Raw genomic sequence first — 72,089 nt, 5'->3', positions numbered from 1 at the left:
ACCGCCTGGGGTTATTTAACGCGTACTTACGTCGCACTGCACACGGGCATTTTTGTACTTCGCCTGCATCGAAATACGACCTCAACGTGTCCGCACTCTAAGACCCACGCTTATTCCACAAACGCTCTTCTCTACTCTGCGTTTCTTTTGCGGACAGGCTGCATACCTCACCATATCCTACACCGCCAGTAAGCGGTAGCGAAAGGACCTTATCGGGGGGACATTCTGGCCGCACAGTTAGAGCGTTGGTCCGCCCGTAGACATTGGGGTCGCTCAACTACCTTCCACAATCCTCCGGCAGGCGACTAACAACACGGAGGCAAGAACAGGCGGCAGGAAAACGTTAGAACGAGCCTACTTCATGCGTTGTCGGCGCACACTTGGGGACTCAAGAAAACGAGAGGCTACGCAGCTGACGTGCGAAGCTATCAAGGCTTTTGTAAACCCTCCTCTCATCTAAACTCTCAATCATGAACACTTTCATTGGTTACTTTTTGCACAAAAACGATGAACAAGGCGGCCACAAGCGGGACTTTCTGCGCCTAGCAGACGACGCACTCGCCACGCTGGACCATTTCTGGAAACAACAGCCCAATGCTGCCCGCACGCCGCCCTCTGATTGCGGTACTTTCAGAGTTCCCGCTACTTTAAGTGCGGTTCGAGATATTGAATCGAAAGCTTCACTACGGGACCTGGGGCTTCAAATTGTGGGCGATTCCTCTGCGCACAGGCAGGGAGAGGACGCACAGACAGGGAGACTCGGGCCAGCCAGTATCAACAAAGGTTTATTCTCACATCGTCGACGGCGGGAGTCCAGGTGATGTCGGGGCAGGAGGTCAAGGCTGTGTCCGTGGCAGGGGGTGGGGGGAGGGGGGGTAAAGAACCCGCCTCGACGATCGGGCCTCCCTTAAATACCCCCCTCCCCCCTCCCTGCGTAGACTGCGTAGCCCGGATCCCACTGCCCGACTCGGGAGAGAAACGGTGGTCGAGGGTACGCGGGGGGAGGCACGTGATTTGAGTGGGTGGCCCGCGAGTGGGCCCTACAAAACGCGGACCGTCCGAATTTGACCTTCAGCTGAGTTCTAGGTCAAAGCACGAAAAAGAGAAAAAGAATTGGATCAATATCCATTATCGGGAGTCGAGCACGCGGCAATACATCCAGATCTTCTTTAAAGGCCGCTCAGCGAGACCACTATGCTATCGACGTAACCTTGTTTTTATTTATTGCATCGAAATAGTATCGCAAAGAAAAGTCTAAGCATTCTTACGCCACAAAACACCAGGCCACCATACCCCTGCAAGAGCCCGCCTTCCAAAGCATCAAAAGTATGGGGGGCACACACATGCACCCATATAGGGAAGCCAGCTAGGCGGCTCTTGGAGGGCAGCATACACTCTCCGCTCCAAAGCGCATTGTTCACGAAACAAAGATTTCGACTAGCGTGATGATTCGGCGTGGTGGTCCATCAGTCCGCTCTTCCAGAGACTAAATAGTGTCAGCAACGTAAATAGATCATATGGCACAGCAGTTTTTCTCCACAGGCATAATAATAATAATTGGTTTTTTGGGGAAAGGAAATGCCGCAGTATCTGTCTCATATATCGTTGGACACCTGAACCGCGCCGTAAGGGAAGGGATAAGGGAGGGAGTGAAAGAGGAAAATGAGAAGGAGGTGCCGTAGTGGAGGGCTCCGGAATAATTTCGACCACCTGGGGATCTTTAACGTGCACTGACATCGCACAGCACACGGGCGCCTTAGCGTTTTTCCTCCATAAAAACGCAGCCGCCGCGGTCGGGTTCGAACCCGGGAACTCCGGATCAGTAGTCGAACGCTCTAACCACTGAGCCACCGCGGCGGCTTCCTTCTCCACAGGCAAAAAAACGGATACTGTAGGCTGTGATGTCAATGTCCTTGTTAATTGTTCATTATAATATATTTCATAAAACACAGCATCAATGCACAGAATAAAACAGCGGTCAATTGTCTCCGGTGTACTGCACAGGCGGCAGTACAGCGACTATAGCGCAAGCATCTCCTTAGCATGAAGCCATGCCTTGACAGGCAGCGTAGACGTTTGCAGTTGAAAGAAGAATGTTTTTGCGGCAGAAGAAATGCACATTCGCCTAACACGTTTTAAAACACTGGTGTCAATGAACTCCAGCCATGCCAGTTGCTGTTCTGAGCGGTGAACAGGCGTTGAAAGAAAACGTAACTTTGGGAGCGAGAACTCAACTTAAATAATTCTTTTCTCACTGTCAACAAAAATTACTTCTATAAAATTTTATAAATGAAAGGCAATAAATTTTTCATCGTAACCCGTTATTGTTTGTATTTTTATTTAGAACACCTCAGGGTGAAATTAGCGACTGTTTTTGGCTCAAAACGCTCTTTTTGCAACTTTGGTATTTTTTTTTACTTCCATGTAAGCAATTTCAGTTTTATTCATTCTGTGCGGTAAATATTTCTATAATGATTTTTTTTCCGTTTCTTCTGCGAACTGCTTGCTCGTCTGGCAACTTCTGATTGGTGACGTCAGAGGGGCATACCCGACCCGCGTCGTCTGCTGCGCGCTGTTGAGGTGCTCGCATGCACACCGTACACGGCGGTCGCTCGAGAAATATTATTTTTTTAGCTTGTAGACATAAAACGCATTTTCAGTGTTTTCTTTTCGGAAGCCGTAAGCTTAGTACGCTAAATGAGTGATCCTGAAAAAAGCGGACTTGCTCGTGGCATCCCTTTTCTGATTGTTGAGGAAACAGAAATCGATGGACCCCAGCTTTGTTATTTACCCTCATAACCATGTTATTTTTATGCTATTAATATGGTTTCTTTTGACCAGTCAAGTGCTCCCGTATGTGAAAAGCGGCACGTGCCGTGCATGCCTTCGACGATGCGCGCCGTGAAAGCCGCAGAGTTTTACAGCTGGCTAACAATTTCTTTTACGCTATTCATCGGCTCGATAATGAAGCTCCAACTATCACAAGGTGGCACTAGAGTAACCCTGAGGCACGAAAGGAACAGAGAAAAGTGCCGAATGAGGCGACTTCCCGCTGCACGTGTGCATTGATTGTAAGTCGAACATACATTCCGTTCGGTTCGTAGAACCCTTTGGCAGGAACCAAGCCGCTTGCAAAACCCTACGCGACTCGAATGATTTCACTGCCCGCGCCGATGAATTGTCGCCGCCACCTAAATGATGCTTGAAAATAATAGCAGATCATTTAGTGTTTACTGTGCGTGCGCATTGTGGCCTAGGAATGCGGCGATCACGACAACTGCAGCCCTGCGCTGGGGTTGTTTACATAGGTGTGCGCAAACAGTACTGCTCATTTGCTTGGCATACAACGCAAGGTGGGCTCTCTTTATCGTAAATATTACATAGTATTGCTCACAAATTGTAGTTTTACTCATTTGCACTATCAGAACACTGCGATAAGCGCCGCTGATGCTATATCGCCTGCTTTGGAAACGCTTCACCTGGGACCGGCGCTTCCCGCTAATTGTATCTGCTTCCTCTTATCTCTTCAGTGTTTGATTTTGAAGCGCTCTAGCTAAAAATGCGTTTGGAAATTACTTGAATTAATGAAAACAACCTGATTTGTTGTTCACAGTCGACGCCGACGGCTGCTCCCGCTTACCTCCAGCAGATGCTGTGCAAACCGGGTCACATATCGCCACTTGCCCCTTACTGTATACGCGCGCCCTGCGATGTATGCAGTCGTCGCTTTGGGGCCACTGTGGCCAAAACTATTCTCGACAGCTATTTGCTGGCGTTAAAACTTGCGAGTTCGCTCACCGCAATTGCCGAAATCGCACACGCGAATCCTGCGTACTCGCAAGGTCTCGTCACGAAAGCGGGCGACGGTGGAAATTCAAGCATCTGGCAGGAGGTCTCCGCTGATTAGTAAGAGAGTGTGAAGATATTAAATGCAGCCACTCGTTTCGCTTTTATGCGTTGCATATTGCAATCCCTCAGTTCAGCCCTTGGGCGCGGCCGGGCAGCCACCAAACCACGTGACGTGACGTCACGACAGCCGGAGGAAAAGATGGGCCCCAACTCGCGCGGTCGCGCGCGGCCGCAGCCACCACCTGACTCCCGCTCCTCCGGCTAGGGGCGCTGCGCCGGCGCGTGACGTCATGGAGGAAAAGCTGGGCACCAACTCGCGCGGTCGCGCGCGGCCGCAGCCACCACCTGACTCCCGCTCCTCCCGCTAGGGGCGCTGCGCCGGCGCGTGACGTCACGGAGGAAAAGCTGGGCCCCAACTGGCGCGGTCGCGCGCGGCCGCAGCTACCAATTGACTGACTCCCGCTCCTCCCGCTAGGGGCGCTGCGCTATGATTGACGTCACGGCATATGTATAAAAGAGCGGCGCTCCTTCGCCGGGACAGTCTTATACCCCTGTAACACGGGCATTTCAAGGGCCCTCGAACCGATAGTCTATCGACTCAAAGGCGATCGAGCGCTGCTACATGGGCAGTTTCAATGGCGATCGAGTCAATAGCCTATCGAGTCAACGGAGCAGCACGGAACTCCATCGAGATATGCAACGTATTCTTGGCTTAACCAAGCTAAGCCTGGCCATTTTTTTTGGCAGCTATAAGGTTCACAAGCGCAGTTTTTCGGGCTGTCTATTCACCGGGCGTGAAGCTTTCGCTCGGCTGCACAAGCCCAGGCGACGGCGGCGAGCGACGAGCGGCACCGTCGTGCGGCGTTTTATGCTCGTATTGCTCAATCGCCTCGCCGATAGGTTCTATGGGCAGGCACCGAATGAAAGCACATCTTCGCTGGTACACGCACATCGCGTATATGTCACCGTGGCTAATGTCATACAACTTAATCCCCCACCACTCTGCCAGTTCCCACTAAGTTCGCTCTTTACACTACTGCGATACGGGGTCGTTGGTCGTGCTGGCGTCGTGGTCGGTCTAGCCTGACAGATCAGTGCATCAGCGATGGCATTTGCATGCCGACCAGCCAACCGACCGCCGATCGCCTTCCCATCGGCCTAGTGTAGCCGGACACTATCCCTATACCGAAAAAATACCTGCGTTACTATTATCAACGCTTTGGCGGCACCAGACACTCATATATGGGGGCGACTGCAACTTCCATCGCCCGCGTCAGTACAGGGGCGAATGGGACCTCGTTGCGCACATTGCAGCAACGAAAGTAGACGACGTTGCTACGCGTATGCCCTGTTGACGTCACTATAGCATTAAATAATGGCGGTCGCTGTCGGTGGGAGGAGTTTCCCGTTCTCAATTTCGATCGATTTTTGGAATAGAGAGCGCGTCCAGAGCAGCCAAATTTCGGAAACTGAATAATAAGCTCTTGTATTAGTTACTGAAGCACAAAACTTCAATATGAAGAACGACCATGTCATGGCCCCTTTAAGCTGAAATGCTAACCATGTTTATGTAAAAAAATTCTTAAAACGCCACATTTTTTGGCTTTTTTACTGAACCAACAAAACGCGAAAAATTGTTGCATGACTTCATTAACAAAATAAAATTAAAAGAACAACGCAAGTGAAGTACTCTAAATTAAGATTTGTTATTGTATCCTGTTTCACGTATGATTTTAAGATGTTTAACTTCAACGAACTTTTTCTCCTTGCGGAAACTACAAAGAGCGCTCACGTGAGCAAAAAAAAATTGAGAGAAATATTTTATGCGAAGTCTATTCACTTAATCGCCAACTAGCACAATTTTTTCAAGAGAATCGGCTGTGGCCGCTGTTGGTGTGGGACGTTTAGTGTGGCATTAATGACCCATGCCATTATGCACATCTTTAAGAACGCTGCCGGAAAGCAATAGTTTTGAAGGAAAATTTATGTTCTTTTGCTCACGTTTACAACAACGGGTGAAACAATTTTTCGACTGGGTTTTCTTAGTCGACACATTAAGCATGCGCGCGCTTCCCACGTAAACAAGTTAGCATAGACCAGCACCCACCGCGGCGCGTTCGGATGGTTCATGGGAGCGCCATGGCGGCAGCAGCGCCGCCGCGCGTCAGTCTGAGATTTTAGCTTTTTCATTCTTGCGTGGGGCTTCCTGTTTCTCCCCTAACCCTTATGTACTGCACTCTGCAGCAGGACCTACAGAACTAGAGACTGCAAATTTGTCGGGGTCCTAGTGTGATTAGCCCGTTCCTCTTGGCTCACGCACGGCTTCCACTCTCCCTACCGAGCTCCAATCACTCCATCCGGGTGGCCATCTACGCCGACGACATCGCCATCGTTGCTTCGGCGCCCACCCTGGACGGACCCGAGCTCCGAGGAGAGGTACAGGCGTCGCTGGATGCTATCACATGGTACCTGGCGCGTATCGGCCTGTCAGCCTCACCAGAAAAGACCGTGGCGATGCTGTTCAGCCCAAGGCGCCTCGCAGCCAACACAACGCCTCCCCTTCCGCTGCATGGCACCCCCCCGGCATGGCAGAGCAGAGAGAAGTACCTCGGGCTGCACATCAACGCCAACCTCAACTACAAGGCCACAATCGGTGAGCTGCGTTCGACCAACAAGCGCGTGACCGATTTCGCGTCCCGTCAGCTCGCGCACGGAAAGGGCGTCCCGCTCACCCTTCCCCTTCGTCTGTACGAGGGTACCGCAACGGCGCGCGTACTATAGGCACCGTGCAGGAGTAACTCCGGCGCGATGCGCGCGCCGCTCGCGGCGGAATGGACAGACCGGGTGGGAGACGTGCGCCGGCCCGCGGCGCTCAGCTGCGGCAAACTGCCCGGGGCGCGTCGTATTCTTCCTTCGCTCGTTCTTTTGGTGGCATTCTGTGGTCACAGATGAACTGCTGCGCAGGAGTCTGCAATAGCACATACTTGAACTCGCCAGCGACGATGTTTTTCACGTCCCCAAACAAGTTCTACGAACAAAAGCGACATTAACAGTGGATGGCTCTCGTCCCTACGGGCAGTGAGCCGGCAATTATGTCAGTATTCGCATCATGATGTTGTTCCCTGAATAGAAAAAGTACACACTCTACAAACCCCTGCATTCGTAATTTTTCTCACCATCTGAAAAGAATCGAGCCATTCCGCAATGTTGCCCTCGTAATTTCTGTTCCCATTTAGCCTACCCGACAGAAGGAAACGGCCTGCACTAGGAACCCCAGAACGTGTCTGGTGGCGCGCTCGGACGTAGATAGCTATTTCATAACGCTCAATTAACCTGCGATTTGGTCTATATTCTCCAAACTGGTCCGCTTAAGTGGGCGTAAAGCATAAGCACCATGTAAAAAAGGTAATGAACTACCACATTGGCGTTCGCCGCAGTGACCGTGAAATACGGAAACCGCATTACCAGATTCATAGTGTGTATATTGTGTTTGCTTGACATTTTGGTCACCAATTCAAGTGATTTCTTCCAATATGTGAAAAGAAGTAGCCGGCGTCGCTGTCAGGCACCAACCTTTGCTGCCATATCTGAACATATAAAGTAAACAACATAACCCTTTGAAATTACTGCACAAGACTACGTCATTGTTCCGTCTACCGAGAAATGCCACCTCTTCTGCATACCTGGCAAGTTGGCCGATGTAAGGCTTTGATCAGCTTCCCGTATTTCAATGCGTTGTTTTCTGATGTCTCTCTTGCTTCGAATTATATTTCAATACGTTATGTTTTATTTCTGTTTATTTCTGTTATTTCTTTTTTTGTGCATGCTTACACTCCTTGTTCCTTTTTTTTCTCCGCACCTACACCCTTTTCTTCCAGCTCCACACCGTTTCCCTTCTCGAGGGGCTTGACAATCTCCCCCTCCCTCTTCTTAATTTTTTTCTACCCGTCCTTCACTCTCCTCTTCCTGCCTTGTTGCAGTGCTCTCCTCTAATTGTAAATCAAGTATTTCTCGGTACTTCTGTTCTCCTTTGATGATTGTAACTTTTTTCCGGGGAAGTGTCCCACAAGCACCCGGCTTCGACACAGACGAAAATGTGTCAATTTTCCAATAATAAAGCAGTTCACTTAACAAAACACGTTGTGGGGCTAGTTAATGAAGCATAGTTTCTCGAAGTTCTTTATAGCGCTACAAAAAACAAGGACACAGGAAGAAGTACATAGGACGGGCGCTGACTCCAACTAACTTTAGCGAGGCTTCCACAACCTTCATTTATACACAACGAAGGACCAGAGCGCATGCGGGTGAAATATTTCTGGTAGATTAGGGAGCGCAGGCTGCATGCTATCGTCTATTTAATAATCTGTATTCGCTGCCTCGCAGGGAAACTGATGTGGTGCTGACGCACGTGTCGCCCCTTTGATAAAAAATGCTTCGGCCGATTCGCGTGCCAATCCATCCTTACTTATGCTTACAATTTTGATACGTTCAAGTCGTGGCTCACAGTTTTGGCTGTTCTCATCTTTGCACGAGCGGCAGTGGGCGTGTAGATTTTCAAACGATTCGGAAATGTTACTAAGTGAACGTTCATGTTCCCTGGCACATTCGTTCACACAGCGGCCGGTCTGCCCGACATATGCTTTGCCACATTTAAGGGGGATTTCATATACCACACCCATGGCACACTGCACGTACGGCTTTGCGTGCTTCATGTCGCAGCCGGAACTGTCAGGGCTGTTGCTGCTGACCTTGGGACACATCTTGACCAATTTATTTGGCGCAGAGAAGACCAGCGGCACGCCGTGATTGTTGCAACCCTTTTCAGGTTGTGGGACACCCTATGTAAATAGGGGATAACCACGTTGTGGTCTCCTTGCTTTCTTTGGTCTCCCTTTGACCTTCTGCAATAGTGTCCCCGTGACCGCTGTCAATACGGTCACGGAGCCACTATTGCAGAAGGTCAAAGGCAGACGAAATAAATTGTGCCAAATAAGTTGGCCAAGATGTGTGGCCAAGATACAGGCGCGAAAACAAAAATTATTAAGTGAGGTGTATCTTGAAGGCAAGTAAAAAAAAACTCAAATTCGTATGTTCCAATCGAAACATTTGTAAGTAATGGGTCTGCCTAGTATGCTGGATCAGCGACCTCCTGTGCGCATACCAGTGCGATGTGGAGGAAATGATCAAAGGGCGTCTTGTTGATGATCGCTGCGGAGACCGCCACTACATGCCGTCCTTTAAAGACTGTTCTGTCATCAGGAGAAGAGGAATGCGCCCCACGGGAGAGACAATTGAAACCTTTGAAAATAATTCTGCCTGTCTACTACGTGAGTTACCTCAATTATTCGCACAGACAGGGAGATGTCTCTATCTATGAACCTAGCCGGCCGACGTACACGAATTTTCAGACCTTTCTTCAGCTTCTCGTATTTTGTTTCTACTTCACGATTTCAGCTCCCCGTCCGTTTATTCCTTTTTTTCTTCTTCCGCACCTTTTCCTTCCTCCTCAAGGGCCACTTCCTTCGCAGCGTTCTTTTTCTTTTCGCTTTCTGAGCTTTTGCCTCAGTACGTCCCCACCTCTCACAACAATCTCCCTCCGGCCGTACCGTTCTGTCGACGTACTCGTGGCTGGCTTTGTGTCGCATTGTGCCACACGTGGGGATGCCAGTCTTATTCTGTATTTTTCTACTTTTTTCATCGTGTTTTTTTATCTCCTCCCCTTGGTTTTGTTGTGCTTTTCTCCTTATTCCTGGGCACCCTTTCCTTGTGTCGTCTGCTTCGTTTCTGGTGCTTTGCTACTTGGAAACAAACGCCCAGCATAAAGCAGGGCTCGTCCATGTTTCTCTGTCTGGTGTATTCACGTTCTCGCACTGTTTATCCATCGCTGTGTCACTCCAACTAGCACAAATCGCCACCACCTTGCTGCAACAATCCTTAAAACCTGACGACGGCCGCCCCAAACTAGGCGCTCGCCCGACCCACAGGCGGCCGCGACTCTCACAACGGATTTGCTCCGGCGGCCACCGGCGGCGCTGCCTGTTCGTCAAGAGTGCTGTCTCCTGGGTTCTTGCACGGTGCCCATACGCGCTGCCGCTCCTTCAGCTTCATCCCGCGCAGTGAGCACAGTTGGACTGGGATCAGCGCGCAGCGATGCGGAGGTTCGCGGGCCTCCCGAAGGGCTCAAACACCGGCCGAACCCACGCGGAACTGCGTGTTTGGCCGGTCTCGCTTCGCGCGGAACGCACGGCACTCAACCACATCGAGCGCCTGCACTGAGTGCCCGGCACGGCCAAAATCGTCGCCGACATTAGGGCATCAACGCACTCCCGCATGGGACATGCACAGCGGGACTTTGACTTTGTCGTCCAAGTGCGGCCAGCCCCATTCCCACCACGCCAGCCGCCCCATCTCGTGCCGGTGCTCCGAATCGAGACGACCACACCGGGAGTGCAGTCCAAGAACCGCACGCCGCACTGTGCAATTCTGCAGGAGACCGCCCAGCGAGTGCACCTGGACTACGCCGCCCCTGTCCACCTCTACACCGACGGGTCCGTCTCCCAGGACGGCAACTCGGCCACCGCTGCGTGCACCGTGCCCGCAATCGGCGTCAGCAAGCGGTGCCGAGTGAGCTATATTTCATCCTCCACCATGGCGGAAGTGTCGGCACGGCACCTAGCAGCAGAAATAATCGCCGAGAGGCCAGCACTGCAGCAGGCCGCAATCCTGTGCGACCCCAGAGCAGCCCTCATTCAACTTCGGCGTCCCGAGCGCAGTGCGACGTGTGCGTCGTGGCTACACCACAACCTGAGCACACTCAGCGCGAGAGGCTGTGACATCATCCTGCAGTGGATGCCATCACACGTGGGGCTCCCTGGCAACGAGGAAGCCGACCGCCTGGCCATGGCTGCGCAAGGTAACCTGGCGGTGCCACTGTGCGGCAACATCACAGCCTTCGACGTGGCGCGCCACATCCCCAGACACACGCGTCAGTTCGGGAAGGATGCCACGGCCGCTCCCATTCCTCGCCCTCGGCAACGCTGCTGCGTCTGCTCTCCTTCGGCTTAGAATCGGCTGAGTGTGGACTGCAAAACGCCGTCATCGCCTCACCGGGCAGGGCGACCCACTGTGCGCGGACTGTTGCGGCACAGAGACTGTGGAACATTTGTTGTGCTTGTGCCCCACCCACGCAAGTGCGCGAGCGGAAATGACCGCAGCCTACAGGGATCTAGGACTCCCATCAGACAACGTTGGAGTCCTAACCTTCCCACAAGCAACCCGCCATAAGACGAAAAGTGCCCTCTGCGCGCTGGCCCGGTTCTTTGATACTGCGTGTCTCCGCAGACGTTTCTAGCTGAAGCCCCGCTCCCGCTCATCACGTCTCTGATCGCCGTCGCACGGCCGAGCGCACTTGCTTCGGAAGAAAAGCGTTTGCGGCTATGTAGGCTGGAAACGCCGATTGGTTGGTGGGATGCGTGTCTGTGTGACGTTTTTTTCGATTCGCCCTCGTTCTCAACCGGATGTGGGGTCACCGCGCCTCTCTCGGCCTGTCCCTAGAGGGCCTAGGGAATCACTAGGTCCGGCCGTCCGCCGTGCTTGCGTGGTCCGCGGGCATTTGCTTCGTGAACCTTGGCGGCAGCGCGTGCGTTTCGGGAGCTGTCCAGGTATGGCTTTTTTGCGCGGGTCGCTCGTTGGGGACAGACAGCTGCAATTTCTGTAGAGTTCTCGCTTCCAGGACATTACGACGACCCACATAAGGAGCTGACCCGCGAGAAATCGCCAGCCACATAAAGGTACGCATTTCATTTCAAATTTCGCTTCATGAAGTGTTGTACAGCTTACCTGCATGCCTTGCGCATTCCAGGACCTCGTTTTGCTGCTGCAGGAGCACGTGGCGAGTGTCGTGCTGGTGTTCAAAGTTTTGCCACGCCATTACGACGACCCACGTAAGGCGCGGTTTGAGAACCACCGGTGTCGCCAGCTGAACCGCCATCTTGCAGCCGCTCTCAAGCGCTTGTCGGGCGTGCACGTTCTCAACCCCGAGGGAAGGGCTAAACAACGTTTTCTCAAGTTTTCTCGTGCAGAGCTCACCAAATTGCGGCGCTTGTAACGTAATTTTTCTTGCAGCATCGTTTCTTGGGTGCGTCTGGCAAGCCGATGCGGTCCTTATTTGCCGGGGCATCGACCCCAGTGCGCCTTTGTTCCTTTGCGGAGCCAAGTCCAGGGTAAAAGTGGCCACGACGATTCTGCCACTACAATCTGCCCTTTAGGATCGCTATCAGCTGGAACGGTAAGTTCCGACTCGCACATTGTGCAAATCGCGCCTGGCCTAGGTATCCAGCATTCACACAGTGCAGTGCAGCTTTGTTTAATTCCTTAGAGGCTTCTCGCGCTTTGTCGAAATTGACGGCAGCCGTGAAAATTTACATATTAGACCTGCTACAGCATTATCCCAGCGCAGTGCGCCTTTGCTTCTCTGCGTTGGCAAGCATTAGAAGCGCACGCCGTCTCGCGCTTTGTTCAAGTCGGCTCTAAAACTCGTGCTAGGCCTCGTTCCCGGGTTGACAAAGTGCACGCCTCTGTTCCTTTCAATGGCAAGCCTCTGCTACTACAGTTGGCGCCCTGAATTTTATGATCACTGTTAGCTTCACAGCAAGTCCAAGAACAGTTATGACGATCGTGCGGTGTGGAAATCGGCGGTAGAGAAAAGAACTCGTGCTTGTAGCTACAGGCTTACCCACCTCCAGTGCGCCTTTGTTTATTTCCGTAGCGACTACTCGCGCTTTGTAGAAATCGACGCAAGCCGTGAAAATTTACATATTAGACCTCGCTACAGCATTAGCCCAGCGCAGCGCGCCTGCGTTTCTTTGCGTTCTAACTTGTATGCAGCATACCTTTGCTTACTCTTTACTTTTGTTCTTTTCAGTCGTTTCCTGAATCCGTCCAAAGAGCCGGGCTAGGTGAATGATTGTTCGCCGTCAGTGGAACCACATGGCGATCGCACTGCATACAGCACGACTTTGGTCCCTGTGTTCTTTAAATAAAAACATCACATGTCGAAGGTCATGGTCGTGTCCGAGGATTCCTTCGACAGCTGGGGCAAAACCATGGGGACTACACACGCTGTGTCGTCGCTGCCACGTGAAGAGGCACAAAACGGCTGACAGCCTTAATAAAGGCCCTTCTCGGGGCCGCCTCAGTGTTTCCTGGCAGATCACACGCTTTCCACCCTGTGCACGTGTTCTCCTCATTTCCAATAAATAGGTCCTTCAAACCCTGAAGAGGGCTTGAATTAGGAACTACTAATATCAAGATGGTGCATGGTACTTGAGAAACAATAGCGGCTACAATGACAACGGTGAAGAAGGGCTGGAGTTACACGCAAATAAAAAAAAAGGTTGGGGGTACCCAGATAACAAGCTGAAATGGTTTTGGACAGGATTCCTAGTTTTTCGATATAAAAGACTCAAATAATGCATATTCAGAGTTTATCAAGGTTTTTGTAGAGATATACCCTAAGCACTTTCCCTTCAGAACATTGAGCAGTCTAAACGAATAAGAATATCATGGATCACGTCAGAGCTCAAAATAATAGTAAAGCGCAAAAACAAGTTGTACAATGCATTTTTAAATAATGGCTCTCTAGAATCCCTAATGTTATTAAAAAAACTAGAAATAAACTAAATTCTGAGCTTAGGCGTGCTAAGATTGCGTATAAACAAAAACTGTTCTCTGACGTTAGAATGAAAAATTCAGACGCTGTCTGGAAAGTTGTAAATAACTTGTTACGTCGCAATACGAAATTTGCGCCAACTCAACAATTAATCTATAAGGGCTCAGAATTATCCGGTCAGGTTCTTGCTGACCATTTCAACAGCAATTTTTTAACTACCCATTTACCTATGATGCATCTACCTGAAGTTCCTTCATCTTGTAGCCCTTTCGAAAGCCTTTTCCTTGAGCCCACCAAAGCGACCGAAGTATGTACAACCATTATGAATTTAAATAATAGCAAAGCCTTAGATGTTGACAATATTCAGATAAAACTAGTCAGATATGTACTATCTTTTATTGCACCTGTGCTTGCATACATTTTCAATTTGGTAATTGAAACGGGAGTTTACATGGAATAAATGAATAAAGCAAGGGTGACAGTTGTGTTTAAAGGGGAGATAAAGATGTAGTGTTCAATTATAGACCAATATCTGTGATTACAGTGTTTTCAAAGGGCTTGGAAAAAGTAATCTTTCCCTGTCTAGTGAACTTTTTTAATGCAAGACAAATCCCGTCTAAGGCTCGATTTGGCTTCCGAAAGGGCATGTCGACGGAAACAGCTTTGTTATCACTTAAGGAATGTATCCTGCAAAATATTGAAGCAGGTATTCTCACGGTCGGACTCTTCATTAATTTTAGTAAGGCTTTCGATTCCCTAAACCATCAAATTTTAACTCAAACTTTCTCAAAACGGAGTTCGTGGAACACCTTTAGACCTCATGAAATAATACCTGCAAAATCGAAAACAATTTAGATTGCTTTCAATTTTGCCATAGGCAGAAACATAGGCAGTTTTCTGCAGTTAGCTACAAGGTGCACAAGTCATCACTGACGCCTACACAACTATAGGTTGGCGTATAGCTAGTCTTTCAGGCAATGAGCCGTTTTAAACAATGGGTAAGAAGATAAGAATGACTGTAATCTACGCGGCACTTATTTAAGCTGGGGGCAGTGATTATGGTTTTTTTTGACGCTTTCTTTTTGTCTACTTATTTACTTAGGGTAAATTATCCATGCCATTCAACGGTAACGCGGCCAGTTTAGGCGTTGATAATACGCAAGCCTTGAGAAGCGTTCGCGCCATCTCGATGGTTTTATTTCATTTGTTTCTGTCAGTCTTGTCCCTGCGTAGCAGGTACCACGGGGCGCACGTTCAGATTCGGCGCAGAAAAACCTGGCGGGGAGTGCGCACCAGAACGACGAGGCCCGCCACAGGCTGTAAACTTCGACGACACCCATGTGAGGTCGCTGTAGGGGCCGGTCTCGGGCCACATCGCCACTCAGTGAAGTGCAGTCATTGTTAATGGTCAAGAAATATCAGATAACAATAGCTTTTTACCAAATGGCTCTGGGGACTAGCAGTCGCGAAAACACTGCTGTACTTCTCTGAAGGAACATGTAACGGGCAAAGGCGGGCTAGTTGGTGGTTAACAATGGAGTGCATATTGCAACCGAGCAAAAAACGACGAGGGACGCATTAAGAGAAGAAAACACAGTACAAAACGCGGGGGGTGGTGAACTGGCGAAACATTGTCGCCATTGCCGTTACTGCATGACCAGGTTCCGCGACACAATTGTCCTGAAAAAATTACCGACCCAGCTTAGGAGGGAAATTTTTGAAGCCTACTGCATAAAAAAAGAAAATGACCATTGCATAAGCACTACTTCAGTATCCTTATCCAAGAAGGAATTCAACTATCTAGATGTTAACTTGTGCCACGCGCGGCCGCGTGCCAGTGTGAGGTGATGGTGTCTGCTCTCTATCAGGTGGGATTACGAATATTGTATAAATGTGGTTTTCCTTGCAGTAAACCTCAGTGAAGTCCGCGTTTTGTACTGTGCTTTCTTCTCTTCGTCCCTCGTCGTTTTGCGCGGTTGCAATATGCGCTCTTCTGAAGGAACCCTGAAACTTTTAGTGGAGCAAAGGACATCTGAGCCGTAACTGCGGTAGACCTGGAATTCTCCCCGCGCGCGTATTTACCTTCACTCCCATGCACACTAAAAGGTGTGTGTGTATGTTCGCATATCTTCCAACCTCGATAAAATGTGTTTTGGAGCCTCGAAAGAACCTGACCGGCATGCCCTTCGAAACAGAACACGTAGCTGTGAATGTCACTCTCCATTGTTGATAGTTCTCAGAACAATCGCAGAAAAGACAGCTCACGCTGAATCCTTTTCACCCTTATCATGGACGTTATGTGTTTACGTTATCTTACGCCGATGGCCCTGATATAGTAAGGATCAATTCTTCGAAGCTCTGCCCTGATGACGCGTATTTACGATATTTATACAGTTAAGGATAAGACTTATCAATACTGTGAAATGGTGCGCAAGGGTACATGGGCAGAGGAGGACGTGGAAAGGGCCGATCAGGGCAGGAAGGAATGAGGTTCCTGAGTGGTAATACAGGGGCACATGGGAGGTATGGGCCGAATGCCACAGGAGGCACTGCATGCTGCAGCTAACACAGGACTATAAGGATGAGCGACGGTAAGTGCGGTGGCAGATACGTCCATACGGCACCCACATGAGCAGTGGGACCCCCATGTCTCCACCCTGTGGGGACTGCTGCGGTTGGCTGGCGGCCTGAGCCTGGTGCAGCGGAGAGATAAGAGTCGTTGCGTCCAGTCCAGTAAGCGCCAGCCACCACCAGAGTCACCTCCGCCTGGGTTAGCAGCAAGGCGCAGAAGCGGCGAAATCTGTTGAGACGTCGAAGCTGCAACAGCTCCAGAGAAAAGGACGCGAGCGGCGGGGCGCCCTTAGAGGCTGCTCCAGTACTCTGAGGTCGGACGGCAGCACCGGGGTTCGTGTACACACACAGAGGCGCGCAGACTGTGCACCCTACGCTTAAAACGCCGACGTGGAGGGGGGGGGGGGGTGATGCGCGATATCCGCAACCCCACGAGGGACAAAGGAACTGCCAGTGTAAACTTGCGAGGGTGGATAGGGCTGAGGGCGCACGAAGGTTCGCGCGAAGACCACCGCAGGACAAGCAACCTAAGCGACGATTGGAGGTCCGCAGATAGCGGTGGCAGGAGGGAAAGCGCCGAGAAAGCACAAAAAACGTCCGCCGTGCAGCGGAGAAGCCGCACGATCGAGAGACGTAGGACCCGGTGGCGATGCCCTTGCAGGCAGAGGCGCGGTAAGGTTGATGAGCCCGCACAGGCGCCCGCAGAGTTCGACCCACGATGAGGAAATTGCGCAGGATAAATCATGCTGGATGCAAGAATTCTGAAGAGAACACGCACCATCCAGGCCAGCATAGAGGAGGCCGCAAATATGGCATGGCCGTTGTCGCCTGACAGCGGCAAGTCAGGCGACGGCCCTCTGAAAAAAAAAAACGCCGAACCTAAACAGCCCGCCAAAATCAGTTGCTTTTTTTGCGCAGAAACTTTTGTCGTCAATTATATGTCATAAAGAGGGTAAATAATAGAGCCCGTCTTGACCTCATATTCATCACAATCCCGAAAAGCCCGCCAAAGTAAGATTCCTTTCCCGCCTAAACTTCAGTAGTCTATAAAATTTCTTATTGAGGGCTGAAATAGAACACTTCTACTCCGTATTTACCACAACGCCATAAAAACCGCCAAAATTTAATGCCTTTTCCGCCAAAATTCCTGTCCTTTTTAAATGTCCTAAAGTGGGCTGAAATATACAACCCGTCTTCTACTCCGTATTCACCACCAGGCCGAAAAGCCCACCAAAATGAGGTGCGTTTCTCGCCATAGTTTTTTTAATTTGCACAATACCGCAGACCTTTCCTTACATCCAAGCAGGGAGGGCACAAAATTATAATAATCAAAATCAACACAAGAGCAGGCAGTCATCGTTGAAATAAGTGCAGCAAATAAAATTGATGAATATACCAACTCCGGCATCTAAACTATATCATGAAATCCCTTGCCAAAATCAACAGGTGATATCGATCTCACCAGTAGGGAATTCCACTCGGTTGTCTTTCTCGGAAAATAAGAATACTTAAAACCGTTAGTTTACGTGAAGTATCGGGCTAAGCTATCACTGTGGTGATGACGAGGTCAACGCTTTTCTAAAAACTGTACATAACGGGAGAAATGCCTAGGTTGCAATGAGTTTGTTGGTAGTGGAAGGACATGCGTGCAATCTTACATATGACATGCGGGCAACCTTACATCTTACATGGAGAAGTCTGATATGATTTTTTGTCACTAATAAAGATGGGGAATCGCTTCTTTTATACTTATTAAATATAAAACGTACTGCCCGTCTCTGTGCCTTTTCCACTTCTGTTACGTCCTTTTAACGCTACAGCGCTAAGGAGCTCGTGTCGCAGAAAATCCAGCGTCGCCGTCTGCATCGTCAACGTCGTTGACCATGAGCAAAAATTCCACGAAAAATCACAAGAGAAGCAACAACTTAAGAGGCCGACGGGCCACATAGGTAACGTGACCTTGCGACGTCATCACAACCGGCCCACCGGATTGAAAGTACACTGACCACCTTGACAGGTGGCAGTTATTTTTGGGATATCGATTCCAATAATGCAGTATTTGGCAGGTGCTGCCACCGGTGGCAGCACCTGCCATCCCAGGGCAGTGGCGCATCGCTTAACTACTGCACCACTGCACCTGGAGTGGTGTAAGGACCCTCCCGGAACTATGAATGGAAAAGTAAGGAATGACCAATTCTGCATATATGGAAATTTACCCATTTCGCGATCGCGTCATACCCTTAAGACGGAGCTTAAGTGTCTCTTCCAATTTTTTAGTATGGGATTCCCAGACGATAGCAGTGCATTCTAATCAGGGTATTGTAGGCTAATAATTTTCAGCGGCTAAATGAAAGTTTATGGCGAAGAAAACCAAGTTTGCGTTGTGCTGATGATCTAATGTGATCTATGTGGTAGTTCCATTTTGTTTGCGAGTTTAATGCAGCACTGAGATATTTGTTTGGTTTATGTTTTACGAAGGTTTAACGTCCGAAAGCGACTCAGGCTATGAGAGACGCCGTAGTGCGGGGCTCCGGAAATTTCGACCGCCGGGGGTTCTTTAACGTGCACTGACATCGCACAGTGATCGCAATTAAGTAGTTGAAGTGAAACATGCAGAAACACTGTATTATGGAAATTTATTTCTATGCCCCATTTTAATCGTCTGTAAAATCTCTTAAAGAGGACTGAAATAGAACCCGTCTTCTAAAGTACTATTAACCATATCTTTTAGAGAGATTGAATCCTGGCGGTAAGAGGCCGTCTTTCAAGGGTTCAATCTGGTCTAAAATCCATTGTATCCGATCTATTTCTTAAAATGCTTTGAAGACCTCGCGTGATACCTGAACATGACGCGCCATAGCTGATAGTGGCTTGTGATGCAGCTGCCGTAGCGTCGAGAAAGAGCCTTGGGCCGGGCTTCACGACTTTTGTAGCGCGTGTGTTTAGGTCAGTTCAGTGGAAACTATGGCGACACATAACTGGAAGCGTATGCTCGTAAATACAGTTTTAGTGGTCTCGCAAAATGACAAAATGACTACCTTTAAGCTGTAAATAAGCAAAAATAGTAACTGTTCACTTCTGAGCCCCCACGAAGCGAATAATTGTTCTCTTTGTATGTTTTTTTTTGAATCTGGGCGAACATATAATGTTCGCTAACACTGCAAAATAACAAATTGAACGTCTGCAGCTGCCAGCAAAGGAAAGTAGCATGGGTAGCGACATTACTCCCTTGAAGCCTACAGCTTCAAGAAAACTGAAAACTGTACAGAAAAGTGTGGCCTCTGCCTGCTGACCAATCATAAATTTGTTTGAGTGGGTCTGTACAATATACTTTTTATCATACCGGAGATGTACTAGCGGAGACGCATACCGGTTTACAGGACCACTCCTGCGCATGATAATGATAATAATAATAATAATTGGTTTTGGCGGTAAGGAATTGGCGCAGTATCTGTCTCATATATCGTTGGACACCTGAACCGCGCCGTAACGGAAGGGATAAAGGAGGGAGTGAAAGAGTGAGGTGCCGTAGTGGAGGGCTCCGGGATAATTTGAAACACCTGGGGATCCTTGACGTGCATGGACATTGCACAGCACGCGGGCGCCTTAGCGCTTTTCCTGCATAAAAACGCAGCCGCCGCGGTCGCATGCGCAGTGGCACTGTTGGGGTCACGGGGAGCCACTGCGCGTGCGCAGAAGGGGTCCGGTAATCTGGTATACGTCTCTGCTGGTACGTCTCCGGTATGCTGAAAACGTCTAATTAGTCATCCGTGGTCACGTGATTCCGCTGAGCTTGGGAGTCGGCGCGCTTTTGGCGGGCGAGGGCGGCATTGATAACGTGGCCTCTTCGCTTTGCGCCGGGATTTTTATGCTTTCTGCGGCCGCGTAAACCGCGTGCTGGAGAGACAATGGTAAATGTCGTATTGCATTCGAAAGCCTTTGAATTTATTTTTATCAAGCAAATTCAGGTAAGTTGTCGTGGAATCACTGTTATACGCCATCCATTCTTTGACTGCCGTCAGCCGCGACCCGGGAGAGTAGACAATGCAAGGGCGCTCGACGGGCAAAATGGGGTTGCTATCACCGCCACCACCTCGAAGGCGCACGCAAGATAGAAGACAGCACATAAATTCTGATTTTTTTTTATACCGTGGTCATTAGTTACCTGTATTCGTTTGAGAATGGTTTCCTTCATTTGTCTCTTGAAAGCAAGGATGGCGTTCTCAGGGTACCCAAACATTGAAACACATTTAGAATATTCGGAGTTCTCCTAACCGTTCAGATACCGAGCCAAATACTGCATTATTGGAATCGATATCCGAAAAGTTTGAATGCTCGCATATCCCTTTTGAAACATGTGCCCAAACTGCACGGCAGACACTACTTTATCAACGAACATAGATAGGTGAAAGTATATTTCAAATTCAGAAACAAGAGTAACACGAAATAAGCATTCACAATTTGTCACTAATGTAGGGAAAGAAGAGAACTGAGCTAATTGGCGATTGACTCTACAGGCAATGAACACGTAACCTTTAAAGGGATTTATTTTCAGATGCAGAAGTATTTTAGCTCTAGCAACAGGAAAATTGAAGCAAGCATTTTGAGACAGTTTTTTGGAGCCCTTTCCAACAACATGTATATTTTTCAGATACGTTTCTTGAAAGCTCTCTTCCATGAGTACCGTATTTTCACTGCTGAATTGTTTCGGTACGAGACGAGAGGTTTTTTTCAGATTATCGCATGTGCGAGATCACGCGGTCGGAATCGTCACGCTGGGTTTGCTCAACAAGCACGCACCACACGCATAATATATGAGCTCCGCGAAAGCGACACGATCGGGTTCGCTGAACTTCAATGTCAAATGCATAGTGTGTCTGTTTGGCGGGGAGATGTCGCTCCAGGCGCTGCATCTGAAACTTTGTGATTGTACAGAGATGCCAGCAATGTAGACCTAATGAAGGACGCTGTCGTGGTGGGACAGTGAGTAGCACAGTGTCCAGGCACTCAAAAAAGCAGTCGGGTCCGTAAGGAGCCGGATGCCTTACGGCGCTTTCTCTTACTCAAAGTGGACCTGGGGACTATACAAATTATTGATCGCGTTGGTTGGAACAAAAACAATTGTCTGGGGACATCCAGGGCCTGTTCTGAGTCATTTGCTTTGTTGCAGTCAGCGGCGTCGATAAAATTATAGTCATTGCACTTAGCGCGTAAAGAAAACACTACCGACGCAATTAGGATAACACTAGCACGGCAGCCCGCCATCACTCCGCCATTATACAGGATGTTTCACCTAAGTCCTTAGACAATATTTAAAAATAGGAGTTAGAAGAGCGCTCTTTTCGGCACAGCATTGTCAGCGATGAATTACATCAAAATGCAGCTAAGGCGTGCTAAATAACAGGCTTGTTAAGTAACAATTAATAGTTCACTTTTAACCATTACTGTTAGGCTCCTTAATTATTGAGAGGCGTGTAGCCCACATTTAGTAGTATCGATATCAGTTTTTTTTTTATTTAGAAAACGCGGTTACCCTCGGTGCTGTGGCCCAACAAATTCTGCCTAAATCATGCCAAAATACATGCGCTTTCGAGAAGCTTGCAGGCAAAGCAACCTTTCCAGTGCAAGGAACTCGTCGAAACAGCCAAAATTTGTAGGACAACAGCGCCGGGGGTAACCGCGTTTTAAAAATACTAAAAACTGATATGGATATTACTTACGGTGGCCTACACTCCTCTCGCTAACTAGGGAGCCTAATAGTATTACAGTTTAAAAGGTAACTATTATATACTATTTAACCGACCTGCTATAGTTAGAATGTCTTAGATTTATTCTGACGTACAACACTGCTGACAACGCTATGCCGGAAAAAGCGCTCCTACAACTCAGAAAGCCTTTTTTTTAAAATTATCTGAACTCTTAGGTGAAGCAGCCTGTATAAACGATGCGCGGTCACTCGCTCTTCGCAACAAATTGACCTTGTCTGATACGCTCGTGGCTATACGTTAGCATACGCTCGTGGCTGGCTCTTGTAAGTTATTTGCTTTCATGAGATGGTTACCATTCTTGACGCCGCTTTCCATCCATGAGAGGAGTACGAAACACCCACCGTTTCACAACCGCCTGATCATGTCCCGAAGGGGTAAGTGCCTCTAGGTCGGCCGGTTAACTGCCCCTTTCTCGTCGTATCCGCCAGTGATGAGAGAATCGACCAGGAATTATCTACTGGCCCTTTAGTGTTGCTGCTGAACCATCTGCTGCTGGCAGCGACTGCCAGCTGTTTTCCGCTGCACAGCCGCCTGGGATTCTTCCACTGACGCAGATGCCCGGCTGCGGAAAGTTTTGACGAAAGGTATGCCCCGTCATCGCGGGGGAAAAGGGTTGGATCTGTGTACACAATCGAGACGTAGACGATTATGTACATAGTGCCTGAAATGACTCGTTTGTGCTGTGTGTTTGTCTGACTTAAAGAGACGCGATATAATTGCTTTATTGCCTTGAAGAGCTCCCAGACAGCTACTACTGAGCTGGAAGAACGGCCGTATTTCGCCTGCTTCGCTGTTTTATGCGAGATGTGTGCTTGTTGGCGGGATGTTTAGAGCGAGTAATTGAATTGCGAGACATATTGCCGCCTGTAACAAAGAAAAATAAGTTGTGTGTGTGTGTGTGTGTGTGTGTGTGTGTGTGTGTGTGTGTGTGTGTGTGTGTGTGTGTGTGTGTGTGTGTGTGTGTGTGTGCGTGTGCGTGCGTGCGTGCGTGCGTGTGTGTGTGTGTGTGTGTGTGTGTGTGTGTGTGTGTGTGTGTGTGTGTGTGTGTGTGTGTGTGTGTGTGTGTGTGTGTGTGTGTGTGTGTGTGTGTGTGTGTGTGTGTGTGTGTGTGTGTGTGTGTGTGTGTGTGTGTGTGTGTGAGAGAGAGAGAGAGAGAGAGAGAGAGAGAGAGAGAGAGAGAGAGAGCTAGCAGGGTGCGCTTTCCAGTCTTCTCTAGTGTCACGTGACTATCCCCTTCTCTTTCTGCTCGTTCGGGTCCTCCCTCAGCGCCTCCTCTCTCCACATTCCAAGACAACCGCAGCGAGAAAACGCGCGCAGTGTGAGCGTCATTCTGAGGAGCTGCGAGGCAGCGTCGACGTTGACGCTGTGCCGGCGCGGGAAGCTTCCCGCTAGTGTGAGCGCGCCTTAACACAGCAACGTTCCCCGAACTGCGTTAAGCTGCAACACACGCTCACGCTGTGCATTGCATGTCGTCGTCTTCCATTAACTAAAACTACTCTAGAACTAATCTTGTCACCAGAAGTGCCGACGACCTAGCAAAGCAATATCATGAGACAAACAGGCTAAACACAGGCTCTCGCACATATACTCGGTTTAACTACGTTGAAACCCTACCATTTTTCCCCCCTGGTGCGGTACCCATTTACGATACAGGGGCGCAGTGGCTGAGCTCAAGCACTGCGCTCAGTATTTCTAAGAAAATTAACTGTGTGAACTCACTTAATTGAACAGGTCAGGCCTGAAGCGATCAATTTCGTGTCGCGTCACACGGAGGTACTATCGGAAGGCAAAATTTACGAGATGGGAGTGTACGGGAAGAAGATGTTTTTGGGGAAAAGAAATGGCGCAGTATCTGTCTCGCATCTTGGCGGACAACTGAACTGTGCCGTAAGGGAAGGGATAAAGGAGGGACTAAAGAGAATAAGGGAAGAAAGAGGTGTCGTAGTGGGGGACTCCGGAATAATTTCGACCACCTGGGAATGTTCAACGTGCACTCACATCACGAAGAGCAAAACCGCAAAACAGGACGGGACCAAGGCAGGCGACAACACAGGGCGGTACTTTCGCCGCACTGAATGTTTTCGTCATGGTTGCCATTGAACTGTTTCTACATGCTTCATCTTCTTTTTATGATTTATGATTGCTTTCCAGATTACACGCGCGACTGATCCTTATAAGCTCTGCTGTGTTTCAATAAATGTTTTCAGTTGTCAGTACCGCCCTGTGTTGTCGCCTGCCTCGGTCCCGTCCTGTTTTGCGGTTTTGCTCTTCATGATGTCATACCAACTGGCCTACACCACAGTCCTTCTAACTCACATCGCACAGCACACGGGCGCCTTTGCGTTTCGCCTCCATCGGTAACGCGGCCGCCGCGATCGGGTTCGAACCCGGGAGCTCCGGCACAGTAGCCGAGCGCCACGTAAGCCAATCACTCGAAGTGTCTGAACGAGGCGACTTGCATTCGCCACACGCTGGTAGCATTTTTAAAACACTAGTTCGCGAGGAAGCTCTACAATAACTTTTCTTCCAAGAGAACACGCACCCCAATAACTTTTGCTGCTGGTGGTACATTCATTTACGCGGTATGAACTCAACTCTGCCCGACAGGATTACGCAGCAGAGCAAGCCTCCGAAAAGAAAAGTTACTATAAGGTACCTCAACTGCTGTTTTCCGGAAAATTAGTACAGTACTAACGAAGGCCGTGTAGGCAGCTGCGCAGCACGGAGAGCTCACCTGAACTGGCTCCAACGTGTCATACTTCAACACCGCAGCATAACTTTTTGCTTGCGCTTAAAAATGCAGTTAGTGTTACAACAAACACAAGAACAGCACCAATCCAGCCGCAGATACAAACGACCCGCGGCACGCAGAAGGATGATGTTGATGTCGATGGGCAGGCCATCCCAGCAGATGGCGCTGCAGCGCCACCTACGAAATGAACTTTTTCTGCAACTGTTACGAAATCCGCTGGAAGCATGACTCAGAATTAGTAAGAAAGGACACCACATTAGCACCATAAAAATAATGAAAGCTGACAGCAAAAATAACGAAAGTACAGATTTTAGACAAAACTGCCGATCGTAAAATCAAAACCCAAACTCGGCAAAGAATGCACTCAGCAGACGACTTTACCATTTTTTTTGTCATCGAAGCGCGTTGACCTACAACTGCGCCAACTTGAATCTCAATTTTGAAGCGTGAAAATGTTATTTCTCGAATAAAATGCTCTCTCATAACCGAAACAAGATTGGTTTCGTTTCCTTAACGTGCACTGCCATCAGACAGTGCACGGGCCCCTAGCATTAACGCCTCCATCGAAATGCGACAGCCGCCGCGGGATCGAACCTGTGCCTTTCGGGTCAGAAGCCGAGCACAATAACCACAGCAGCGCTGAGCGAAGGTGCTGGCATGCATGGAGGTGCATGGAAGATATTAATTGTACAGTCTCAACCCTTTTCTCGAGGCGTCATAGCGCGTTTTCACAAGGACGGGTAAATAATGCAGGCTGAGATAAGCTGCGTTTACAAGAATGCAGCAGTGCCGCACCGTATATTTCACGGACGCGACACGCCACTGTTCACATACAGTATGTACTATCCGGGACGAGAGTTCTTGGAAAAACGTTTATTGTAGCTCCACCTCCCTCACGGAGCAAGACTATACAGGAGGCGAAACTCCCGTCAGCGCGAGCGAGCGCAGGCGCAGGCGACCAGATAGTCACAATTGTATGCGCCGACGGGGGCGCATGCAGTGGCGGCGCCTTGCGGCACCTCGTAGAAGCAGCAGGTAAAAAAAAAATGCAGCGCCCAGACACGCGGCTCCGGAGCGCTCTCCGGTGGCGCGAGCTCAGAGCAGACGACAAGCAGACGAAACGGGTGTTTGCTTCAGCGGGCACGCCGTGACGTTGTATTTCAGTAGTTTCTTTCCAGGCCGCCAGGCGCCGCCAGCAGGATAGTGGCGCCGCGGATGTGACCTTTTCTGGTCGCCGCAGACGGCGGAGTTTCCACTCCTTATAGCCTTCCTCCGTGACCTCGCTATTCAGTCGCCAGATACTGTATGACGCATACTATAGGCTTAAATGCTCATTCCTCTCAAAAGCAGCTACAATGAACAGTGAACTACCAATGGCGCAACACGGCCTCCGAGATTACCGAAAGCTAACGCGAAATGGGTGATTCCGGAAGGCATTGTTCAATAGTGTAACGGACGGACGGATGAACGGACACAGCATGAGCCATTAAAGGCTTTCTCCTTAATAACAACCTTATAAAACATCTCCCTCCGTCCTCGTTCACCGCTCGCTCGCAGTCGATATTTGAGCTCTCCTTCCTCCATCTGCTCTCTTTCACATGCCATTTCTCTTCTCCCTCATTTGCCGTCCTGTCCCGCCAAAAGTGCATTGTTTCACGGCGCACCACGTAAACGCCATTCGACCGCCAGAGCTCGTCCCGAGACCGTGTCTTGTTCTTTTAAGCTGTGTGCCTCGCGTTGCGACCTGTCAAGTTTGCGTAAGCCACGCCTGCCTTGTGGGCATCACATCTACAAATGTCGGCTCCTACTGCACTAGAGTGCGTGGAAGACGTCCAAGCCTCCAACCCTGATGTGAAGGCCCTTCGCTGCAACCTCTGAGATGACGCAGCAGCGGAGCAATGGGTGCAACAGTACAGCGCCGATACTAACACATCGTGGATCGTCGACAAGGTGACAACAAAATGCACCAAGTAAGTGATGTTAGCATAGCATGCCACACACGACAAAATGTGGCGTTCATTACACGAGAAGGAGGGGGGGCTCGATCTCGGCCATCTCGGATTTTTAAAAAAATACCATGCCAGTTAGCGGCAGGCAACTCTTGCGCGATAGGCACGAAACAAGGCAATGGGGAAATAATTCTGAAGAAAAAACTCCGACGGCCTTTACGTTGCTTGCCATGGTGGCTACAATGAGATCTAGCTCAATGTTCTTCCGATTTTCCCGCCAGAACTCCGGTGGGAACTGGTACCATTCTCCTCATAGGCTATGATGAGCTATCCCGTCTAGGAGATTAATAAAAGCAGAAGAAAAAACCACATCTCGCCGGTGATCCAAACCTACGACCTCCCGATTCCGCGTCCGGTGCTCTACCAACTGAGCCACGGCGAATGCTGTTCAATCTTGGTTTTTGGGGGCATTTCTATGTAGTGTAACCGAACCTTGGATGATGGATGGAAAGTAGGAGCGTCACTTTTGAAACGGGGCAGTGGTAGTCCCCACCATGCTGTTTTTTTCCTTTATTTTTGTTTAACTCTACTGTAAGTTGTAAATAAAATTCGCTCGTTTTCTTTAAAATACGTCTTTCTACACTTTAAAACTTATGTCACCTCTCCGTTTTTATGCCACCAATCCTCCAATCACTTTTTGCTAATTTCCACCGCAGATTTATTTACATAACTATAGTTATCTCTAAACCCTAAGGCCTCAGGAAGAGTGACTGCCTGCATCAACATGGGGATGGATACCATCACATTTTAGAATGAGGTGTTCTATTGTTTCTACAGATTTGCCACACGCAGCACAGGTGTCATCTAGCTTCTTCGTTAAATTTCTTTTTGTAGCGGCGCGTTCTGGGACACCATGACCTTGCTTCAAAGAGGAGGGCACTGCCTCTTGAGTTATCATAAAAAGCTTCCTTCCGGATTTTTCCTTTTCCAGCATCGATATAGTTCTACACTACGCTTCTTTTCCACTGAATCTATCCAATTTTTACCTTCGACATTTTTAGCCTGTCAGTGCTCTTTCTTTCTCCTTCCTCATCTCTGGCAAACTTACTGGCCAGATTTCTAGTTCGTTTCCGACACTGTGTGTCAACGCTCTTTCTGTACAGGTATTTAAATACCTTAGCTGCCCACCTGTTATCGTCCAATTTGCTCAGGCGTTCTTTGTATAGTACTTTACTCTGAGCTTCCCGTGCTTCAAACGTTGCCTAGCCCATATCCCCCTGTACTGCCTCGTTAGTGGTTTTCCCGTGGGCACCTAGTGCTGATCTTCCAATAGTTCTGTGATTTAGTTCTCATCGCGACTGAACTTCAGCCCTTAAGCATAGAACTGCATTCCCGAAAGTAAGCCCCGGCCCCATTATTCCTTTCCAAATACCTCTGAGGACTTCATACCTGTTGTACCTCTGAGGACTTTATACATGTTGTACCCCCACAATGCCCTATGTTTCATTATTCCGGCATCTCTTCGCCCTTTTGCTGTGAGAGACTGTTCGTGCTTTTTCATGTACATATGTCCTTTGTTTGCCCATACTCCGAGATATTTGTATTCGGCCACTCAGGGTATTTCATGGCCTTGTATTGTAAGCTTCTGATCAGTTGTACCGTTGAAAACCATCACACCTGATTTAGTTGCGCTAAAACTGTAACCTAGACTGTCTCCTTCGTCTCCACAGCAATTCACCACAGTTTGCAAATCTTCTTGGCTATCTGCTAACAGTACAATAACATCTGCATACATTAAACCTGGTAGTCGCTGCTCAACGACCTTCCCGCCTAATGTGTATGACAGATCATAACCTAGATTGCTTCCTTGTAGCCTTTTTTCCAAACTGATCATATAAAGCATGAACTGCAGCGGTGATCGAGGAGTCTGTTTTGAGCTGTGCGGAATTTGCTTATTTGTTATCACTGCCTACAATACTTTAGCAGCGTTTCCTTGCCTCTTGGGCCAAGTGCATTAATTAGCTTGATTGGAATTTCGTCGATCCCTGCGGACGTACATCTTGGAATATTTGTTTCCGCCTTTTTCTAGTTAACGTTCGTCAGTTCCTCGCTGTTTTCTATTGTGCTGCCCTGTGTTGCTCCCTCATTTGGGGTGATTACTCTATCGTCTTTCTTAAATGAACCAGCTATAACTGATGACATGTAGTTCACAGCGTCATCTCCCTCTAAACATTTTCCCTCGGCATCGTGAATCTGTTCCTGCTTTCTGTGATTCGCTTTCCAGCCTATATGGTTCCAGAATTTTTTTGGCCCCTCTTTAGTTGCATCGCGAACTTCAGCCAGCCAGCAATCAGAGGACTGCTTTATTTTAGCCTGGACGAGGACCTGCACTTGCTGTTTCTTTTGTCGATAAGATTCCCATTTTCGGCCTATTTCCTCTTCAGATAACTGCGCCCTCTTTGCTTCTCTGTGTTCCCGTGATGCCAACCGTCGTTGTTCGATGGCCTCCCTAATTGCCTTATTCCACCAACTTCGGGGCTTCCTCTTTCCTCTCCAGCGGTTTACTCCTTTAACTTGTTTTATTTTTGTACTAATGAGTAGTTTCAACTTATTATAATCCCACTTTTCCATGGGATGTGTCCTTTTTGCTTCTTCTATGCAGGCCGCTATTTGCACTATTTGTTTGTCATTTAATTTCGCGTACTCTTTTTGACTCGCCTTCATTTCTCTTTTGAGCAGGGTTCCAAACTGTAGACTAATACGCTTATGATCACTACCGAGGCTGTACTTCCCCTCTTCGTCTATTTTCATCATTGCGAGCTTGCTATACATCCCCTGCGAGATTAAGCAGTAGTCAATGGTTGTTTGCCTGTTATGGGGTTCCCACTTGATTTGTCCCTCACACTTAGTTTCTCTATTTACAATAACTAGGTTGTGTCGCTCACAGAAGTGTAGCATCAACTTCCCGTTACAATCTGTGTATCCATCCAGATCCTCGATGTGGCCATTCATGTCCCCCAACAGAATAATATCGGCGCCTTCTCCAAACTGCTTTATATTGTCATTGAGACACTTAACTAGATCCGTGTTCTCTTGCCTGTATTTATCCCCTGTCCCTAAATAAACTACACCTAGCCATGTCCTTTTACCGGCAATTGTACGCGATACCCAGACATGTTTTTTGCAAGTTGACTTTATTCTTTGCCAATTTGTTCCTTGCTGCATCAGCATACCTATACTCTTCCTCTCCGTAGTTGTTCTGTTCCTCCCTTCCCAGGCGTAGCCGTCAATAAGCGGTGGATCTTCTAGATCCCTGAGATGTGTCTCGCATAGCGTGTACACACCTACTTCTTCGTCCTTCAACTGCTGTTCTATCTCTAACCACTTCGCTCTCTTTCTACCGCCTTCCATGTTTATGTACCTGAAGGGGGGGGGGGGGGGCAGGAAGTAAGCTTTACCAAGTGTGCCATTGCCCGAACATCGAAGTGTTGACCCTACGTGACTGTGCACGCTGCATTTATTTTGGCTCGGTTATCATGAGCAAAGATGGCTTCTTTTTATTACTGTTTTTTTATGTCCGTGATGGTGTGTCAAAAGGAACTCGCGGGAACAATAGATGATAGTGCTGCTTTTAGCCAGTATTACACAAGCTCGAAAAAGAGATAGAGTTTATTTTCCCGGTGCAACTAGTACACACAAGTCACTTTGTTAGGAAACTGTAGTAACAATATTAACAGGAGCACTATGCCATCAATTCAGGAAAAGAAGTAAGGAGGAGAGCCAGCTCGCTGTCGTGATGCGAGAGCAAATGCGTCGTTGCACTAATGGCGAGCATAGGTCCCACCGACCCTCACAACGCTTTGAAGGCGCTCAGGGAAGGAGTCAAGCAGGCTGCTTGCAAGGTCAGGAAGAGGCTGGAGCCTGCTCCATTCCTCTCGAACTGCCGCCCAAAGGATATGTGGCGATGACTTGTGCAGCTGCCTCTTAGCAAGTAGCTTTTTCATTAAACCTGATTATATTTTCAATTATATTCAAATCTCCCTTATGAGGCCATGGCGGCTCCTGGATGCAGAGCTGCTCAAGTAGTTACCAAGCGCAGTGCGGCTGAGGCTGCTCGCAAAAGTAACTGCCACACAAGAAAAAAAACAAATAATATATTCTCAACCAGTTGCCTTTGGGAGCAAGGCTGCATTAGGTAAAAAAAAAGAAAAAGGGCGAGACAGAAAAATAAATTTTGCTGGGCCGTGACAGTCCGTTAAACCCCTCTAATACTGTAGAGTGGGAACGGTCCGGCACTCTTGTTATCAGCCTACTCATCCCCCTCAGCGCCACGAGTTGTCATTCCGGCGCTTCGGTGTTCCATCATATGTGCTAATCTTTTTACTCGCGACTGTACATACAATATACCAAATTTGTAATTATTGTGATTTGAGCTGTGAAATCCCTAAGGCAGTTCTGTTTTTTGCAGGATGGTCTTCCATAAGGTATGGTGCTGTCAGCACCACCACAGGAACAAGACTTCTTCTCAGAGAAGCACTGGCTGCCCTGCAAAACTGCATATCAAAATAAAAAAACTGAATCGGAATACAAAGAAGAATGACCAGTTCCTCTGCAGGGCAGTCCCTCTGCCTGCTGTAATTCGGTTGACATCAAGCCACAATCATAGTACCGAGTCAGCTGATTCCCTCAGAATGCTTCGCACCAACCCCGAAACAAAGGCCACATTTATTTCCTACTTTGAAGCGGGAATGACACCCTCTCAGGCTATAAACCACCATGAGAGTCTCCTCGCTGTGCAGCCAGATGGGCCACAACTTCTAGCAAGTGGTTTTGTGAATCCTGCTAAAAGGGCCGTGTACTACATGCACGACCATTGGCGGACCAACAAGTATGGACCATGCGGGAGTCCACTGGTCAAGCCACAATATGCAGCCCAAGGTATGCAATATCATTCCTAAAATTTCACTGTAATATGTTTGAAACCTATGCAGCATGCCAAGTTGGTGTCCTTGCTGCTGCTCGTACAGAGAAATAAGCGCACCACAAGCAGTGACAGGAACTTTCTATACAGGATGAAGCATGAACTTAATAGTGCAGCTGCTCTGCAGCCCAGTAGGTCGCTGCTGCGGAGTTTAGCAGCAACTCTGGGCTGGCATGCTGCGCTCGCTTCACTGCCGAAGGCATTGTGGAAACTAACTGTACCTTAATATGCACTGTGATTAGAATATTTATAGTGTACTGGTGGCAGGATTATACTTCTTATATTAGGCAGTGGCTAGCTCCAAAGCACTATGTGCTGCGGCTCCAATGAAAAGCACATTACATCTAGGAATGCCTAGCGAGTGGTGTGCTACCAGTACACTGATGGACGACGCTTTGTTGCAAGAAGCCCGCTGCTACAGTGAGTGCAATGTATTCTTGTTTTTAGGTTACAGATAAGCTCATTTCTTGCCATTTTTTAGACATCGAATTACCAACATATCAAACTTTTCGTGAGCCCCGTCAAGTTTGATATATCCGGGTTTGACTGTTGTAGTTGTAGTCAAGTAGCAGTAGCAGTTTGGTTTATGGGGTTTAACATCCTAAACCAATTTAGGCTATGAGGGGTGCAGTAGTAGAGGACTTCGGATAATTTCAATCACCTGGGGTTCACTTTAGGTGCAATGACATCGTATAGTACATGGGTCATAAGCATTTTGCCTTCAATGAAATCCAACCGCTGCAGCCGGGATTGAACCTACGCCTTTCAGGTGAGCAGCCAAGCACCGTAACCACCGAGTTACTGTGGCGGCTAGTAGTAGTAGTAGTAGAAATCTGCAAGCTAACCCAAGACAAAGAAGGAAGGAGAAATAAGAGGAGGCTAAGACGAGAAAAATCAGGGCTCTCACCAAATGTTTTAACTAATCTGTAGCTTAGTTTGGCCATAATTTTTCACATACTACATGTGTTCCATCAGTCATGAGCAATATGGTAGCAGCCATGGCTCCTAGGCAAAACTGTGAACCAACATCATTTCTGACACAACCAAGAGAGATGCCTTTCCAAGCGAAAGTTGAAAACATTTTTTCACACTTTTTGACTTTCTCCTGCCATCAACACTGAATAGCTCGCAAATGTGACTCCCATTTGTGACGCACATCTGCCTAAACTTTCAATCATACCTAGCATACGACAGAGTGTTAAAATATAGTTACTACAGAAAGGAGGCAGCAAATATGTTCACTGCAAAATGCCGCAATCTTCATTAGCGGTAATAGAACAAGCGCCATGTCAATTCTTCCTCTGGAATTCTCGGTATCTGTGTTACTTCATTTGTGTCTCCTGAATGACCATTCTGCATGTTCTGTTGCACAGGCACAGATGTCTACACCAGCAGTAAGGCAGATGACTGCTGGGCAGCACTCGTGGTCACACCCATTATGCGGCGTGCCCAGAGCCTGGAGTCAGCTCAAGAACTCATCTTTGTTGACTCGACGGCTTCCTGCGACACTACAAGGAGCACAGTCACAGTGTTGTTGACAGCCACAAAAGCTAGTGCAGTGCCAATAGCTGTGCTAATACACAGCTCACAGAGCAGGTAGGGCTACAGTTTGGCTTTCCCGCTGCTGAAGCATTGCTACCCAACATGCTTTGGAAGCAGAGAGGTAAGGGTTTCTGAACTAATGCAGGAGCTGGAAAATAGCGACAGTATTTAACGGGTGACAATTGTAGGTTATGTTGCTTATTTTTCAAGGAAAATCAAATGACGTCTTAAGCATTTGACATACTGCTGTTGGAAGTGAGGTGCTTGTGCACTGTTGTTGAAAGTGGCATGCTTGCTTCAAGATGTTTAGAAACCATACTCTTAAATGAAAACGACTTCCTTTGATTTCAACAAATTTCGTTTCTTAACGTCAGTTTTCCCTGTGAAGCTGGTATCGGGGAAAGAAGGTCTCACCATGGCAAAGCACGTACACGCACTGCCCGCCTTACTTTTGCAAAGGTAAACTTCACATATGGGTAATACTGCTTGACATGTGGTTAGGCCTTTACTACCCATGAGTACAAAAGCATGGTAATGTTTTAAAGGTTACTTCATAGCTTTCATTCACTGCATTAACAGATAAAAATAACTGTCTAAGCGCCCTCAACAAACACAGTACACATGCACTTTCCCTTAATGCAGTAAAGAATGCTTATCTTTTTGGCGTATGTCAACTGCTGTTGCAGGCACCGGCTGCATTCATGTCAGATTCTTCTCGGCCTGAGAAGGAAGCCCTTCGTGACGTCTGGCCCTCGGCACAACCGCTGTTGTGCCATTTTCATATCCTGCAGGCAGAGTGGAGGTGGATCACCTCTTCACACCATAAGGTGGACAAAGATGACCGACGCCGCTTCATGGCAGCCTTGCAAAAGGTATTGCCAACTTACTGCTCGCTGAGTACTACACAAAAAATAGACCAAATGCTGTGTGAGAAAATTTAAATGATGGAAGCACTACATCTAAGCTATCATACTGCTTACGTGGTGCACATTACACAGAAAAAAACTAAACAAGATCAAGGTCTTATGTTTTGGCATGGTGCTCAAACAATATGAACGTTTACCAAATTGTCCAGGTTTTCATTTTTCCCACACCACATCTGAGCCTATAAGATTAATATTTATTTGGTAGGAAATTGATGTAATATTTAATGATTGTTAAATACTAAATGCAGAGTGATGTAGACACTGGGTTCTGTCCAGTCTGAGCCAGAATGCACTGCTTGCCCTAACGGAAGAGAATTATTATACCTCAGCTCACCAGTCTAATGCATTAATCAGTGAAAGCTGATTGGCGTTAGCAGCTGAAAGGTCTGGAGTGGCAGGCCCAATTTGACGTTTCACAAGCGCCTGCCCACTTGGGCGTCTTACAGGCCTGTTCTGGTGCCTATATGCTCACTTGAACACTCTGCCTTCTTCTGCTTCCAATGTTCAGTTCGATCCCATTCCCGGCACACTTCAAGGACTCCAGGATCTGTTTGCACAAAGCAAGCAGTCTAGTTCCTAGTGTTGCCTTATTCGCAGTCTAAGCACTCCATTCAATTTCGGGACAAAAAAGGCATATAACTGGCTCCCAGGGTCAGCGGACATTTTAGAGGACTATAGATACCCGATTTTTGCTTGCGTGTTTTCCTCTTTCAAACAATGCATTAGACATTTTTATGTATACAGCACCCCGCTGTATTCGGCTGCGACCAATATATATAACATGTCAACACAGGTTAACAACATCTTAGTTAAAATCAAAAAGTGATGGACTTGGGCACGGCATGTAATGTGAGGTCAAAATAGCCGATGGTCGTTAAGTGTAATGGACTGGCATCCAAGAGAAGGCAAGCGTACCCGGCGGCGGCAAAAAGCCAGGTGGGTGAATGATACTAAGAAGTCTGCAGGGATAAAGGGCCATGGGAGAGGCGTTTGTCCTGAAGGTGGGCATAGTCAGATTGATGATTATGATGAAATCTACAAAAGTGGTTTTTTCCCCACTAAAAGCAACATGGAGTTAGGTCAGGCTTATTGTGTGAAACACAACTCATAGAATTCATCTCAGCATTCTTTTTTCGGTAGACTGCATTTCTCTGGCTTCTCGAAAGGCTTCCAATTTAGAAGCTCAACACTTAATAGGTATTGCAAAAACTCTGAATAGCAAACATTGCTACTACCGTCTTCACATGGATTGAAGCATATCTAGTGGGAAGGAAGCACTGTGCAGCTTACAACTGCACAAGTTCAACAAGTGTGTGTGTGGCCTTGGGTGTCCATTTCAGGCCTCCGATGTATTTACAAATGATCTTGCTAGCAATGTTGGAAGTGCTACCAAACTGTAGCTGATGTGTGCTGCACTTACCATGAGATTTCCTCTTCAGGATGGTTACGGCAGAATGGGTAGAATAAGGACAAAGAAAGGAATGCACTGACAGGCGTGGACAAAGGTGCTGCTTCAGCACCTTCGCCCACATCTGTCTATTAAGGCGAAAGCCTTTAATGGCTCACCGTTGTCCGTCCGTCCGCAAAATCTGTCATACTATAGCTGTCAATAAAATGACGTCAACTGGATAAGAAAAAAAATCCTTGTGCACAGCGGAATTCGAACCAGCATCCTTCCGCTCCGCAGCCAAGCGTGCTAACGACTACGCTACTTCCTGCCAATGCATATGTAGTTCTCCTTGTCTGCTGTAAGGCGCGGGCTGGGCAACTTTATTTTCCTTTCTTTTTCTTTGCCCACACTAATATATGTCTACTGTAAGGCAAGCCTGTTATACGTAGTGGCATGGGCAGGGACAATTTATTTTTATTCTTTTTATAGTCCAACAATAATTTTTGTCTAGCATAAGGCAGCCCGTTATACCTAGTGGAATGGGCAGGGTCATTTTATTTTTCATTCTTTTTTTAGTCCCACTGTAATTTTTGTCCACCGTAAGGATGCTGGAGAGTGTTTGCGGAAAGGCATCTAATCAGACGGATGCCTCCCAAACATCCTCCAGTGTCTCCAGCATTTAAGATTCACAAACAATTGTGTACTTAACATTTTAGCCACACATCAGTGACACAAGCAGAAACATCGTGCTAAAGACCTCACCGCACTTTAGGTCAACAAAGTACCCCCTGGATTTTTGCTCTTTTCTTTGTCCTCGCTCTACGAAATGTGTTGGAGCCACCATAGAGTATGCAACCATCTCAGTTACCCACCCTTTTAACGGGTGTTTGCTCAGAAACAGGTTTAGTTATGCTACAGGTTAATATTAAGACAGTACTTCTTTCACTTTCCTTTTACTGCACTGGCTCACTTTTTTTCTACTACCTTATTTGCTCATAAAATGCATGGCTTGTGTTAACAACTTTGGACATGATATCACCTGTTCAATATAATGCATTGTTTTTTTGTTGTGCAGTTTTCCCTAAAACAACAATGTGCCAGTGTGGGCACTCCAAGCAGTGTGTGTGTGTTTGTGTGTGCGTGCATGCGTGCGTGTGTGTGCACGTGCGTGTGTAAACCTTTACAAAACAACGAAAGCAGCTGGAAATACTCAATCAGAAACGAAATCATAATGACTGATCTGGAACTGCATTACAAGCTCCTAATAAAAATGGCTTCAGAAAGAAGTGCAGAATTTGAGTTTAGCTCTTCCTTTTTTTAAAAAACCTTTTTCTGTGACAAAGTACCTCCTCATGCATGAGTGAGGCAAAAAAAAACGATTGTGCATCACTACGTTCATTAAGCATGGTTAATACATTCCTATTGTTCTCATTTATGTCACAGGTCCTGTATTCAAAGACCAAGGAAGAACTTGAAGAAGCAAAAGCAGCTCTTCGCTCACTGCCTCACCAAGACTACGTGCAGAGTCGACTCGCTTTTGAAGACCGAATAGGAATGGGTGGCTATGTACCGGGCAGGCATTGTTACAAGAGGACAGAACACAAACAACTACAGCGAGGCATCGTTTAGAATTCTGAAGGACATTGTCCTGTGCAGAACAAAAGCATACAACGCAGTAGCCATGGTGGAATGTATCACAACAGCGTGGGAGAAGTATTTTAAGGCAAGAATTGTTCGCCATGCGCACAACAGACAATCGGCGCATCGAAACAGCAGAGACCGTCTCTTAGACAAGATCCAAGACATGGCTACCGAATCTATCGTGCAAAACCATGACGAAGGTTACAGCGTCCCAAACTCAGCTGGGACTGGGATGTATGAAGTACATGCCGACATTGGGGTCTGTAGCTGCTGGGCAGGGAGTCAAGGGGCCTTCTGCAAACACCAGGCACTTGTACAGAGGGCCTTTGGAGGGTCCTTTCCTAACAGCCCACAGCTAACACCTGCTGACTGTCCAGCTGGGTCAGCTGGCACTGGGTGAGAGATGCCCACCACTGGAGTTTTTTATGCCCATAACGGGAGGTCTACAAAGTGATGCACCTGCAGGCACTTCTGTGTCTTCTTCTGCCAGTCTGCCATCCCAGAACACCACCAAGGCCCCAGCTGCTGTGACCAGCCAATGAATACGTCGGATGAGACAAGTCTTGAGCCACGTTTAAAGCCAGAGGTACAGCAGAACCTTTCATCCTATTTACTTCCATCAAAAGTGAAAAAAATCTTGTAGGCAAAACAGCACAACCATGATGCAAGATACCTTGTATTGCATGCCGAAAATAGTTAGCCTTCAGCAAGGTCTAATAATTACACTCCTAGCCACTCAGTGTTCCAGCTGCCATAACTGGTGACGTATTAAAATCAGACTTCGTTAACCTTTTGCAGATCTCGAAGAAAAATACAGGTCTCTGGAGCAACACCTGCGACGTCTACACAGACTCGCTGAGGGAAACTCGTCGTACGTCGCTTTACTTTATACCGTGAATGCACAGCTCGGTAGCGTGAATACAAGCAGTGGCGCATATGGAGTTATGCTAACCGTAAAGGCCGCAACAAAACCAGACAGGCGGCGAGGCCAGAAGATAAAGGTGCAACCCACAAGCCTGGCAAGGCGCCGACCAGGTCTGGCAAGGGGCTCAGGACGTGTTCCCGCTGGGCGGCCACCACAATCAGGGGCAGTAAGGAGCCTAAAACGGAAGCACGCACTGAGCTCCAATGTCCGTGACAATGTGCCTAGTGTCAAGTGCCACTAGGATGGACACACATCACCAGTAATCCTTAGCCTGTCAAGAAGCTAAGTGAACGAAGATGGCTTCAATAACTCTTTGTGGGTGTGGCAGAATCAACAATTTCCTACCTTGACCAGCACCAAATGGGGACATCAGAATTTGCCAGTGTGCTCAAAAGAGCATGTTTTTTCCTGACTGAACATTTTACAAGCGCTGTACTCGTAACGAAAGAAGAAGAAAAAGGGCATTATTCTAGCCGCACTGCCATTGCTCAGAGCGAGAGCCTGCTGACCTGGACAGACCAGAGACTGTCGCCGCTGTGGTTTTGCCGCAGCCTGAGCGCTGACCTAAGCCTCCGTTACATTAGATGGAGGTTTGGTTTAGCATCCTCATACCGCCCTGGACCTTTGCAGCCGCACACAACCGACCCCCACTATGCCTAATGACGCCAACCACCAAGCCGTGCAGGTGGACTCCTCAGTCCTCTGCTCCAGCTCCCTCCGGCAGCGGGACCCCACCCTCTTCAGCGGTACTGATGATCATGATGCTGAAGACTGGCTCACATACGAGCAGGTGAGCACATATAACAAGTAGACGATACTACCAAGTTGAGCGCCGTCATCTTTTATTTGACCGGCGTTGCCAGCCTGTGGTTTTAAAGCCATGAAGCAGACTTCTCTACGTGGGCTGCTTTCAAGGCGAACCTCACCGAAGTGTTAGGACGTCCTGCTGTGCGCAAGCTGTGCGCTGAACACCGCTTGCTCGAGCGCTCTCAGCACTCGAGTGAGACGTTCACAAGCTACACTGAAGATATGGTAAACCTGTGCCTGCGCATCAACGCCCAGATGTCTGAGGTTGATGCCTTTCAGATGCTGCTGTCGCGAGATCTTTGCACCATTGCCGAAGTTGTCAGTCTCCGCCAGAGCTACGACAAGCTGCGCAAGCAGAGGCTAATCACTCGCCAGCACACAGTGCTTGTCGAGTCGCTTGCCGGCCTGTCAGCTGCACCCGACCACTCGCAACTATTGGCACACATCAAAGATTTCGTGCATGAGGAAGTTGCACGTCAACTATCGCTTCTGCCATCCCACTCCATGCAATCTCCGTACCTGGTACCCGACCTTCGCACTGTCATCAGTGAAAAAGTGGCTGAGGCCCTTCCACTGGTCCCTCCGCCTGCACCAGCTTAGCCGCCTGCACCTGTCTCTGCACCCCTGACTTACGCTGCTGCCGCCGTCGTCGCACGGCCAGGGCCACCTAACTACTGCCCAACCTATGCTCCACCTCATGCATCTATGCCTCAAGCCCCCTCACGCTCTGACGCCTTTTTTCCGACCGCTTCGACAATTCGGCAATCCTTGGCGTACCAGTTACAACCGGCCTATTTGTTGCTCTTGCAGATTGCCCGGTCATGTGGCCCAGCTTTGTCGTCGTGTACCAATCTCCCAGGTTCCCGGTTACTGGCCTCCTCCCAGTGAATATTCACCGCCAGCCGAGCCGCCACAGAGTTGCCCTCGTTCACCTGATCACACTACCGTCTCTACCCAGCGCTTACCTTCTCCTCGTCGCCGTTCCCTTTCTCCCATGCATTGGTGCCTGGATCTTTTGCAAGAGGAAAGCTAGATACTGCAGTTTCTGAGGCAAGAACTGCACCACCAGCGAAATGTCCAAGGCCTCAATTATCTCCCGCAAATCTGATCGCCGTTTCTGTAGAGGGTGTTTTGGTTCTGGCGCTTGTCGACACCGACGCCGCTACTTCTGCCATGGCGGCCATCTTTTACTGCTCCTTGCAAAAAGTGACGACCCCACTTTCTGGATTTTCGCTAGGCACCGCAAGAGTGCAGGCTATTGCACCGCTAGCGACGTGCGCGGCTCACGTCATTATTCAGGAGATCCTCTACGTGATTGAATTCATCATTCTGTCTACCTGTGCTCATTAAATCATCTTGGGTTGGGTCTTCCTGATGCGCCATAATGCAGTCATCGATGGTGCTCGTGCTGAACTTAAGTTCTTCGCACTCAGCGGTTCTTCGCCGCCCAATGCCCCTGCTGCTGTTCCTGCCAAAGCCGTCATTGCTGAAGACACTGAATTGCCTGCCTGCTCTTCAGTTCTTGTGCCCATCACTTCTGACCTTGTTTGCGATGGCAACATACTTTTTTACACCATCGCACCTCTTTTTGTGCCGCAAGTACGTGCCCATACCCTACGTCATCCTCACCCTGACATCTGGCCTTAGCGCGTTGTTCGCGACGAATCCATTTACATTTGCTTCCACTGTGCGTTGCAGTGAATGTTTCAGAACTGTTTAAATCATTGATTTCATTCTCTATCACGAGGAGACTGATGATTCGCCGTCCCTCGACGTAGATGCCATCAGCCCGCTGGTTCCTGCCCTCGACACTTCGCATCCAGACGTCTTCCTTCCCGCCATCAACGCCTCTCTCCCTGCACCTCAACGCACTCAACTTCTCGCGCTGCTTCATCACTATCGTTCCTCCTCCGATTCACACCAGACCGCTTTAACCCGCACGTCGACTGTCGCCCACCACATCGCCACCGGTGACCGCTCCCCTCTGTGTCAGTGCCCATATCGTGTCTCCGCCAGTGAGTGGCATGTTATTCAAGAACAAGGTGACACCATGCTTCAGAGCGGCGTGATTCAAGCCTCACACAGTCCCTGGGCCTCACCCGTGGTACTCGCTTCTGCATTGATTACTGCCACCTGAATAAGATCACGCGAAAGGATGTTTACCCTCATCCCCGCACTGATGATGCTCTGGATTGCCTCCAAGGAGTAGAACATTTCGCTTCTCTCGATTTACGCTATGGGTACTAGTAGGTCCCCTGGTATCTGACGATCACCCTAAAACCGCACTTGCGACCCCTGATGGCCAACTACTTTCGAGTGCATGATGAACACCATTCTGCACTGCATGAAATGGAAGCCGTGCCCTCTGTTATCTCGAGGACATCGTGATCTTTTCGCCCGACTTTGCAACTCAGCTGTCCCGACTGAAGCACATCTTAACCTGCCTCAAGAATGCCAGCCTTCAGTGAAATTAAAAAAGTGTCGATTTTCTGCTTGTGAACTGAAAATTCTAGGCCACGTTGTGTCAGAAGGAGGCGTCCGCCCTGACACAAGCAAATTTCGTGCTGTGACTGAGTTTCCAACACCTACTTGCATTAAGGAACTGTGCAGCTTCCTAGGCCTCTGTTCCTATTTTCGACGTTTTATTCACAACTTTACGGCCATTGTTGCCCCTTTAGCTCAGCTTCTCAGCAGCAACATAGGTTTTTCGAGTTCGTTGCCTGCCTGCGACGACGCGCAGTCTCCTCAAGACACCACCCACCTTGCGTCACTTCGACCTGCAAGACCCAACCGAAGTACACACGGACGCCAGTTGCATTGGCCTCGGGGCTGTGCTCGCCCAACGCAAGTCTGGATTCGAGGAATATGTGGTTGCTGACCCCTGCCGCACCCTCACAAAAGCCGAATCCAACTACTCCGTGGTAGAAAAAAGAGTGCTTAGCCATTGTCTGTGCTCTTGGCAAGTTTCGACTCTATCATAATGGCCGTCTTTTTGATGTGGTCACCAACCATCATGCCCTATGTTGGCTTTCTTCGCTAAAAGATCCCTGCGGTCGCCTTGCGCGATGGCATCTCCGTCTACAAGAATATAACATACGTGTCGTATATCTTGCATTGTCCCGCTCCCCGCTACTGGCCGAGCTTGCCAGCCTCTCTACCCTCGAATCCGCTGCACCTTCGCTCACCACCTCCGGCATGCCTTCTGAGCAGCGTAAATATCAATTGATATCCTCTCTTTTTGACTTTCTCTCTTCCCCATCTACGGCTCCAGCGTACCGTGCGAGGAAAATTTGTAAATTGTAGGGTTTAACATCCCAAAACAACCTGCCGGCTACAAGAGTCACCTTAGTGGAGGGCTCCGGATTAATTTAAAGCATATAAAGAAGACTGAAGACATACACTTAACGTAGTGTGACCATGCTGCCTCGAGAACTTCTGCATAGGCTGTTACAAGCAAAAGGCCAAGGGCAATCCTGAACTATATCCAGTACTGTGTCTCATGGTGTCTGAACCTTCAAACCATTTAGGTAAATAGAGCTAATTGATGAACAGCTCAGAGCGAGACTAACACCGTTCTTGCTTCAGGTTGTTGGTCAATATGGCCTCGTGCACCATGGCATCTGCTAGGCATCCTGGTTAGCTTAAAAGTAGTGACTGCCCAGGCAGGCTGTGGTCTCTGGTCTACCCCAGACTAAGACGAATTTTCCTTCAGCTGCAAAGTTTCTGAAAAATCTGTCTAGCTTTGCTCTGCAACCGTATAAATGTGATCAAGTAGAAACTCATGAGTAATTACTGCCTAATTGAAATGCACTTCACCTTGAGTGTTTCCCTTAAACACTTCGAGCTACATTGTGAATGTGCATTCCAAGAGCATGTTTCATTCCCCAACATTCTCCTTGCCCCAAAAGAGTTATCTGTCAAACTCAAAACAAAACAAGAGGCTCCATGCTGACACTGTCAACAGCAATTTCCTATTCAGTCTTTGAGAATATACGCATCCTATTGTAACAATACTTTTGATACAGCATTGTGTACACAGACTTAAGACACAAATCAATCGCACTCTCACTTTACAGTTCCATTCAGTGCCTCTCACGATGAACGTTCATGTTTACTGTTTGGTTGCAAGAGGGTTTTTGCTGCAGTGCTGCCTGCATTACCTACCCCCTTCCAGTTTACTATTTTTCTTTTGCCAAGGCTGTGGAGTCTGATTGCACCTGTTTCATTTAACAGGTATATTTAGCAGGCTATTTGCTGCAGTTCACAGAGTGTTCGAATTTACTTTCTTTGCAATGGAATAAAATGTTGCAGGAAGCTTTTAGATAACTGGATTCTTATGCTGCAAACCTGTTGCACCTAACATGTGCTTTCTGGCAGTTTCTCGGGGTCATCTTTCTGCATTTCCGGAGTACACTGAAACTTGGGATTAGAGATAATGTTAAATAATGCTTTGTGCAACATGCATGAAAGCAGCTTCACATTTTTTCACAGTGGCTGCAGTCCTAGCAGGATGACCTACAGCATGAACTAACACATGTTGACGTTTGAATTTAGGCTCCCTCTTGGGCTTTCTAGACAGTATATGCTTCCTGCATAAAGTCGAGGGTTGGACGGAAACCTGTTTGGTCGGGGCTGTACATCGAGAAGGCAGAACACCGGCCAAAATAAAATGAACTCCTAAATGACGTTTCGGCTCTCACACGGGAGCCTTGTTCACAAAAAGGTGCAGACGTGAAATGCTGGCTATTTAAGCTTGAAAATGTGCCCTAGGCAGTGGGCTTATGCACTAGGAAGTGCCCCGTCAGTGCGATTAAGAGTGTGTTCGGTTGTTTCAATGGCTAAAGAGTCTAGTGCATTTGACGAGGCTTTCTTGTCTGCAACAGCATGCAAGTGTTGTCTCAACCTTTTAACAAAGTTTCCACTTTCACCTACATACACATAGTTACAGTCTCTGCACGGTATAGTGTACACTACGCCCGGAAATTTTTCTTTCGGCAGGCAGTCTTTTTACATTGACGAGCAACTTTCTCGCCGCCACGTGTGACACCTCAGCGTCATAAGATCGCAAGATGCGTGCCAAGGCTTCATTGAACCCGGGCACATATGGCACAGGTCCACGTTTTTTGGCGGCTGAGCCACTGTCAGATCGTGGGGGTTGCAACAGTTTGCGTTCCACAGCGTTGACGAAAGGCAACAGGTAGCCACATTCGGAGAAGTCCTTGCGAACACCCTGACGGTCGGCCTTCACGTCCTCTAGCTCTGTGCAGATGCGGTTTGCTTGAAGAAATAGCGAGGCAACTACTGATCTCTTGTGAGAGGCTGGGTGAAAGGTGTGAAAGTGAAGATAGCAGCCAGTATGAGTGCTCTCCCTGTACACTTTGGATGAGGACATGGATTGGCTTCGTTTCACTAAGACATCCAAAAACGGAAGCTGTTCATTCTCTTCTTTTTCGACTGTGAACTGGACGGCTCTTGCGGTGCTATTAAGATGCGCTGTGAAATCAAATAAAACATCCTTCTTGATAATAGCAAAGCAGTCATCAACGTACCACACAAAAATCTTTGGCTGTCGGCTGAATGAATTCAGTGCGTGGCTTTCAGGCAATTCTATTGTTAGGTTTGCAGCGGTAACAGAAACTGAAGCACCCATGGCTGTGCCGTGAACCTGTTTGTAAAACACCTGGTCTAAAGTAAAATATGTGTTACTCAGGCAGGAACGCAGGAGTCGCCCGAGATCTGGCACATCGATTGGCGACCTGCCAGGCGAAGTAGCATCAGATTCTATGGTCGCCGCGCAAACCTCGACTGCTAAGTCAGTTGGAACACTCATGAAGAGTGGCTTGACATCAAAAGAGACCATCATATCACAGTTGTCAAGACGCACGTTTCGAACTTTTTATATAAAGTCAGCAGAATGAGGCACACTGGTCGGGGTTCTTCCGATGAGTGGAGCCAGTATGTGGTGCAGGAAGCCAGAGAGCTTGTAGAGTGGTAAACTGGTAAAATGTGCGACAGGCCTCACTGGAACATCGGTTTTGTGTATCTTAGGAAGGCCATAGAACGCTGGTGCTGAGCCATTGTGACATAGTAGCGCTAAGCAGAAGGACTTATGTTGGGGTGGCACCACAAAAGGTGTGATAGAAGCTTTTGCAACTGTGCCTGTATCTTTGTCATTTGATCCCTCTTGACACACACGTAAATGCTCTGGTCATACAGCAGGGCCAGCATTTGGTCTTGTAGGTTACCTTGTCGAGAAGAACAGTGGCATTTCCTTTGCCAGCTGGTAGAATGACCAAATCGGCATTAGCCTGGAGCTGCTTGATGGCGTGGCACTGAACTGAAGAGAGTGTCGAGGAGGCCTGAAGCGGCCGCAGCCTCAAAAGAGCGCCGAGTGTGCGAGTACGTGCTTCTTCGCGGCGGGAAGGTTCCACCTTGCTGATCGCGTTCTCTACTGCGTATAGAATATTTTCTTTGGTCTGGGGCCGGTGCCACTTGAAGTTTAGGCCCAGGCTGAGTACAGACATTTGAGCAGGATCAGGCTTATGAGAGTACAGGCTGTGGACTGTTGACAAAGTGACGTTGCTGCGTGCAGGCCTATCCTGATGTGTGAGCCTGTTGAGTTTGTCTTCGTGGGACTGTTCTGCTCTGGCTGCAGATAATTTGGCCTGATAATTGGCGTGTAGCTGCACACTTGGGAATAAAGCCGAGTACTGGCACTCTAGCCGGCACCATGCAAAGAAAGCTTTGTTTTCTAGTTTCCTAATAGTTTGTTTGCAATCCAAAATTCTTGCCTGTAGCAGAAATCGTTCAGCCTTGGCGACAATGCTGTAGCCGAAACTTGTTGCAACGGGCCTGTTGAGGCGGAGGGACTGAGGAATGAGGCCAAGGGTCTTGCATATGTCATGTTGAAGTTCAAGTGACCTTTTGAATGATGCCACTCGAGTGGTCACGGAAGTAAATCGACAGATTTCGGTGATTGCGCTTTGGCCATACGACCGGTGTAAGTTGAACTCGAGGGTTGGACGGAAACCCATCTGGTTGGGGGTGTACATGAAGAAGGCAGAACACCGACGAAAATAAAATGAACTCCTAAATGACGTTTCGGCTACCACACGGGAACCTTGTTCACAAACAGGTACAGATGTGAAAGGCTGGCTATTTAAGCTTGAAAATGTGCCCTAGGCTGCTGGCGTATGCACCAGGAAGTGCTCCGTCAGTGCGATTAAGAGTATGTTCGGTTGTCTGAATGATTAAGGATTCTAGATATAGACGGCTCTGCAGATTATTTTCTGTTTTCAAAACGCACGCGTTGCTCCAATCTATATCATGCTGCCTGCTTTCAGAATGTTCGGCGAGTGCATTTGACGAAGCTTCCTTGTTTGCAACATCATACTGGTGTTGTTTCAACCTTTCAATGAAATTTCCACTTTCACCCACATACACTTGGTCACAGTCTGTGCATGCATACTGTACACTACACCCTGAATTTTTTTATTTTTTTTTCATGAGGACATCTGTATACCTGTCTTGAAAGGTAGTGATATATATTCTAGTTTCGTATTTATTCATCATTCTCAGCAATCACTGTCTGCAACTCTGCTAACAATCATCACATCATCTAGTACAGAAGCATCATTCCATAAAAGGTTGAAAGAGTGTGTACTTTTTAATTACCATCATTTGCCATGCCAATGAACTCTGTATTTATTGTATATATCTTTTATTGCTCGAGTGCTTTTGTATAGTATTGTGTTCTCTTTTTGCCGTGTTCCTTAATGAGCTTGCAAAATTGAGCATACTTAATCAAATTTTTTCTTGTGATTGTTAATTTCCACCGCACCTGTTTTCCGATATGCAGTTACTATCTTCCATATGTTTATCATGCGTCATATATACAATTAATAACAGGAGGTCCCCACGACAGTTTCTACTTGGGGCCTTCTCTTCTACTGATTTATTTACCTCATGCTTGCACTAGTTTTTGAATAAACAATAATGTATGTCAAACAAAACTTTGCAGTGGTTATTCGTCATCTGCATGCCGTCTTGCTCACATACTGTTAGATTCACACTGGCTGCTAAGCTAGACCGCATGCTGGAGATCATATTTTGTGTTAACGGGATTGGTATATTATTGCAAGATGTTAATCAGGCCAAGGTATTTGGTCGTGATGATATTCCTCCAGTGTAATTCACAAATTGTGTATGATTCACCTACTTTGCTAAAAGCTTTGCAAGCTGTTCACATCACCTTTACAAGACAGTGCTGTAATGAATTTGATAGGTACAGAGTTAAATATTACTTTAAGAACAAGCAAGAAATTTATGCTTAGGAGTGCTTTTTATCTCGGGCCTTGAATAAGCAACTGAATTACATTGGGAACAAGGCAGCCATCAGTTCTGGGTTTATTACAGTAGAGATTCGGTCATTTGCAAAGTGATTTCAGAATACAGCTGATAGTCATGTGTGATCAATACTTGAAGATGGATGTGTCTGTTGGGGCTTGCAGAGATGGCGGACACATGTGCGCGCTGCTCCCAGCCCATTCGTGGTAGGCAGCAGTTTTTGCCGTGCGCGTCTTGCAGTCAGCGTTTTCACTGCAAATGCATCAACATACAGGCCGAGGAATAAAACATCCTCATGGAATCCGGTGCCAGCAAGTACAAATGTGTTCATTGCGTGAAGCGGCGTGATCCTTCGGCGGCAGAGCTTATCGGCGGAGCCGGCGACACGGAAACGCCCCCCAAAGTGCAGCGCTCTTCCCTGGATTTTCAAGACTCAGATTTCATCAGTGCTTCCCCGAGTGTTGTTTTAATGCCACAAGAAATGGCTAGTCGAATGGATGCGTTAACTGATGAGGTGCGACAGCTCCGTGCGGAAAACGCGCTCCTGCGTGAGGCTTTGAATGGCCTGAGTGCGTCTGTTCGTACCGTCAGCCAGAGTGAGTGCTCGCATTTTGACTGCTCGGAATCTCCCAGCTACGCTTCAGCCGTGGCGGCAAATCCGCCTGCTGGAATGTCGGCCCCTCCATTGAAGCCTCCTGCTCAGGACCAGAGTACTCATCTGCAACGCCCGTCGAAAGCGGTGAGCCAACCACCTCGGCCTCGAGCAACGTTTGGCACAGCTAAGCAGTCCATGCTTAAAGTAGCGCCCAGACTACCGGCGAAGAAAAGCTTATTTGTTTCTCGTCTGGACCCGATAACAACGGCGTCGGACATACAGGAACTTTTGGCGGACACAGTAGGTGACAAGGTTGTTACTTGCACAAAACTGAAAACTAAGTACGATACATATTGCTCCTTTCACGTTTCTATGGATGAGCATTTATTTGAACTTGTGAGCAAACCGGAAGTGTGGCCTGATGGTTGCGTATTTCGCCCTTTTTATGGAAAGCTGTGGTCTTCACGGCGCTTTGATGACCCTAATGGTGCTCTAACTACATCCGAAAATGGCTCAGGAAATTAAGCTGTATTACCAAAACATGAGAGGGCTGCGAACTAAAAGAGAAGCTCTCTTCGCGAATGCATACGAATGTGAGTATGACATTATGTGCCTGACGGAAACGTGGCTAAACTCATCATGTTCAAGTGCGTGTTATTTCTCAGATGAATACACTGTTTTCAGGGCCGATAGGGTGTACTCTGACAAGATTAAATACGGGGGCGGAGTTCTGATAGCCTGCCGTTCTGTGCTAAATGCATTTAGGAGACCAGACCTAGAGACATACGAAGAATGTGTGTGGTTGGAAATTCCAACGTGTGACAAATCGCACTATCTAGTCGGCTGTTACTACTTTCCACCAAATTCTGCTCCTAACGTTTTTACCGATCATTTTTTGGATATTGGGAAAAAAATTGATTTTTTGAAGTACAAGGTTCACATCTACGGGGACTTTAATCTTCCTAAGGTCGATTGGTCCACTGGTTTGGTCGCTAGTGACTGCGCAGCAACTCGAGAAAAAGCCGAATGTTTAATTGATTTTAGTAATTTTCATGGTTTATATCAATTTAATACATTGAAGAACTGTGCTGGAAACATTTTAGACCTAATTTTATCTAATGTGCCTCTTTTTGGCGTGCAAGCGGTGCGCGATCCTCTTGTTTAGTAGACAAATACCATTGCCCGTTTACCTTGTCGTTCTTCTTGTCGTTTCGTGCAATGCGTGAGATGGTGCCAGAAAAATTTAGATACGCGTATGGCAATTACCTTAGGCTGTACAATGATCTTCTGGCCTACGACTGGTGAGAATTGCTTGAGACTGAGGATGTAAACACAGGCGTTGAGCTACTTACATCAACTGTACAAGGTATAATGAAAAAATGTATACCTCACCGTAAATCGAAGAAGTGTAGATTTCCATGCTGGTTTTCGCACGATTTGAGACATTACTTGAAGAAAAAACAGAAGTATCACAAACTCTACGTGAAATCAGAAAGTGAATATTGGTACCAAAGATATTCATTGTGCAGAAAAATTATGAAAAAACTGATTGCACGTGATGAAGCCGACTACCACAGACTTCTCGAACAGAACTTTAAAAAGGAACCAAGCAGTTTTTGGGATTTTGTTCGCAAGCAAAGAAATGATAAGGTTAGTGCTGCTGTGATAAAGACGCGCGATGGCATCTGTTTTAAACATCAAGATGTGTGCCAAGCTTTTGCTGATCACTTCAGCTCTTGTTTTGTGCGCCATGATAACACAACTGCTGTTATCACTCTTGAAGACAGCGCTTACTGTTTAGCTTATGATATTGTCACCGAGCATGAGGTTCTTTCGGCGATTCAGAAACTTAAGCCTAAACTTTCAACAGGAATTGATGAAATTCCCAGCTTCATAATCAAAGGATGCGCTGACATTTTCGGCCCTGTTTTGGCGCATTTGTTCAACTTATCGTTGCGAACTGGTGTTTTCCCTCGTCATTGGAAGTTGTCAGTAGTTGTTCCTGTATTAGAGTCTGGCGATGCTTGTGATGTAAACAACTTTCGTCCTGTGTCACTAATTTGTTCTTTTGCGAAAGTTTTTGAAATGATTATGTGCGAACGCATGGGCTCATACTTCAAACAGAAGATCTCGATTCTGCAGCACGGTTTTTTGAAAGGTCGCTCTGTGGAAACGAATTTATGCAGCTTTCTTGATTATACTGGGCCACATGTATTTAATCGTGGTCAGGTAGATGCAGTCTACTTTGACATGACTAAAGCTTTTGATATGGTTTCTCATGAGGTACTTCTGATGAAGATGGAAAGATACGGACTTTGCCCCATATACTGCAGGTGGCTCAAAAGCTACCTTGGCAGCCGCCGTAACATGGTACGATTTTCCGGCTGTGTGTCCAACGAATTTCGGTCATCTTCGGGAGTGCCTCAGGGCTCCAACTTAGGACCGCTGTTGTTTTTAGTGTTTATTAATGATTTGCCGTTACATGTCAAGAACTCGAGAATTTTGCTCTTCGCAGATGATTTCAAATTATTCCGTAATATTGGAGATATTGAGGACTGCCGCCAATTGCAAGCTGACATTAACAACGTTGAGAATTGGTGTTTGATGAATCGCTTAAAACTGAATATTAAGAAGACTTCCGTCCTGTCTCTAACTAGGAAACGCGACACAGTTACGTTTGATTACACACTTTTGGCGGGTGAGATTTCTCGCGTGGCCCAAGTACGAGACCTTGGTGTTGTTGTTGATTCAAAGCTTGATTTTAGACTGCATGTAAATTCAATTGTGTTACGCGCATTGAGGCATATTGGTCTTATCTCTAGATTAACAAAAAAATTTCGGCGGCACGAATGTCTACGCACTCTATACTGTGCCCTTGTGAGACCGCGTCTTGAGTTCGCGTCAGTAGCCTGGAATAGCGTATCTGTCGCCTATTGCACGAAAATTGAAAATGTCCAGCGTAAGTTCATACGCATCTATTATGATAGATATATTGGTCGCCGTCGTTTCTACGACTATGATTCTCTCTTGGCAGACCTCAATATGTCTACCCTTGGCGACAGGCGACGCATACGTGACATGCAGTTTCTGCAAAACGTCGTGCGCGGTTACATTAACTGTGGGACCTTACTGATGTCGCTGAATTTTCGTGTGCCGCATGCAAAAGCGGCAGAATGTTTCGACACATTTTATCCCGATTTGCACGCCATCTGTCCAATGACTCGTTTACAAATCTTATATAACAAAACGTTTAATGGCATGGACATATTTGCCTAATTGTTGTTTTCGTGCCTGCTTTTAAATCTTTTGAAGTGGTGTTTTTGATGTATCTGACCTAGTGTGCGCTCGTTTAGGCCACTTGGCTGTTGAGGCACACTCAAATAAACATATCTATCTATCTATCTATAAGTAAATTGAAAAAATTCACAACAGTGCTGCTTGATTTCCACCAGGAAATCAACCAACTTAATTACGTATTGAAGCATTTCAAGGTGAAAGAGCTTTCCTTAAAGGGTGATGTTTTCTATTCTTCTGTTTTTTACCTATCTTAGAGTGGAACAGCTTGCTGTAATGTCCTATGGGGTGGTGCAACTAGCTGTTAAATAAAAAATAAATATTGATGTTCAGAGAAGTAGCCACCTTTTTCTTTTTTATTCTGAGGACACTATATAAGCTCCAACCACCAAAGGGTGGCTCACTTTGAACAACACCAAAAGAGTCATTATGCATTGGAGAAAAGCAGCAAGCACATAAACCAAGCAGCATTACCACCTATGTTTAGGACCTACCAGATCACAGATTGCAGAAAACATGTGGATGCCACATCGAGCTCAGATTAGACACAGAGCAGTGGATGCAATAATAATAATGACTACTGTTTGCACTCTGAACAGTTTAGGTATGGGAGGCTGCGCTTAGTGGGATTTTTTCATTCCTGTGTCCAATGTTAAGATAAGACAGCAAGGGTATGCCGACAGCAAGTATATGCCATCATGAAACTGTTTGCAACAGTGTCTAAAGGCAATGATCTTACAGCCCAGTGCAGGTTACCTGACACAATTGTCACTTCAGCTCCTTTATTTCAGTTTCCCCTAAACAATCACGCGACAACGTCACCCGTAACCGCGCGCAGCTTTCGTGGGAGGTATGAGATAGATATGAACGTTTGACGGTTTGTGAAAGGCCAGGAATTTCACACACTGGCGGTGACACTCACCTATTCACACAAATGCAGGCCAGGCTAGCGTTACTACAATACAACTTGTGCAGACGCGGGGAACTTGTGCAGACGCAGGCTAGCGTTACTACAATATAACACTGCCGGTGACGCTCACCAATTCGCACAAATGCAGGCCAGGCTAGCGTTATTACAATACAACTTGTGCAGACGCGGGGAACTTGTGCAGACGCAGGCTAGCGTAACTACAATACAACTTGTGCAGACGCAGGCTAGCGTTACTACAATATAACTTGTGCAGACGCGGGGGAACGGCTAGCAAACGGAACGGCCAGCAAATGGAAATACGCGGCAGCGGTTTTGGCAACATTGCACTTGTCGGGAACGGGCGTGGGCAACACTGAACTTGGCTGCAGCGTCTGTTTTGGCAACATTGCACTTGTCGGGAACGGGCACGTGCAACACTGGTCTCGTCTGCAGCGGCTAGCAAACGTAAATACGCGGCCCGGCCAGACCGGTTCCGCGTGCTCCACGGGGGGGCGCTGCTTCGCAAACCTACGAGAGATGGCGCGTCGAACGTTCTGCGCAGTCTGCGCATGCGCTACTCCTTGCGAAGTCGCTGAGCCGCGTCGGAGCGGCCGGACTGTAGGAGGGCCGAATTGGCGCCTGGCGTGGTGTCGCCAACCTGACGTGACTGACCACCGCAGGCGCTCGCCCGCGCGCCGAGGAAGTCGGAGTATAAACGCGCCTTTAGTCAACGCTGGCGCACTGCAGGGAGGTGCTGAATGGCGACTTTTTTTCCATTGCGTTGAAGAGCGAAGTCCCTGGGCATATAATGGGGGCAGGTTTCCTTTTGTGCGGTTGATATTGTTCGGGGTGGTTTGGATATGCAAGGATTCCAGAAGGAGCCTCTTGTGGTAATTTGTTTCGGTTCCGAGGATGCGGGTCTCTTCAAAGTTGATTCTATGGTCGGAGTCCTCGAATCTTCGGTTACTGGATTGAGCTCTCTTGCGAATTTGCGGACGTCGTTCTTATGTTGCCAAATTCTTTCTTTGAAATTTTTGGTTTCGCCGATGTAGCTTGCGTCGCAATCGGCGCATGGAATTTGGTAGACAATGCCTTGGGCTCTTACTCTCGGCGGCTGGTCTTTGGGAACAAGTAGCCAAAGCGCAACAGTGTTCGTGGGCTTGTGCGCAACCTCCGGGTCTCCATTTTGACCTCGAGGACACTCTTCACGACAGTTCTCAACGCGTGGCTACAACACCAGTCCACAAGGCGAGCCGCCACCTGCGAGGCCTACAGCCAGAGTTTGGCCAACTCACAAGACCAGCAAGGGCCATGACGTCCGCTGCGGCTAGCCAGACAAGTCAGTATTCCGGGAATGAACCGTCGTTCGCCCTTCACACGCCTCGGTCGCCCCCATCATTCCACGGTGAGAGGTTTGAGGACGTGAAGACTGGCTGGCCAGCTTTGACCGAGTGGCGGATTTCAATGAGTGGGACGGCGAGCGCAAGCTGCGCAATGTCTATTTTGCGCTGCAGGACTCGGCCTAAACGTGGTTTGAGAACCACCAAGCTTCCCTTACCGCCTGGGAGGCTTTTCGTCGAGAGCTGCTAGCGACATTTACCAGCAGCTAAAGAAAATAGAAGGCTGAAATCGCCCTGCGCTTAAGATCACAGCAGCCGTATGAGAGCGTCGCGATGTTCTTAGAGGACATGACGCGACTGTTCAATCGGGCTGACCCTGCTATACCCGAAGCCCAGAAAGTACGCCACTTAATGTGTGGCGTAAAAGAGCAGCTATTTGCCGGACTGGTCCGTGACCCGCCAAGAACAGTGTGCGACTTCACCAAGGAGGCAATGGGTATCGAGCGCTCTCTGCAAGAACGCGGCGCCCACTACGGACGTCAGGCTACTGTAGCAGCCGCTTCCCAGTACACGCCTACGTCGCTGCCCGCCACAGATATTCGGGAGCTTGTAAGAAGCCTTGTGCGCGATGAACTGGCGAAACTTCGCTTTGAAGCTCCACAGGTAAGCGTCGCTGCCTTAACGGACGTGGTCCGCGAAGAAATCCGAAGAGTTGTGCAGCCACCCCCAGCTCCACACCCGGCGCCCTCCGTTATGACCTACAGCGAGGCGCTACGAAGTCCTGGGCCAGCGATGCGAGCCGTCGCTACTGTGCCATACCTGCAGGAGTCAGTCGCAACTGTACCCTCTGGGCCGCAGGAGTTAAGGGCACCTGTGAGCAAAGCGCACGTTTGGCGTACGCCAAACAATCGGCCGCTCTGACAGCACTGCGGGGAGCCCGGCCACATCCTCCGCCATTGCCCCTACCACAGAATGGGTTTAAGGGGTTTTCATCTGACGCACCTCGACCACGCTACGGTGAAATACCACGGGATATCGAACAGTACTTGGCTGATAACGCGCAATATTCGACCTCGCAGCGACGCCAGTTCCTATCGCCATCCCCAAGGTGGTTCTCTACGCCCGGCCGCCCGTCATCCTCTGGTCAGTTCTGAAGCACGTCCCCACGTCGGGAAAACTGAAGACAGCGTCCCCCGGGGGTAGGGCTGCCGCTACAGGACCGAGTCAAGAGCCTCCGCCCGACCATTCGCCGCGACGCTTCGACGACCTGAACCGACGACCTCGACGACGCGCTGCGAACGACTGGTCATCGCCGAAATACCGGTATCCGCCGACAACAACGACGCTACCGCACTCGTGGATACCGGCACCGATTTTTCTGTAATGAGCAGACGGTTAGCCACGGCCTTGAGGAAGGTTCTGACCCCTTGGTTTGGGCCGCAGATCCGGACAGCTGGTGGCCACGTGGTAACTCCGATCGGTGTCCTTGGTTCGGGCCGCAGATCCGGACAGCTGGTGGCCACGTGGTAACTCCGATCGGTGTCTGCACTTCGCGAATCCAGATCCGCGGTGTTACTTTCCATGGCTGCTTTGCTGTGTTACCCGAGTGCTCCAAAGACCTCATACTCGGTTTGGATTTTCTTCAGGAGTACGGTGCCGTTATCAATCTCCAGGAGCTAATAGTGTCGTTTTGCACCAAATGCCCTGTCGACGACGATACCGAGCCACGCAGGGCTAAGTTATGCGTCTTTGACGACCGCGTATTGATCTCGTTAAGAGCCAGCATGGTGCCATCGAGTGTGATAACAGCCCCAGCACTCGTGGCATCGCTGAAACCAACATCTCACTGCTCCTGTGTAGGCAAGTCTGTGTAGCTCGCGGAATTATTGAATTGAACAGTGGGCGAAACGAACTTTTAGAGACCAATTTTGGTTCTGAACCCCAGTGTTTGCCTGGCAAAACAACTATAGAGTATTTCGAAGAATTTAGCGAATTCGCGGGACAGCACTAGCTGTCCGAAATCCCGGAATCAGTGGAGGCACCGACCACTCCCATTAAAGCCGACGTGAACACGAAACTCCCGTCTAATCAGAAACGCTGCCTCGAGAGCATTATCGAATCTTTCCGCGACTGTTTTGCCTCGACCTCAAAGTTTGGGCAGACTGCGCTCATAAAGCCCCGCATTATAGTTGACGCAAACCAGCGACCGTTATGCCAGCCGCCTTATCGGATCTCTTCGATGGAACGGGATGCCATTCGCTGACAAGTTCAAGAAATCCTCCAAGACGACGTGATACAGCCGTCGACGAGCACGTGGGCATCGCCTGTTGTTCTAGTGGTGAAGAAAGATGGAACTTTACGGTTCTGTGTTGATTACAGGCGTCTATACAAAGTCACCAAAAAGGCATTTATCCTCTGCCACGCATTGATGACTCCCTGGACCGGTTACGCCACCCCACGTACTACTCGTCACTATATTTACGCAGTGGCTATTAGCAAATCGTGGTGAACGAACGCGAACGGGAAGTGACCGCCTTTATTACACCGGATGGTCTGTACAAATCCCGGGTGCTTCCTTTCGGCCTGAGCTCGGCTCCTGCTACTTTTCAGCGGATGATGGACACCGTGCTTGCCGATTTAAAATGGCACTCCTGCCTAGTGTACCTAGATGACGTAGTCATCTTCTCCGCTTCGTTCGAAGAGCACCTGAGGCGCCTGCGCGCTGTGTTCGCAGCAACTCGTTCGGCCGGTCTTTCCCTCAAGCCCAAAACGTGTCACTTCACCTTTCAGGAGTTGAAGTTTCACGGCCACATCGTGAGCGCTTAGGGAGTCAGCACTGACCCCGATAAGACAGCCGGCGGCGCTGCTTTTCCCGTGCCAACCGATAAGCGCAGTGTGCGTCGCTTTCTGGGTCTCTGCGCCTATTATGGGCGTTTTGTGCCGAACTTCTCCCTGATTGCTGACCCCTCACCCGCCTCACGAAAGATGCCGAAGCGTTCCTCTGGGGCCAGGAGCAACAACAGGCCTTCGAAGACCACCGCACTCGTCTCCAGAGTACGGCCATCCTTAGCCTCTTCGATGAGTCAGCCGACACTGAACTACACACCGACGCCAGCAACATCGGTCTCGGTGCGGTCCTTGTGCAGTGGCAGGATGGTATCGAGCGTGTCATCGCATACGCAAGCCGTACCTTGTCACGCTCGGAAGCGAACTATTCCACTACTGAAAAAGAATGCGTGGCAGTTCTGTGGACAGTGAACAAATTTTGTCCGTATTTATACGCCCGCCCTTTTAGAGTCGTAAGTGATCACCACTCGCTTTGTTGTCTGGCGAACCTCAAAGATCCCTCGGGACGGCTTGCACGCTGGAGCCTTCGCCTTCAAGAGTTCGATGTCACCATCGTTTATAACTCCGGTAGGAAGCACAGTGATGCTGACTGTCTGTCTCGTGCTGCTATCGAGGTTAACCGAGCTGATCCCGACGACGATTCTATTTTTCTCGGCGCCATATCCACGTTCGCCCTCACTCAACACCAAAGGAACGACAGTGAACTACGGCCTCTCATTGAGTATCTTGAAGGAAGCGCTGCGTCGTCCCCACGAATCTTCTTACGTGGACTGTCGTCATTCTGTTTGCGCGATGGCATTCTGTATGAGAAAAACTACAACCCTGCGGAAGCTGCCTATCTGCTCGTCGTACCTGCGGCCTTGCGCGACGAAGTCCTGCAGGCGTGCCATGATGACCCATCTTCTGGTCACCTGGGTTTTTCCCGCACTTTAGCGCGGATACGCCAAACGTACTACTGGCCTAGGGTTGCTGCAATTGTCCAGCGTTACGTCAGAACTTGCCACGATGCCAACGTCGCAAGACGCCGCCGACTAAGCCAGCTGGACTTCTGCCGCCTATTGATCCGCCACAAATTCCCTTCCACCAAGTTCGGCATGGACTTACTCGGCCCATTTCCGGAGTCCTCGCTTGGACATTGTGGTCGCCACCGACTACCCCAGCCGGTACTGTGAAACTAAATCTCTCTCTCGTGGTAGCGCTGACGAAATTGCGAACTTCTTCGTTCAAAATATTGTGCTTCGTTACGGTGCACCCATCGTCGTTGTAACTGACAGGGGAACGGTGTTCACCTCGGCCCTTACGCAGGAATTTATGCGCCTGAGAGGCACAAGTCACCGCAAAACAACAGCTTACCACCCTCAAACGAACGGACTCACCGAACGGCTCAACAAGACGATCGCCGACATGATTTCCATTGTAAGGTTTCTGGCGACAGCCGGTCTGATTCAGCTGCCTATTCGGCCCAGGACACCTGCAACCGGGGTCACTGCACGGCGATAGGCATCTTGGTTTCCACGGCCGGTCCTCGCGTGGTTTATTAGATTCGAGACAGAGGATTCTTCTGCCGTTTTTAAACAACATTGTTCCCGAAAGATCGACCGTGCGGCACGGAGGCAGTTAGCGACCGCCAGAACCGAGCAGGGGTGACTCACCCCTTCAACTGTTCCTGCTCGCCGGCGCCTCGCCCATTCGGACTTCCCGGAAGACGTGTCCGACTTGACAGCGTGAGAACTGTCGTTCGAACGCGAAGACAACGCTCTCTCTGGTGGGGGCGATTGTCCAGCGGCACCCTCTCTCTCCGGCGAGGCATGTGGCGGGGGCGTGTCTCTATGTGAAGTGGTGTGTGTGTACGACAACGGAAGTTAGGCCACGCCCAACCTGGCGAAGACCTCCTCGAACCTGGGGAATCCTAGGGACCAGACCCTTTTTAAAACCGGACGACGAGTGCCATGAGGAAGGAATCCTCGATCATCCTCAGATCTTCTCAGATCCTCCGGCCTTCCCCCATCACCCACCAATGGGTTCCTAAATCTTGTAAATAATGTAAAATAAACCCCCTGTACAGTTTCCTTCATAACCAAGAACTACAACGTCATTCGGAGAAGGGACCTGCGGCGCTGAGTCAGCTCACTCAAGGACCCCTCATCCCCAACAGCTGGTTAGCAGCGGCTGGGATGGACCATGCGACATCGTAGTTTCTCAACCGGTAAGCGTTTCGGCATTTTGCAATAGGATTCGCCAGGCTTCAGATTTTGAGAAAATAATCTAGAATCACTGGGAAGTGTATGTCAATTGAGAAAGGGTAATATCACGATATTTTGAAGATAGCATTGCCAAAGTGGAGAAAGCGTTGTCATGGACCTCATGAAATTGTCAAAGTCGGGCTTGCTGTTGTTACGCGAGGAACAGTCAATGGAAGTACAGGAAAAAATTACAAAACTTGAAATATGCAAGACAATTCAGAAACACGTAGATGACGATCAGCTGATAGATACGTGGAGTTTGGTACAGGAAGAAAAAAGAAAAAGAGAAGCGGAATGGGAAAAAGAGGAAGTACGGCAAAAGTGGGAAGCTGAAAAAGAAGAAAGTAGTCTCAAGTTATTGCAGCTTGAAAGCGAAAATTGAAAAAAGGCGACAGTACGAGAGCCGGGTTTCCTGAAAGAGCAAGCGATGTACAATCATATAGGATGAACAGATTCATGCAGCCCTATGAAAGTGGAAGGGACATAGGATTGCACCTGGGAAACATTGAGAGAACTTGCGAAAGGGAGAACTTTGCTCTCAGTACATGACCGTAACTGCTTCTGACACTCTTGCCATGTGAAGCAGCTGAAGTCATAATGAGACTAAGCACACACGACGCAGCTGACTACGAAAAAGTCAAAGCCAGCCTGCTAAAAAGGTACCGGCTGTCAGACGAAGCTTTCCGACTGCGCTTCAGGAACACAATGAAAAACGATTGCGAGGGCTATCCGGATTTCACGCATGGCCTAAAGACGAATCTGCTAGAGTGGTTAAAATGAGCCGAGGTTTATGAAAGCCGAGACAAAATCATCGAGTGTTTTTGCCTTGAGCAATTTTACCGAAGCATTCCCCAAGTGGTGAAACTGTGTGTTCAAGACAGGGAAAAAGTCGACACAGTTGAAAGGGCCGCTGAGCTAGCTGAGGAGTACGTTTCGCGCAGAAGGTTGAGCACTGAAGAGGGTGCGTCGCACGCTCGAAACGCGATACGAGAAAAAAGGGCCTAGCAGAAAGACGCGAAGTGCTAGAAGTTCGGAACAATCGGAGGCAACGAAGCTAGCGCCAGAAAAGCGTGAAGAACAGGCGAAGAGACAGGGAGCAGACAAATCCGCGAAAAAAGAGTTTGAGGCGAGTAGGCCATTTCGTTGCTACAACTGCAATGGTGTCGGGCACTTTGCAGCCAAGTGTACAAAGCAATGTTTGGTGTTCTCGTGCGTCGAGGATAACGCCGAGAATCTAGAGCTCGTTAAGCCATACCTGCACGAGCTGCACGTTAACGGGAAACCGTGCAGAGTGCTTCGTGATAGCGCCGCGACGATGGACGTTGTCCATCCGTCTTACGTTTCAGCGGACGATTTTACGGGAGAAGTCTCGTGGATAAAACAGGCAGTAGAAGAACACAGTGTATGCCTTCCCATAGCGAGAGTGAGAATTTGTGGACCATTTGGAGAGCTAATCACTAAGGCCGCAGTTTCGAAAGCCGTGCCACTTCAATATCTTTACCACTTCTCGAATCGATCAGACCAATTGCTACGCGAGAGAGGCCAGAAACTCGGAAGCGGGGTGATACAAGCTTTGACAAGGTCGAAACCTCGTCAGCTCGCCTCTCACCTAAGTCAGATTCCCGAACCTCAGGTAGCCAGAGACGCACCAGCATATAGTTGCAATAAAATGAGGAGGGAAGGGAACCAACGAGGAATGAAAGCCAGACAGCTGACCGAGCAGATGAGCGACCAGGGACTTCAACCACTAAGTCGGTAGAGGAGGCAGAAAACGCTGAAGGATCCGTTTTATCTCCAACAACGCGTGGTTTTGATCGCCTTCTGCAGGTGAACAGAGAGTCCCTAATTAAAGAACAGAAGCAGGATCCCACTTTGGAAAGACTGCACCTTACAGCTAAAGAGGGCATCGCGAGACGCAACATAACGATGCATGAGAAGGGAGGCTTACTATACCGACACTACCTGGACAGAAAAGGCAAAACATTTGATCAGCTGGTCGTGCCCGAAAAATACAGAGCGGACATTCTTAGTCCCTGCCACGGAAATGGCTTGGCAGGACATCTGGGAATCAATAAAACAAAGAAGCGGCTATTAATGGAATATTATTGGCCGGGTTGTTTCAAAGATGCAGAACGCTACGTAAAATCAATCATGCGATGCGTGCCAGCGCGTGCGCAAGCCGGGAGAGACATTGAAGGCTCCACTGAAAATTGTCCATGGATCTCGGAACCCTTCCGCCGGCTTGTAATAGACACAGTAGGCCATTTGCCTAACACGAAATCAGGCTATAAGTACTTGCTTACTATGCTATGTCCCGCCACAAAATTTCCCGAAGCAATTCCGTTGAAGGACTTGAGCTCCACAGAAATAGTTGACGCCCATTTGTCAGTGTTCGCGAGAATTGGATTTCCGGCCGAAGTCCAAGCTGATAAGGCGACGGTCTTTACAAGTGTCTTGACGACCACATACCTAGAAAGATGCGGAATAAAACTGTTACACAGCTCGGTGTATCATCCGCAGTCCAACAGTGTAGAGAAATGGCATTCGGTGCTGAAGCGGGTGCTACGCGCTCTTTGTTATGAGCATAAAGCAGACTGGGAGGATTGTCTGCCGGCCACACTTTTCGCTTTACGAACAGTCCCCCAGGAAGCTACGGGGTTTACGCCAGCAGAACTCGTGTACGGAAGAGCCCTCCACTCTCCCCTCCGAATGCTGAGAGAAATGTGGGAAGGGACAGGAGAGAACCAGACAGTGGTTGAGTACGTGCTTCAGCTACTGGACCGCCTTAACAACACGAGGGAATTAGTAAACCGAAATATGAAAGCTGCCCAGGAGGCCGCCAAGGTCTATTATGACAAAAACGCGCGCCTTCGAGGCTTCACCGCGGGCGATCGCGTGATGATCCTCCGGCCATCGAGAAAAAAGCTAGAAGTTCACTGGGATGGTCCCGTAGAAGTGTTGCAAAAACTTTCGGAGACCAATTACGCGCTAAGGGTTCCAGGCAGGGGAAAGCAGGTGAGAATATATCACTGCAATCTGATGAAGCCATTCGTGGAGCGCGTGGGCGCATGCATGGGCGCTTCGAAAAGCTTCTGGGCCGATATGTTGGCCCCTACGAGGTATTTCGCCAAGTCAGTGAGGTGTACTATGAAGTTCTCCCCCAGGGAACAGTTCGCTCCTCTAGACGGCCGACCCCCGAAGTCATCCATGTCGCACCGATGAAGCCTTACCATGGCCGCTAGCGCTACAGCCGCGTCTACACCAGCCGCCGGAGCATTCACCGTCCCTTGGCTTCCTGCTCCTCATTGTTGCAGCACCGAGTCGTTGGCCTTCAGAGAGGAGTAGTGTCACATTACCAAGCAATCCAGTCACGCCATACCGCGGCCGAACTCTTTTCGATGAGACTTGCCATGCCTTGCGCACTCGAGGGGCTAGGGGATTCGTCTTCTTCCTTATCCAGCGCCACAAGGTGACAATAACAGACAGGCTACTTTATTTCACCCTACCGTCTCTCATCACCTTCAGGAAGGGGGCGGCGGGCCTCTCGGATCCGCAAACGTAGCGAGGGAACAAGACCTCGAGGAGCACAACGCACGAGAATGACGTAGTGGCTGCGTCGGGGTAAAAGCTTGTCCTTCCTGTGTGGAGGGAGCCTAACCGATTCTGCAGGCTTTTTCAATAAAGTTGCTCTCTCTCTCACTCTCTCTCACCGTATTCATGCTTTCACCCCACCTTTCCTCCTCATTGTAACACCTGTGGCGTGCCCTGATCCACAATTTTCCAATACATTTGGGAATGTCCTTCCCCACAGGCAGTACCCCCCCAATCCCACTCATTCTTCCTGGGAGACTGCTTTACGGACCGCAATCCTGGGGATCGACCTAAAGTGCGCCTTCGATAATGTGAAACACTCGGCGATTCTGTCCCAAGTCTCTAAGCTCAACATGGGCGAAAGATCCTACAACTACATCAAGGACTACCTCACGGACAGGACCACCGAGCTACGAGCAGGCGACCTACAAACGCAAGAGAAGAAGCTCGGGAGCACCGGCACACCGCAGGGATCGGTCATTTCGCCGATGCTGTTCAACCTGGTAATGATCGGAGTGGCCGAGAAGCTCGCGGACATCGAAGACGTCAGGCACACCGTCTACGCGGACGATATCAAACTGTGGGTGACCGGCGGCAGCGACGCCCACATCGAGGGCGCGCTGCAAGCCACCATCGACGCGATAGAAGACCAGCTGGAAGGCACCGGACTGAGCTGTTCGCCGAGCAAATCGGAGCTCCTCATACTCCCACCTACCAACAATGGTAGAGACAAGGCCAGACAACGCGAATAATAAAAAATCAGAATCGTTACCAGATCCGGCAACGTGATCCCCAAGGTCAGTAAAACCAGGATCCTAGGCATGGTCATCGAAAAGCATGGAAGAAACGGCGAAACCATCGCCTGTCTCACGGCAAAAGCGGCCAACGCTATGCGACTCCTCAAAAGAGTCACTTCCCGGAAGGCTGGCATGAGAGAGGAGAGTTTAATCAGGCTCGTCCAATCCTTCATTATCAGCAACGTCGCGTATGTTGCAGCCTACCACAAATGGCTGCAACACGAACGCAACAAAATCAATTTAATCATCAGAAGAGCGTATAAGACGGCGCTGGGCCTCTTCGAGTCCACGAGCACGACCCGCCTCTTACAACTCGGGATGCACAACACGCTTGAAGAAATAGCCGCAGCGCAACGGACCTCTCAACTGGAGCGGCTGTCCACGACCAAGGGCGGAAGATACTGGACGACCTAGGAATAGGACACGCGAACGAGGCGGAGATGAAGCTCCCCGTACCCGAAGAGGGCCGACGCCAGACCAGAATCGACCCCATAGCCAAGAACATGAACCCCGAGTTTAACAAGGGAAGAGCGGCGAGGGCAAAGGCTCTCATCGACCTGCACGCAACGAAGAGCACGCGGGTACGTGGACGCGGCCGAATACCAACGGAACGCCTTCGAAGCGGTCGTCATAGATGCGTCGACCGGCTCCACGAGGACGGCAGCGAGCGTGAGAAGCACCGGAGAGGAATAAGCGGAAGAGGTGGCCATCGCCCTGGCCATCGCCGACGCAGACTGCTACACGGTGCTGAGTGACTCGAGACAGGCAGTGCGAAACTTGGCCAAAGGCCAAGTCTGCAGGGAGGCCGAGCGCGTACTACAAGCGACCAAATTGCAAGACAGAAGAGTAAGAATCAAGTGGTTTCCGGCGCATGCGGGCGACGCGTCGGTACGCAGTGAGAACCACAATGAGACGTCACAAGCAGCGGCGCGAGCGCTAACCTACCGCGCCCCAGCAACACACCGTCCAACGTGGTTCGGAGCCAAGGACCGCATGACGGATTATTGCAAAATCACGAAGGCCTACCGCCTGGCTCGCAGGACTCTCTCACCCCCGCACCCGAGGCTGAGTCGAGCGGAGGCGGTACTACTGAGCCAGCTCCAGACCGGATCGCTACCGAGCCCGGGACGGATGTATCGCATGTACCCCGAGACCTACCCGACCGATACGTGTAGAGTCTGCCGGAGAGAGACGGCAGATCACACGCACATCTTGTGGGACTGCATCAAAAATCCAAAGGAAGCAAGATCAAGAAAAATCCCGCCGCGGCTGGAGGCAGCCGCGAAGAGCAACGACCAAGACCAACAGCTATGGGCTGTCCAGCAGGTCCTCGGGGCGCTCGAAAGGCAGGGACCCAGCGAGCTGGCAACGGCGAGCGGAGACCCGCGCCGAGTAACGGCAACTTTGTAGACGACGTAGGCCCTCTTCGGGGCGCGCGAGCGCCCAACTGCAGGCACAAATAAAGTTTGCTCCAATCCAATTACGGACCGCTCAGCACACCGGCCTGAAAAAGCTGTTGGATCGGGCCTTATGTGAGGCACAAGCCCGTGGACTCCTGGACCACTGGGAGACCACCCTGGAAGATTTTTCTTTCCTTTTTTTGCTAATAAAAGTTGTTTCCATCTGTCCATCCATCCAGATTTTTCAGGCTGGGTTTTGCGTGCACGGTGCTCGCAGTGACTGTGAAAACCAGCTTGTGCTGAAATCTGTGAACTTGGTGACTTCAAGTGAGTGTTACACAAGCCATACTGCTTTGCGCCCGGCTGCACAAGTGGCAACTGGAAAGACATCACTGATGATCAATTTTCACACGACCTCATGATGACAGCCACTTATTAAATGCAAGCAGATACTACGGACAACTTCCGCGGGGGAGAAGAAAGAGAAAGGTCCTGGCACATACGGTACAACTCAGAAGTTACAGCCAAGGAACTCGAAGAGCACTGGTCGATCTACTGCCTGTCCAGCGCCTGGGGTTCGTGTCGTCAGCACGCAGCATGCCAGTGCGCAGCTCGATGCTTCTACACTAAAACAGTGCTGTCGTTACATCCGATGATGTAAAGTGCTATAACCGACGAAAATCACTGTGAGAAACTGAAGTGCTTGGACGGCATGAGACACACAACACGTAAGAGGAGAAGCGCTCCTCGTTTATTATCATGTTCTTTTCAACGCTATTGTGTGTACTCGTTGTGCCGTGCAGATATGGGCGCGGCGCTGCCTGTCGTTGCGGAGGTGTAGCAGACGACGCGAGAGATGTGTAGAAATGCACGACTGCAGCGCCGTTAGTTCCAGCGTTGTCCACAATAGGCATGCCAACCAGCGTCGGGTGTCGGAAGCTGCGAAACTGAAATTGTGTGCATTGAATCTTCTTCTTCTTCTCCTTAGTAAGCATGGAAGCATTGAATCTAGGCCGCACTCATTTTCTTTGTCGACTACTTCCTCCTCTTCTTCATTTTCTTCAACCTCACTTGAAATAAAGGATTTTGTGCTGGCACAAGAAACCACGGCGCTCATCGCAATGGTAAATCAGGAACTTCAAGCATTCCTTCTTTCCTCCGTTTTCGCCTCTTGCTTACTAGAACTCCCTTAGAAACCTTTGTATATTTTCGAGCTCCTTCTCTTTCTCATCTTCATCTACATTTTCAGGATGAAAGCTTTGCACGCCGCACGTAATACTAATTAATAATAATTTTGGGGGCGAAAGGAAATGGCGCAGTATCTGTCTCATATATCGTTGGACATCTGAACTGCGCCGTAAGGGAAGAAATAAAGGAAGGAGTGAAAGAAGAAACGAAGAGAGAGGTGCCGTAGTGGAGGGCTCCGGAATAATTTCGACCACCTGGGGATCTTTAGCGTGCACTGACATCGCACAGCACACGGGCGCCTTAGCGTTTAGCCTCCACAAAAAAAACTGCCCGCGGGTTGACTGGCCGCAGGTTAAGCAGTTTCGCGTGACTCCTGGAAAGCCGTGCTGCGTATGCGCGAGGAGCAGTGAGGACACACGGCGCATTTGTCTCTCCGCTCCTAGTCACAACTGCGCATGCGCCACTAGTAGCACCGAGTCAGAGGTGTTCCGCCCCTGTGCCGCGCCTTTCCTCAAACTGCAACTTTCAATATTAAGCTTTCGTTTTCTGATTTCTCTCATTCCTTTATCTCTTCTTTTACGGAGCGGTTTGGGTGCCCACGGAGATATGTGAAACGGTTACTGTGCTATGAGTGCTCGCCGCGCGATCTGGCATGACGTCACACCGCGCGGCTCGCCACCGCCACCGTTTGGTATGACGTCGCACTGCTCTCCTCGTCGTTGCTCTCACCTCCGCTCGCTTCGCCACCTGCGTCACAAGCCTGATAACATGTCGGAGCAGCGCCTCCTCTATGTATGAAGTATAGAGGAGGCGCTGGTCGGAGGATTGAAAACGAGAGCTCGCGTGCGCCGCAACAAGAGTTGTGTGGCTTTAATGCGACAACATAGTTGGACAACCAGACAAACCTGGACTTGCAATCAAGATTAACCAAGGCTAACCATGCTGTGCCTTAGCTTTCGCTACTTATATAATGGCATAGCTAACCTAAACCTCTAAGCCGCAGCGTTCACTCGGTGACCAACCTCTCATGATCAACCATTGATTTAACAACCACCTGCCAGGGTAGGTGCGTTGCCTATCCAGCGTGCGGAGCGCACTCAATGTTACAAGCTAAGCCGCGTCTACTTACACGATACACTGCAGCTTTCGCTCTATAACTAGAATCAGCAGTAGTTGAACCACACGTAATTTTTTTTAACCTGGAATGAATGACTTTCCGACCTTAAAAAAGCCTTCTTCTATCATGACCAGGTAGAATTCCGCGGACGTCGCCGACAACCAGGCTCCGCGAAGGAAAACGTGAAATGAATGCCCGCCCTGGATTTAATCGCGAGCTAGCCCCCCAAAAATTGCCGACATGTTCTATTGTGCACGACGAAAACAAACCGGAAGTAGACGAAAAAATGTCTCCAGCTAATCCACCGCCGTGGGTATATGCCATTAAGCCCGAAGATATCGTCATTTCGAGTCGGCTGCTCAAGCTCTCTATGTTCGAGTGGCACGAGACATTGAAAGCACGCCATTTTTTTCTTTAGAGCCGTTCCTTCATGACGCATCGCCAAGCTAGGTGCATCCACACCATTCCTCCCGACAAATCCGCTGCTGAGCTCCATCAGAGTGGTTCAGGACTGCAGACAGCGATGCAGAACGATATTGGCCAAAGAGCTGACAGCTGCTGTGAGATCGTGACATGCCGGAACATCGAAACCTGTGGTGCGCTTACATCTGGGCAGCCACCGGACGCTGAGCTCAACAAGCGCCTCGTCGTCTCGGGGCCGCGAAACACAAGTACCACCGGAGCAACCTGTGCCGCGCGGCCATCTGGGCAGCCAACGGACGCCGAGCTCGCCAAGCGCTTCGTCGCCTCGGGGCCATGGAGCACAAGTACCATCAGAGCAACCTGCACCTCGCGGCCGTCTGCGCAGCCGCCGGACCCCGTGCTCACCAAGCGTTTCGTCACCTCGGGGCCAGGGAGCACAGTTACCATCGGAGCAACCTGCGCCGCGCGGCAATCTGGGCAGCCACCGGGCGCCATGCTCGCCAGGCGCTTCGTCGCCACGGGCCACGGAGCAAAAGTACCATCGGAGCAACCTGTGCCACGCAGCCATCTAGGCAGCCACCAGACGCCGAGCTCGCCCAGCGCTCCGTCACCTCGGCGCCACGGAGCACAAGTACATTCGGAGCAACCTGCACCTCGCGGCCGTCTGCGCAGCCACCGGACCCCGTGCTCGCCAAGCGCTTTGTCACCTCGGAGCCAGAGAGCACAGTTACCATCGGAGCAACCTGCGCCTGTTAGCAACCTAGGCAGGCACCGGACGCCGAGCTCGCAAAGCGGTTCGTCACCTCGGGGCGAGGGAGCACAATTACCATCGGAGCAACCTGAGCCACGCGGCCATCTGGGCAGCCACCGGACGCCGTGCTGGCCAAGCGCTTCGTCACCTCGGGGCCACGGAGAACAAGTACAATCGGAGCAACCTGTACCGCGCAGCCATCTAGGCAGCCACTGGATGCCAAGCTCGCAAAGCGCTTCGTTTCTTTGGGGCTACGCAGCACAAGTACCATCGGAGCAACCTCTGCCGCGCAGCCATCTAGCAGCCACCGGACGCCGAGCTCGCCAAGCGCTTCGTCGCCTCGGGGCCACGGAGCACAAGCGCCATAGGAGCAACCTGCGCCGCTTTGCAACCTAGGCAGCCACCGGACGCTGTGCTCGCCAAGCGCTTAGTCGCCTCGGGCCACGGAGCACAAGTACCATTGGAGCAACCTATGCCGCGAAGCCATCTGGGCACCCACCGGACCACGTGCTCGACAAGCGCTTCGTCGCCTCGGGGCCACGGAGCACAAGTACCTTCGGAGCAACCTGCGCCGCGCAGCCATCTGGCCAGCCACCGGACCCAGTGCTCGCCAAGCGCTTCGTTGCCTCAGGGCGACGGAGCACAAGTATCATCGGAACAACCCGTGCCCCGCGGCCATCTGGGCAGCTAGCGGTCGCCGATCTCGCCAAGCGCATCGTCGCCTCCGGGCAACGGAGCACAAGTACCATCAGAACAACCTGTGCTGCGCCGCCATCTAGGGAACCACCGGAGGCCGAGCTCGCAAGGGCTTCGTTGCCTTGGGGCAGCACAAGTACCATCGGAGCAACCTGTGCCGCGCAGCCATCTAGGCAGCCACCGGACGCCCAGCTCTCCAAGCGCTTCGTCACCTCGGGACCACCGAGAACAAGTACAATCGAAGCAACCTGCGCCGCGCAGCCATCAAGGCTGTCACCGGACGCCGAGCTCGCCAAGCGCTTCGTCGCCTCGGGGCCACGGAGCACAAGTAGCATCGAAGCAACCTTCGCCGCGCGGCCGTCTGCGCAGACACTGGACCCCGTGTTCGCCAAGCGCTTCGTCACCTCGGGGCGAGGGAGCACAATTACCATCGGAGCAACCTGAGCCACGCGGTCATCTGCGCAGCCACCGCACCCCGTGCTCGCCAAGCGCTTCATCACCTCTGGCGAGGGAGCACAATTACACTCGGAGGCAGCTACCGCACGCCGAACTCGCGAAGCTCTTCGTCGCCTCGGGACCACGGAGCACAAGTACGCTCGGTATAACCTGCGCCGCGCAGCCATCTGGGCAACTACCGGACGCCGAGCTCGCCAAGCGCTTCGTCGCCTCGGGGCCATGGAGCACAAGTACCATCGAAGCAACCTTCGCCGCGCGGCCGTCTGCGCATCCACTGGACCCCGTGCTCGCCAAGCGGTTCGTCACCTCGGGGCGAGGGAGCACAATTACCATCGGAGTAACCTGGGCCGCGTGGCCATCTGGGCAGCCACCAGACGCCGTGCTGGCCAAGCGCTCCGTCACCTAGGGGCCACGGAGAACACGTACAATCGGAGCAACCTGTACCGCGCAGCTATCTAGGCAGCCACCGGACGCTGAGCTCGCCTAGCGCTTCGTCGCCTCGGGCCACGGAGCACAAGAACCATTGGAGCAACCTATGCCGCGAAGCCATCTGGGCACCCACCGGACCACGTGCTCGACAAGCGCTTCGTCGCCTCGAGGCCATGCTGCACAAGTACCATCGGAGCAACCTGCACCGCGCAGTCATCTAGGCAGTCATCGCACGCCGAGCTTGCCAAGCGCTCCGTCGCCTCGGGGTGACGGAGCACAAGTATCATCGGAGCAACCCGTGCCCCGCGGCCATCTGGGCAGCTAGCGGTCGCCGATCTCGCCAAGAGTTTCGTTGCCTCGGGGCCACTGAGCACAAGTACCATCGGAACAACCTGTGCCCCTCAGCCATCTAGGCAGCCACTGGACGCCGAGCTCGCAAAGCGCTTCGTCGCCTCGGGGCCACGCAACACAAGTACAATCGGAGCAAGCTGTGCCACTCAGCCATCTAGGCAGCCACCGGACGCCGAGCTCGCCAAGCGCTCCGTCGTCTCGGGGCCACGGAGCACAAGTACAATCGGAGACACCTGCGCCTCTTAGCAACCTAGGCAGCCACCGGACGCTGCGCTCGCCAAGCGCTTTGTCGCCTCGGGGCCACGGAGCACAAGTACCATCGAAGCAACCTTCGCCGCGCGGCCGTCTGCGCAGCCACCGCACCCCGTGCTCGCCAAGCGCTTCGTCACCTCGCGCGAGGGAGCACAATTGCACTCGGAGGCAGCCACCGCACGCGGAGCTCGCGAAGCTCTTCGTCGCCTCGGGACCACGGAGCACAAGTACGTTCGGAGCAACCTGCGCCGCGCAGCCATCTGGGTAACCACCGGACGCCGAGCTCACCAAGCGCTTCGTCGCCTCGGGGCCACGGAGCACAAGTACCATCGAAGCAACCTGAGCCACGCGGCCATCTGGGCAGCCACCGGACGCCGTGCTGGCCAAGCGCACCGTCACATCGGGACCACGGAGAACAAGTACAATCGGAGGAACCTGTACCGCGCAGCCATCTAGGCAGCCACCGGACGCCGAGCTCGCCAAGCTCTTCGTTGCCTCGGGGCCACGGAGCACAAGTATCATCGGAGCAACCTGCGCAACTTTGCAACCTAGGCAGCCAACGGACGCTGAGCTCGCCAAGCGCTTCGTCGCCTCGGGGCAAAGGAGCACAAGTAGCATTTAAGTAACCTTCACCACGCGGCCGTCTGCGCAGCCTCTGGACACTGTGCTCACCAAGCGCATCGTCACCTCGGGGCGAGGGAGCACAATTATCATCGGAGCAACCTCAGCCGCGCGGCCTTCTGGGCAGCCACCGGACGCCGTAGTGGCCAAGCGCTCAGTCAACTCGGGGCCACGGAGAACAAGTACAATTGGAGCAACCTGTACCGCGCAGCCATCTAGGCAGCCACCGGACCACGTGCTCGCCAAGCGCTTCGTCGCCTCGGGGCCATGGAGCACAAGTACCATCGAAGCAACCTTCGTCGCGCGGCCGTCTGCGCATCACCGCACCCCGTGCTCGCCAAGCGCTTCGTCACCTCTGGCGAGAGAGCACAGTTACACTCGGAGGCAGCCACCGCGCGCCGAGCACGCGAACCTCTTCGTCGCCTCTGGATCATGGAGCACAAGTACGTTCGGAGCAACCTGCGCCCCGCAGCCATGAGGGAAACCACCGGACGCCGAGCTCGCCAAGCGCTTCGTCGCCTCGGGGCCACGGAGCACAAGTACCATCGAAGCAACCGTCGCCGCGCGGCCGTCTGCGCAGCCACTGGACCCCGTGCTCGCCAAACGCTTCGTCACCTCGATGCGAGGGAGCACAAGTACTATCTGAGCAACCTGTACCGCGCAGCCATCTAGGCAGCCAACGGATTCCGAGCTCGCAAAGCGTTTCGTCGCCATGGGGCTACGCAGCACAAGTACCATCGCAGCAACCTCTGCCGCGCAGCCATCCTAGGCAGCGACCGGACGCCGAGCTCGCCAAGCGCTTCGTCGCCTCGGGCCATGGAGCACAAGTACCATTGGAGCAACCTATGCCGCGAAGCCATGTGGGCACCCACCGGACCACGTGCTCGACAAGCGCTTCGTCGCCTCGGGGCCAGGGAGCACAAGTACCACCGAAGCAACCTTCGCCGCGCGGCCGTCTGCGCATCCACTTGACCCCGTGCTCGCCAAGCGATTCGTCACCTCGGGGTGAGGGAGCACAATTACCATCGGAGCAACCTGAGCCGCGCGGCCATCTGGGCAGCCACCGGATGCCGTGCTGGCCAAGCGCTCCGTCACCTCGGGGCCACGGAGAACAAGTACAATCGGAGCAACCTGTACCGCGCAGCCATCTGGGCAACCACCGGAAGCCGAGCTCGCCAAGCGCCTCGTCGCCTCGGGACCACGGAGCACAAGTACAATCGGAGCAACCTGCGCCTCTTAGCAACCTAGGCAGACACCGGACGCCGAGCTCGCCAAGCGCTTCTTCGCCTCGGGGCCACGGAGCACAACTACCATCGAAGCAACCTTCGCCGCGCGGCCGTCTGCGCAGCCACTAGACCCCGTGCTCGCCAAGCGCTTCATCACCTCGGGGCGAGGGAGCACGATTACCATCGGAGCAACCTGAGCCACGCGGCCATCTGGGCAGCCACCGGACGCCGTGCTGGCCAAGCGCTTCGTCACCTCGGGACCACGGAGAACAAGTACAATCGGAGCAACGTGTACCGCGCAGCCATCTAGGCAGCCACCGGATACCGAGCTTTCAAAGCGCTCCGTCACTTCGTGGCCACGGAGCACAAGTACAATCGGAGACACCTGCGCCTCTTAGCAACCTAGGCAGCCACCGGACGCTGAGCTCGCCAAGCGCTTTGTCGC

This window comes from Amblyomma americanum, chromosome 1 (genome assembly GCF_052857255.1).
Source record: "Amblyomma americanum isolate KBUSLIRL-KWMA chromosome 1, ASM5285725v1, whole genome shotgun sequence".
In the NCBI taxonomy this organism is placed as follows: Eukaryota; Metazoa; Arthropoda; class Arachnida; order Ixodida; family Ixodidae; genus Amblyomma; species Amblyomma americanum.
This window is presented reverse-complemented; position numbering follows the sequence as displayed.